The 72,089-nt window shown below is 37.6% G+C and overlaps 2 long non-coding RNA genes across 2 annotated transcripts; both read left to right on the plus strand.

Moving 5' to 3' along the window:
- Positions 1–20,838: 20,838 nt before the first annotated feature.
- LOC128243884 (uncharacterized) lies at positions 20,839–21,928 on the plus strand. The gene is made up of 2 exons (XR_008262928.1): positions 20,839–20,976; positions 21,188–21,928. It is a non-coding gene; the product is annotated as an uncharacterized LOC128243884 (long non-coding RNA).
- Positions 21,929–28,646: 6,718 nt separating this feature from the next.
- Positions 28,647–30,411, plus strand: LOC128243616 (uncharacterized). Its single transcript, XR_008262862.1, has 2 exons — positions 28,647–29,240; positions 29,386–30,411. It is a non-coding gene; the product is annotated as an uncharacterized LOC128243616 (long non-coding RNA).
- The last annotated feature ends 41,678 nt before the right edge of the window (positions 30,412–72,089 follow it).

The following is a 72,089-nucleotide window of genomic DNA, read 5'->3' on the forward strand; positions in this document are numbered from 1 at the left end:
AGAGGTCACGTTGCAAAGAGCGAGGGTATACCGAGTATATCATTCAGTTTCTTCAAATAGTCTGTTATCTGGATTTGACTAAGGATATCTCATGTCACTCATGACATTTAAATACAATATATGTCGTCAAGGCGGGGTTAAATAAATCCCGAACTAGAGCAGACCAGCGTCTGCGATGGATAAAGTACCCTGAACTAGCCGCGTCTGTGATGTTAAAAGTACCCAGAACTAGCGCAGACCAGCGTCTGTGATGGTTAAAGTACCCAGAACTAGCGCAAACCAGCGTCTGTGATGGTAAAAGTACCCAGAACTAGCACAGACCAGCGTCTGTGATGGTAAAAGTACCCAGAACTAGCGCAGACCAGCGTCTGTGATGGTGAAAGTACCCAGAACTAATCAGCGTCTGTGATGGTTAAAGTACCCAGAACTAGCGCAGGCCAGCGTCTGTGATGGTAAAAGTACCCAAAACTAATCAGCGTCTGTGATGGTAAAAGTACCCAGAACTAGCGCAGGCCAGCGTCTGTGATGGTTAATGTACCCAGAACTAATCAGCGTCTGTGATGGTTAAAGTACCCAAAACTAATCAGCGTCTGTGATAGTAAAAGTACCCAAAACTAATCAGCGTCTGTGATGGTAAAAGTACCCAAAACTAGCACAGACCAGCGTCCGTGATGGTAAAAGTATCCAAAACTAGCGCAGGCCAGCGTCTGTGATGGTTAAAGTACCCAAAATTAATCAGCGTCTGTGATGGTAAAAGTACCCAAAACTAATCAGCGTCTGTGATGGTAAAAGTACCCAAAACTAATCAGCGTCTGTGATGGTAAATGTACCCAAAACTAATCAGCGTCTGTGATGGTAAAAGTACCCAGAACTAGCGCAGACCAGCGTCTGTGATGGTAAAAGTACCCAAAACAAGCGCAGGCCAGCGTCTGTGATGGTTAAAGTACCCAAAACTAATCAGCGTCTGTGATGGTAAAAGTACCCAAAACTAATCAGCGTCTGTGATGGTAAAAGTAGCCAAAACTAATCAGCGTCTGTGATGGTAAAAGTACCCAAAACTAATCAGCGTCTGTGATGGTAAAAGTACCCAAAACTAATCAGCGTCAGTGATGGTAAAAGTACCCAGAACTAGCGCAGACCAGCGTCTGTGATGGTAAAAGTACCCAGAACTAGCGCAGACCAGCGTCTGTGATGGTTAAAGTACCCAGAACTAGCGCAGACCAGCGTATGTGATGGTAAAAGTATCCAGAACTAGAGCAGACCAGCGTCTGTGATGGTTAAAGTATCCAGAACCAGCGCAGACCAGCGTCTGTGATGGTAAAAGTACCCAGAACCAGCGCAGACCAGCGTCTGTGATAGTAAAAGTACCCAGAACTAGCGCAGACCAGCGTCTGTGATGGTAAAAGTACCCAGAACTAGCGCAGACCAGCGTCTGTGATGGTGTTCTCAATTTAACCGTATAAAATTGCATACGCTACAACACAACAGAGCATTACACTTGTAAAATAGGGAATTTAAAATGACTTAGATGATATTATATAACATCATGATACATTGTAAACTGCACGGACAAGCCAATTCCAGAAGCAAAACATGTACGGCTAACCGCCGACCAGACATTTATTGTACAGGTTGGTTACCATGGAACGTGTACGGGATACGTGAATGTGGTAACGCTCTTTAAGGAAATAATAAATAGAGACAAAATGTTTCTGTGATGATACATACAGTATCATTAAGTTTTATGGTTGAATTTGTTTTATTTGTAGATCAACCTTTTTAGTAACAAAAAAGTATTTGTGTTTGTGTTTGAACTACTTTGCGTATAAATAACATGGTACTCATTTAATTTCGGCATTGCTTCGGGAGTTACTTCGCCAGACAAAATTGTATCAGAAAAAGCGTTACATGTTAAATATAAGCAATAGTAACTAGACCGTTAATAAGAGTCTTTTTGTCTGGTGGTAACTTGAAAAGGTCTTATAATTTGCCACTCCTGTCTAGTTCTGTGCCATGAAATGCTTGCATGTTCTGACTAACCTTGACATTCTCCTTACTTGAAATACGAACCGATCTAGTTATGTGAATAATGCACTTTAGTCTATTTACCAAAGTCGACCCATTCGTCTGTAAATGGTGCATTGTAGATATCATTTTCTCTCATTCTATAAACTGATAAACTACCTTTTTGGGTAACACAGAACAAAACGATTGCAATCTCAGGTTTCGCTTGAGGAAATAATTTACTCGCGTGCACCATTGAGTCACCAATCAATGGGAATGCATAAATAGTTACCAGCTCACAAGGCATAGATGCCAATGTCACGATAACACTGGCGTAGCTCCACATATGTACAAAATGTCCTGTCTTGCTTATGTTTTCCAAAAATGGTATTTAAAACAAATGCATTTTAGAATGGAGGGGTAGAGATTTTTTAAACTTCGAATAAGACAACTAGCCAGCGTTCCTTTTATCGTTCTTTTTTATTCTTGCGTTCGTGTTTTATTATATTAAGATATATTGGGAAACGCACCTAAGCGCTTCCCGCATTAACGAATAAGCCAGGGAGAATTATGCCACTATACCCTCTAACAATCGGGCCTGCACATCAACTCCGGTCTTGGTACGCCCCTGCATGCATAACGATGAACGCATTATAGAACGTAGATTCAGATAAACGAAATATGTATTTCGCTAGGTTGAAATTCTGTTTTTCGGTTATATGATGATGTCTTTTCACAGCAATGCAAATGCATTGCAATACAATTAAGCTTAACAAAAAGGTATAGAAATGAGAATAAATCAATTAAAACAAACCAGAGACGCTTACTTTAAATTCTAAAGAATTCATGAAGGCATACAAATTTGTATATTATTTAAAAGAATTAGTTGTTCACTTATATCATATTTTCGAATATGCATTTATAGGTATTCTATAAGGCTCGCTTTTAGTTCCTTTACCCAAACATAAATGATTTATCTGTGTTATAAACAGACACAATCATTGTTATTTTATTTATTCAACAAAAAACAAATATTTGAATACCGATTTTGACATTTTGTGTGAAACGAAGAAATTATAGGCCTTTTTCGTGTACTTTGAATCATGTCATTTCAGACGGATAAATAAATGATTTAAAACAATGTTTAGTCAGTAATCTTTGTTTATTTTAACATTATTGTTAACTTTACTAAGGGTGTTACCTCGTTGAACGATTCTCTCCACAAAACGGGGTTATGTCTTGGACTGAATATGAGGGTTCGATGCATATTAAAATATATTATAATCAGTTTAATGTCGGATTGTTCCTATACTCATCAATAAACTATATGTTTATGCACCTGTATGTTTGTACGAGTTTTATCTTGTTTTACAATTATGAATCGAATATAAGCTTACCCGAACTATGCCCACTTGTCACATTTAAATACACGTTATTACGTATATTAAATACTTCGGGACCATAGCAGGCAACACTTAATATTCTCAAAATGGAATCTTTCAACTTGGAGTTGTTTTGTTGGCTTCAAGCTTTCCTGAACTGTACTCGGTCTGAGGCATTGCGCATAACTTCATTTACGCATCCACCCTCTTTCGTAGGTTTAAGTTCATTAGTTTTATGATGTATACTAAAAACAAAAGCGTGTGTTTGAGCTGAATATTCCATTTGATAATCAAATGACTGGTCAGAATATATACAAGGGAAAGGAGTTCAAATATTTTGCAAAACAAACACAGTTGAGTATGAAAAAGCGCCAAAAATGTGGAACATTTCTCCCACCCAATATTCAGCGACTATAGTTATGGCCACTATACGATTATTAGGCAGGTTTGGCTTGTTTTAAAACACAATCAGTAAAGTCCAAATAATATTGACATAATAAAAGTGACAAATGCGCAATAAGTTTTCCAAAAATGTTCATTCATTTGGTCTTAGCCAACTATTCCATTGTAGTAGGATACTTATAATATTGACGAGCTATCAATATATTTGTCTTCTCTAAATTTGATTTATTTTATTAATCTTTGTGCATTATTTTTTTGTTATTTAAAACCAACTCATCTGGCCATTTGAATTAGTCTTGCAGTTACAGTGAAAGCACAACTGAAATTCTTTGATGAAACGGGTACCTGTTTACAACAAATCGGTGAAAGAAATTAAAAACCAAAGTTACCATAAAGAAATGCCTTAAAGTTTAACTCGTTAAATGACAAAAAAACTATTTTGATACTATTATCATTTATGTTTATTGTTCTAAATATACACAGATTTTTTATCCGGATATTCATCAGTTTGTTGTGCAATGAATATAATATTATTAATATTCGGGCCATTGGTAATGGTTGCAAAAAAAGAAAAACAAAGAATTAACCAACTTTTTATTTTAATTCCGTACATAATGCAAATGATAAAACAACTTATCTATTGTGGAAATAAAGTACTATTATGTAATACTAGTGCAACTTTAAGTATTTTCAACAATTGATACGAGTAAACATTAAAAAAACCTGAAAAACGTGAGAGTGTGTTTCTAGGGTTTAATTTTTCTTTTAATTTATGCCATTTTTGCTCGTGTTCTTTTAACTTGTCATTCATCAAAAAAAAAAAAAAATTAATTTCTCCATTTTGTATCAGAAACTTATGTAAGTTTTAAACGCTACAAAAGACAGAGTAATAGTTATCAGCTTCATGAAGAATAATAAGTATTTGAGCAACACAATCAGGACATTAAATCGAATACTAAAATAAGAATTTTGTAGTGCGCCAATATATCTGCGGTTTAGAAGTAATCATGTGTATTTCCATAAACAGTGGATAACCCGTTCATTTCACTCTTAAGTGTTTGGTATTGTGACTATTAAAGTATGGATGTGAACTATGGGGTTTCACTAAGAATCTATGGGGTTTCACTTTGTAATCTGTGTATAGCCAGTCTATTGATGACCGCAAAAACTCGGTTACTAATATTAAAAAGCTACTTAATGAATAAGCTGTGTGAAGTTAGCTTAACATACGACATTGGACATTGGACATTCAAAATCGAATTTTGTGCTGGCACGACATTGGACATTGGAAATTCAAAATAGAATGACGACATTCATTTTTGAATGTCCAATGTCCAATGTCGTGCCAGCACGACTTTCACTTTTGAATGTCCAATGCCCAATGTCGCGCCAGCACAACATTTGATTTTGAATGTTCAATGTCATATGTCGTGCTAGCACGACATTCAGTTTTGAAATCCCAATGTCCAATGTCCAATGTCGTGCTGGCACGACATTCATTTTTGAATGTCCAATGTCGTGCCAGCACAACATTCGATTTTGAATGTCCAATGTCCAATGTCGTCTGTTCAGCTTACTTCACACAGCTTAATGAATATGCATTACAAAGTTTTTGATTACCCCGATACTGTACGTATTAGTGAGCTTATCAACGAATTTAAGTGTCAACGTATTTAAGTGTATATTCATAGAGGGTTTAAAACAACCGTTCAATATAAACGATATTAAGGGCATTTTTGTTGGTAATAAACTGGTTTCTGTTTACATCGGTTTCACGAACTGTGTTTTTGTTGTAATAGTTTCAAATAAAACAAAAACCAGTTTCAATCATTTTTTAACGAAAACCGAAACTATCGAAACCCTTACCGGAGGCGGTTTCATCGGTTCGTTCCATCCGAAAACTAGTTTACTTCGAAAACAACATGGCGGATAGTGATCAACCTCATTTATTGAAACTCAATCTTTTTTTATAACAATGCCTTACAAAGGGCTTATGAGCTAAATGCAAAGGGTTACGTTAGTAATTATGTAGCTTAGTAGCTACAGTAGGTCCGCCATGTTGTTGAAAATGTACACAAAACCATGCATTTGTTTCTTCAAGAAAAACTATCAACACTGGTTTTGAAACTGCTGAAACCATTGAAACCAAAACTGAAACTGGTTTGGTAACAACAAAAACGCCCTTAGACTTAGCATTTGTACTTTGTTTAACTAAGGGTTTCTGTACAGCAGTTGATAATACAAATATGAAGATACGCACAAATGTACCTTTATGAACATTATTGATTATGTTGTAATGATAGGGGCATACTTATGTATTTGTCGGTGTTATTTACAAATACAGAAGTCTAGTATTAAACGTTATATCAAACGCTAGGTCTATGTTTATCGATCTTTATTTAAGTTTCATTAATTACGTTCTTCTGTTCAGAATACAATAATGAACATTTGTTACTTAATGAAAGATGTCTGTGCTATACGTAATTCATTTTTTAATCCTGCAACTTTATGTTACAATGTTATGTTTCCTCAGTACCCTTTTAACGGATTACATTAATATTTTATTTATCTTTAGTCTGTAGTTTAAGAACATGCATTTTATTGAAATAACTTACTTATTATTTTTATTATGTGCCATTGATACATATATGTATTTCGACCTTTGCTTTGTGATGATTTCTTGTAATTTAGGGAAAATAGTTTGCATTTTCGTAACCAGGAAGGGCATTTAATCCCCTTCTTTTCACTATTTGTTCAATATATTTCTTGTATTAAAATATATCATCAAGAAGCCACAAGACATTTTTGATTGGATTGTCGGCAACATTTTCACAAAATACATATTCATATTGTCATTGGCCAATTCCGTATTCAACATATTAATCATACACTACGATTAAGCATTCGTGGAATTTGGCCAAAAGGATCGCAATGATAGGTGACATTTTCAATGCATAATTATGTTCAACTCATCTGACTTTGATGATCAAATCATAAAAAGCGCACGGTTTATGTCAAGATGAATAATATAAGCGATCTTTTAGTGCTTTTTACTGGGGAGTTCGTGGCCACGTACTGCTTTTATATGAAAGCCCGTTTTACGCGTTTGATTTGTGTATAGATAAACAATATTGCGACGTTTTGGCGTTTTCAAAACTGGGGATTTCGTGGCAACCTACTGCTACCAAATGAAAATCCATTTTATAAAGGCTAATTCTAATTTACCTATTCATAAATTGTTCGTTTTGATTTGTTTTGATTGTTTTTTGAAGTCAAATAAGTTAAACATTATAATGCACTAAAACATCTAGCAAGTGTTTCCTATATTGTGCTCCTTTATTGGAGATGTATTTCACTCTTAAGAATTATTTAACCTAAAGCTAAATACAGAAGTGTTTCCGATGATCACCTTCCCACCTTCTTTGTTTTGTGAAAGCTCCTTAAAGCAAGTCTTTATCATATCCGAACAACTCGAAGTCATATTTATAAATTTGTTTTATGCTGTTAACGATTGTTCTTGGTATACGTTTATAAGCGGCTAGCATAAAATCTCGTTTCTGATTACCTAAGTCGTAATTATTTGCAATTTGGTATAGTAACGTTTCATTAGCATACTTCAAAAATACTTCTGATGCATTTTCAGAGAATTTATCCGCTCGCATTTTCTCCATAGGAATATGTAAGTCTCTGTGGATATATCCATTGTATTGGAAGGCTTTCCAAAGCCGCCTCGCGCCATCTTCTTTTTCAAAACAGCCTTCCGGTAATTTTCGGATGTTTTCTACATCAAAATAGAATTTGACCAACGTCGTCATCTCTTCAATGGCTCTTGAGAAACTCGTACTTTTTTCTTCAGGTACTACCGTTTTCAGCCCAAACGTAAGCAATATCAAGTTGGAATCATTGGCGAATGTTTCATGTTTACCAATGACATCATAATGTACCTGACATGGATGACAAAGTTTATAAATTGGCCGCCAGTGCGCGTCTAATTCATTAGAATTAGACTGCACTATAAATTGTAGAAATTCCGGAAAAGTTACATCCCTAACACACGTTATATCCTGTCCTGCAGCTCCGGGTCGTACTTTTCTTGCGACACTCGGAGCTACTACTCTCCAGTAGTCAGGCAGCAGAAACTTGTCAATGTACGCGGACCATAATCGGCTGAAGGGTTCTCTTGTGAACATGAATGATTGACCACTCAACGGTACGCTCCCTGCCATAACGTTTAGAAACCCGACACGTTCTATTTTTTCCAAACTCGTATAATGTACGTCATAACGGGAAAGATCGCCAGGCTTTGTCACGTTTAGTTTGTTAGAATAATCGCCGGCAATGAATCGTAGTATCCGTTTCCAGTGTGTGCTACCTATTTTTGGTGTTATACAATAATTAATATCATAGTTCTTAATTGACCAAAGTAAGCCACCGGGCTGTTTTGAAAATTTAACATTATTTGCATTCTTCGCACACAACGTCCGTACCATTTCTAGTCGTTTATTCATTTCTTTCTCCGCGTGTGTATATGTCTCCATTCCACCCCCATCGCCGCTCTGCAACATAAACATTAGGACAATAAATCAACAACAATAACGCAAAACACACAAAAACATGATATTAAAATGCAGTACAAAGAACATATATCATTTAACAGAAGAGCAGGCTTAGATGTCCAGAAATGCCCTTTTCCGGAAATAATGAATACGTAAGTAAAACCTTTATTTGTTCCGAATTATTTTCTTGTGAATGACCCTTCATCTGATATCCGTCTGCAGAATTAGAAAAAAACACACGAAAATATCCTTACGCAGTTTGCACAACTGCCCCTTATTTCTAAGTTTCAAACAGAATCAAGGTAAGCTTTTGGTTTACATTGTGTTTTGTTTTTTTAGTTGTTTTAAGAGTCTAAAAGAACAGTACTTTGTTTCCCTTATTTATCGGTTAGTGTTTGATTATTGACGAGACAAACTGAAGGACTGCGACAGTTATGGTTTGTCAGTGGTAAAAGTCTTTAACTAGACATCTAACTAACTTTATTATAACACACACACACACACACACACACGTACACGCACACGCACACGCGCACACGCGCACACGCACACGCAATTACCGATTTGAAATGTTTTTGGCCATGTATCCGATCCCCCGATAGGGTCCTTCGGTTATAGCGGGCAACTGATGCTGAAAAAGAATAACAGCGTAGGTCTGTAGGTCAATCACTCAAGTACAAAAATAATATAAGAACACCTTGTACACAAATAAGTTTGTATATGTAAACAAAGAAATGAAATTCATCGTACACATTTAAATTAATATAGAACAATGAAGACTACATTTTCAAAATGCCAAAACTATAATGCATTTGCGATCAATTTACATACCGTTAAAAAGTAAGCACTACAATTTTGAATACCTGTAATACCAACATTATATGCGGTCACCTGACAACCAAATTTAACATTGTCACCAATGGCGTGATCAAGTGACAAGCTTATCTGTACATAGGATACCAATCAATTCAATTCAATTCAATTCAATATTTTATTGCATTAAACATTCTAAACACGTGTATAGCAAATACATATATAAACACATGTGAATGGCATGGATTTAGACAACAATTGTTTTAGCAGAAGAGCACATTTTTTTTATGGATACAACATTTTTTTTACTAGTTTCTTAAGATGTTTGCATAGTACATTTATTTTGATTGAGATTTATTTTAATTTTTAGATAACAAATAAATAAATTTTGCTTTGTTGTCCACGTGTAGTAATACCCTTTTTATATATTTGGCTCTTCAAGGTGCACTCTCACAGTTTACCGTTTCTATAGCTGCACTCTCACAGTTTACCGTTTCTATAGCTGCACTCTCACAGTTTACCGTTTCTATAGCTGCACTCTCACAGTTTACCGTTTCTATAGCTGCACTCTCACAGTTTACCGTTTCTATAGCTGCACTCTCACAGTTTACCGTTTCTATAGCTGCACTCTCACAGTTTACCGTTTCTATAGCTTTTTTATTTTTTGTCTTGGAATAAGCAAATATTTGCGTAAATATCTGCAAACCATTGATAAAAGACTGCTGACGGTTTAAGAAAAATGCATAAAACATCAATCTTTTATTTTAATTAGAAAAATCTGCGATCTTATGTTTTGTCAGCAATCTTATATGACTGGTTTACAAGCATTTTCGCATAAATTGTCTCGTTTCAAGGCAAAAAATCAAAAAAGTTGTCAAAACGTTCAATCTGTGAGAGTGCAGCTTTAAAGAATCCAATGTTTTAACAAAAACAGATATGATCTGGGAATAATAAGGTCCTACATACCATATTATATTCTTGGCTCTTAATATGACCAGACAGCTGCTGTGCCTCACACTGATATCTAGCAATAATTGCAAAATTAAAACTGTCACCCTCAGAGCCAGCATCTTATTAAAACAAAGAAGAATGAAGAGAAAAATGGTAATATAAACTGACCAAGTCCTACTTACATTCCTGGAGGATGATATACACCGCCGCGGCGGTGACGGAGAAGATGAGCAGCTTGGATGCTTTATTCAAACTTTTGTACATAGTTGGTATACAGAGACTATCAAGTTTCAATATGTGGCACAACTTAAAAGTGCATGGACACGTTTAAAGTCTTACTATTTTAAATGGTCCTTAAAACTCCTTACTTTCTATAAATTACCAAAAAAGGCGAACTGTTAAATTACCACATTTCCAAATATGTGTTTATTGTATGTTAATATATATAGTTTATCCTTATTATCTGGCGATAAAATAAATACAATTGTAGTCACATATATTAAGTTTATACTTTCGAGAGAAACACTAGGCAAAACACAACCAGAAATAATAGGAGACGGTCAATAAAGTGTTAATTATTTTTGGTTGAAGACCCTCAGGGTTCATACACGACGACTAGAACAACAAACAAGATTATTATCATCTAGAAATGAATTCATATAAGAATATAATTTAACATGTAGCTCAAGGCACTTTAAAAATAATTAGAAATCCACGTGCCTTTCATATTTCATGTTATATATGATGATATTTTGTGTTTTATCTGGCGTATGGTGACACATTTATTATACTTCTTAAATCGTGAGTATGCGTCAACATTATAAGTTACGGGGTTAGTAGGTACCCGATATGTGATATACGGAAATAGAATGTGGTTTCCTGCGCCCAGTATATCCCATATCGGGTCACCTTCTAACCCCGTAACGTATATATCACGTCGCCAACCTGTTATCATGTTTAAATGCTTCATTTATTCATCGAAATATTCATCGGAGTCAGAAAAAAGACGCCATTTTTGTACGATATAAATTTGGTGAGCCAATATGAAAAGATATGGGGTCACCGCGTGGTCAGTCCTGGACCAATGGCGTTGCGTCATTTATGTTGGATGCGTGACATTGTTTTAATAGACCTTTAAAACATGTGAGACCTGAAAAAACAACAGATATATCAATTGCACAACGCATAACATACATGAATGAATGAATGAATGAGAGAACGTGAAACGTTTCCAATGACACGATGGAAGAATCCTTGGGAAATGGTGGCCTTTTAACGAAGGCTTCCCTGTATGCCGTCACGACAAAGCCGGGGCGTCATTTAGGGAGGCGGTCAGATTGATGGCGTCTGCATAATATTTGGCCGTCATATGAGACTAGAGCATTGAATCGACAATCAAACGAATGGTTTACGTCTACTGAGCATGCCATACAAGGCTAATATATATATTTGCAGGTTTGAACCCAAGTACATTTCGTTCAAAGAAAGTATGAATATCTTGTGTAACACGCACTTTTAAGTTAAATGTATTAAAAATTAATTAATTTACGCTGCGATCTATACATTTGCATTACTATAATTTGAAAAGCATTTGTTTTTAAGATTTTACTAAAAATATGCGAATTCACAATTTTATAATTTCAATTTTTAAGGCATATCAAATATCACCGAGACAATTCATCGCATTCACGCATACAATAACAATCGCGTTTTAGCATCTAATAAAATCGGAAACCTCATCCATGGGTTATGGCTACTAAATTTATTAAGAATAAAAAACATGCACGCAAGTATAACAAATAACCACTTGACCGAAAATAATAGGCCTGTTTAAAAACTGCTGCTTTAATTCATGCTATGGATAGAGACGGTGTTTTCGAATGATATTCCTTTGAAAACAGTTTTCCTTAATGTTTGCCAAGTCATTTGGACCCGGCTACCCGATGATTTGCTAGTTAAAAAATCACGCGTTAAATATTAAAAAATCAACATGAAAACGAATGGCCATCATTTTGCGCTCGAAACCCTGCAAATTAGTTATTTTGTTCGGAAAACAGACACAGTGTGTGTATACCACGTGATAAATTGCGTCATAAATGATACGTCGGAAGGCAATATTTTGCTTCGAATGAAGACTTTAAACAAAGATAACTTTCCTATTTCTTCACCATTTTAAATGAAACATACCGCAGTCAACGCCGGTTACGGAGCCCGCCTTCGGTCTTTTACCAGAGTTTGATTACTTCGACAAACCTTTTTACAATTCGGCCGTCTGACGGAGCACTGTCAAAACATTATTTTGGAAACAGGTTTGTCGAAGCGTTTGATGAAACCAATCACCTTATCAAACTCCGGTAATATAACGAAGGCATGATTCTATGGAGGCTATTCGTTGCCAAAAGTCCAGACGTGTATGTGTGTATTTTATGTTTGTAACATTGATGATTTACCAATGTACATTTTACAAACGCCAACTCATCGGTTGTATGTTTACATTTGACACTGTACATTTTCATTTTTCATTGTGCCGATTGCAGTTTTATTCTCCTTGCATCTATTCAACAGAAGGTTCAGTCGTGTTTATAGAGTCGTTTATGGTAAACACTTGTAATTCTGTGAAAGTCACATGCCGATTTTTACGTTGCGGTTTGTAGAAGACAGATTTCAGTTCGTAGTTCTACAAAGTACATTGTATGGTGGTGACTTTTCATTCTCAGTTGAACATGTTTACGAGATGAATTTAATTTTATTTATAGATAGCTCCGCCTTAACCATGTCTTAACTCCTCCTTACGTCTTTCGGAAATTTCCGCTTTCACTCGGCTCTATTTAAACCAATTATGGATACTTTGGACCATGGACATTGCGAACCTTATTATGGACATTACGAATCATCTATATTATGACACTATGGACTATGATTTGGAAACAGGATGGATTATAAATTATTTCATGTCAATAAAATAATATAGGATATTACAACATTTTTTTGTCTATATAATAGTAATAAATACGCACATATGACATGATTGTATGCAAAATGATACTTGACTCAAACACAACAAAATGTAAGTCATTAGCATTAAATTATACTTCAAGAATGAAAAGTGACCCATTGTCTTATTTTTTCTTTTAAAGCTGCACTCTCATAGATTGACCGTGTTGACAACTAACTGTCGGCAGTTTTCCAAACAATTTAGATCTGTTTTATTGTGAGTAATCTTATTATTTGTATAGAAAGCATTGCTGCCAAAATTAGCCGAGTCTGGGACAAAAAAAGGTTGTCAAAACAGTCAATCTGTGAGAGTGCAACTTTAAATTACTATAAACTTTATTTTAAATTCTACCATTAGAGGACACTTTCTTGCCTTTTTGCAATGTTTAAGATTGCAAGTAATAATACATAATTTAAAATTTACGAGGAAAAAAATCTAAATGTTCATAAAGTTAAAATTATTCACTAAGATGCCCCAAAGGTTTATTACCTGGTAGCTGGAACTGTATGGATAAAATACACTAAGATTACAACTTCAAATAACTCGTACATTTTACTTTAACGAATATTATTTTATAAGTAATTAATAAAGTATTTTAATGATGAAGTCAATTTATTGCTAATAAACAATTATTACTTGCTGCTACCTTTTATGCCCCACCCACACTCAACAGTCAGGGCTTTTTTCACATTTAGGTGAAGCGGCCCTAGCCCTTTTAGAGGGGAAAAATCGCGCGTTTGTTTTTCTAACCTAAGACTCACGATATCTATTTTTTCATGTTCTTGAAATCCCCCACTTGATTGTTATGGTTCACAGTGGCAGATCCCGTAATTCATAACTGGGGGACACAAGTGGGTTGGAGGGCTGTTCTTCCATCCACATGGATATTTTGTTTCAATGATGTATTGAAATTACACGTTTACACCATACATGCTTATTAAGATAGTAAATGTATACCATCAGACAAAACTAGGTGGATATCATTATGATGTCCATCAAAAGTTTCGTGGGTTTGCTGGAGCAGGTTTTGAACATGGACTTGCGTTAGAGGGATGTTACTTAGGGGCACAACTTTTTTGACATGATCCCTCGAGTGGGCATGACATTAATATGTTTAAAATGTGGGAAGTGGGGTTTAGGGGTACTCTCCCTAGAATATTTTAAATATTGTTAGTCTGAATTGGTGCATTATGGCGTAATTAAGTACTTTTTTCTGAGAAATATTGACAAACAAATAACCTTTAAGTTTACTTGCGGGCCAACTGGGGGGGGGGGGGACACAGGCCCTACAGCCTCCCCCCCCCCACTGAACGACCAGCCCATGGTCCACTTGTAAATAAAATAAATGAACAATTTTTGCTTGCTTGGGTATATAAGTAAAAAAACCTAACAGTGGCAGTATAAATCTGGGTCCGTGAGCCCAGCTCAGATACACCCAACTGCAGTTGACTAAATAATATGGTGATTTATAACCCATTTAGGAACATTGATCGTCAAAATAAAATAAAAGATGAAGTTAATTTTAGTTTTTATTGTGAAATAAAGAGAGAGTACCCGGAATCAATGAATCAATATTATCAGTCTAATTTTATCTTACCAACGAAAATACGTTTTAAAGCACTTTAAGTCTACCCATACCCATACCCAACCCCACCAACCCCGGCAGTTTTCTTGCAATGGATCTTTGGGTACAACGCTAAATAACAAATGTATGAAATAAATGTTATGATATAATAATAAAGCACAATGACTTACTTTCACTGAAATGTACTGATATTTATGTTGTCTAATCTGGTCTAAAATAATTTGTTAAGAGTATATGGTATTCTTATCAATGCAGGATTATAGATAGTGGAATTTGACGCAAATGTATAACCCACTCAACTATTTATTCTATACCCTTTAAGACTACCTTAACATTAGTACACGTATTTCAGTGAACTTAAGTTATTGACCGCAGTGAAGTGTTTATACCCTCAACGTCTATGAATTAAAAGAGGCTATGGAGTCTTCCCATACGATAAATTTATCTTCGGTCAGTGTAAAATGGTGAATTTTAGAGTATACAATCTTGCTAAAATAGTACACAGGTGTATCTGGTGTGTAATTTTGCATTAAAGGCACGTGGTATGATCTTATCGGGTACCACATTTTCTTTTATTATTAATATTAAAATGTGTCTTAAGAATGCTATTAATTTTGCACTCACACAGATATTCCGTTTTTACAACTTTTTTTTATTTTTTGTCTTGGTAAGAACAATTATTTGCGTAAGTAATAGTTAACTGATATCAAATGATTGTTAACCAAAGATCAGATCGCAGATTTTCATATTTCCGTTAAAATAATAATTTTTTATAGCTTAAACCGTTACTAACAATTTAAAAAAAATGCGTAAAACATATTTTTTTGAATTTAAATATATTTTTTTTGTCGGCAGTCTTTTATAGCGGGTTTCCATGGATTTTCGCAAAAATGGCTCGTTCCAGGACTTAAATTAAAAAGTTGTCAAACTGTTTAATCTGTGAAAGTGCAGCTTTAAAGCACGCTTATTCTGATTCTGCTTCACACAAAATCTGCATAAAACTTCGTCGCCCAACATAAAAGGTGTTTAAACATGAAAAAATCGGCCGTATAATACCCATGTTAGTGCAGTAGCGGTCGAAAAGATAAATAATGCAAATATTCAATAAGAAATAGCTATAACAGGTACAAGAATGGTAAACTTGGGCCGAAAACACAGTTTCAAGTCACGCAATTTTCTATTTTCACTTTGTAAACAATCAATCGTTCAGCTTATACATTTAATAACTTTTTTGTAAAGGCCTCTAGAAACATAGGTTAAAAAAACCGAGAGACGCTTACACGTGTGGTCTCCGGGTAGGCGTATTTATATTGCGAGAAAGGTGATATAACTTACTAACCAGGTGAAAATACATCCTTGATACACCGAAATTCCTTTCCACGCCGCCATTTTATTCGGCTTCACACAATTTCCCCCACTTAAAATTCGGCGAACACATTTCACGTTGGACCCCCGGGACTTGTTGGACTGCAATTGTTCATTTTACGAATGCGAGTGTCGACTGTAGGATTGCAGTTTTACATATGCATGATTCGGCTTTCTAAATTACATCATCATATTGTTAAAGGCAAGTTATACGATCTATGTTTTAGTGAGTTTATACAGGGTAGATCTGACAAATATACATTTTTACTACTATAATGACAAATAACAAATCAATACGGAAAAACTGAAGAATAGAAACAACAAATAGCACGTCTACATTGACAAATGTAAGAGATATTGAGTACGATTAAGAATCACATTGTGGGAATTACACGTCTGGACTTTTGGCAAAGAATAGCCTCCATATGGTTCTTTAAGTGGCATAGACTGCCGTTTGTTTTATTTGAAATGGTGTTGTAAAAGAAAAGTTATCTTTGATTTAAGTCTTCATTGTAAGCAAAATATTGCCTTTCGATGTAGCATATATGACGTAATTTATTACGTGGTATACACATACTGAGACAAGCTATACGTCTAGGGGACCATGCCCATTTTAAATACCAAAGGGATGTATCAGAGGCAAACCTGCTATTTAGCATTATCCTGGGAATGCATCGGAGGCAACCCTTCTCTATTGCAGTATCAGAATAAATCAGAGCCAACCCCGCCCTTAAACAGTGCCCAGAGACAACCCCGCCCTTTAACATTATCCTGGGAATGTATCATAAGTTAACCCCGCCCTTTAACATTATCTTGTGAATGTATAAGAGACAACCCCGCCCTTTAACATTATCCTGGGAATGTATAAGAGACAACCCCGCCCTTTAACATTATCCTGGGAATGTATAAGAGACAACCCCACCCTTTAACATTATTCTTGGAATGTATCATTAGTTAACCCCGCCCTCAAACACTATCCTGTGAATATATCAGAGGCAACCTCCCCCGTTAACCGTGCCATAGGAATGTATCATTAGTTAACCCCGCCTTTAAACATTATCCTGTGAATATATCAGAGGCAACCACGCCAGTTAACTGTGCCATAGGAATGTATCATTAGTTCACCCCGCCCAGAAGCAACCTCGCCCTTTAACATTATCCTGGGAATATATCAGAGGCAACCTCGCCCGTCAACCGTGCCATAGGAATGTATCATAAGTTAAACCCGCCCTTAAACATTATCCTGGGAATATATCAGAGGCAACCCCGCCCTTCAACATTATTCTGGGAATGTATCAGAGGCAACCTCGCTCTTTAACATTATCTTGGGAATGTATCAGAGGCAACCTCGCCCTTTAACATTATTCTGGGAATGTATCAGAGGCAACCTCGCCCTTTAACATTATCTGAAAATGTATCAGTGGCAACCTCGCCCTTTAACATTATCCTGGGAATGTATCAGAGGCAACCTCGCTCTTTAACATTATCCTGGGAATGTATCAGAGGCAACCTCCCCCGTTAACCGTGCCATAGGAATGTATCATTAGTTAACCCCGCCTTTAAACATTATCCTGTGAATATATCAGAGGCAATCACGCCAGTTAACTGTGCCATAGGAATGTATCATTAGTTCACCCCGCCCAGAGGCAACCTCGCCCTTTAACATTATCCTGGGAATATATCAGAGGCGACCTCGCCCTTTAACATTATCCTGGGAATATATCAGAGGCAACCTCGCCCGTCAACCGTGCCATAGGAATGTATCATAAGTTAAACCCACCCTTAAACATTATCCTGGGAATATATCAGAGGCAACCCTGCCCTTCAACATTATTCTGGGAATGTATCAGAGGCAACATCGCTCTTTAACATTATCCTGGGAATGTATCAGAGGCAACCTCGCCCTTTAATATTATCTGGGAATGTATTAGAGGCAACCTCGCCCTTTAACATTATTCTGGGAATGTATCAGAGGCAATCTCGCTCTTTAACATTATCCTGGAATGCATCAGAGGCAACCTCGCCCTTTAACATTATCTGGGAATGTATCAGAGGCAACCTAGCCCTTTAACATTATTCTGGGAATGTATCAGAGGCAACCTCGCCCTTTAACATTATCTGGGAATGTATCAGAGGCAACCTCGCCCTTTAACATTGTTCTGGATATGTATCAGAGGCAACCTCGCCCTTTAACATTATCCTGGGAATATATCAGAGGCAACCCGCCCTTCAACATTATTCTGAGAATGTATAAAAGGCAACCTCGCCCTTAAACGTTATTCTGGGAATGTATCAGAGGCAACCCCGCCCTTTAACATTACCCTGGGAATGTATATAAGAGGTTTCCTCACCCTTTGACTGTGTCATGCAGAATGTATGATAGGTTAACCCCGCCCTTTAGCATTATCCTGAGAATATATCAGAGGCAACCTCAACCGTTAACCGTAACAAAGGAATGCATTATAGGTGAACCCCGCCCTTAAACATTATCCTGGGAATGTATTATATGTTAACCCCGCCCTTTAACAATATCCTGAGAATATATCAGAGTAAACCTCGCCCGTTCACCGTGCCATAGGATTTTATGATAGGTGTACCCCGCCCTTAAACATTATCCTGGGAATATATCAGAGGCAACCTCCCCCGTTAACCGTGTCATAAGAATGTATCATTAGTTACCCCCGCCTTTAAACATTATCCTGTGAATATATCAGAGGCAACCACGCCAGTTAACTGTGCCATAGGAATGTATCATTAGTTCACCCCGCCCAGAGGCAACCTCGCCCTTTAACATTATCCTGGGAATATATCAGAGGCGACCTCGCCCTTTAACATTATCCTGGGAATATATCAGAGGCAACCTCGCCCGTCAACCGTGCCATAGGAATGTATCATAAGTTAAACCCATCCTTTAACATTATCTGGGAATGTATTAGAGGCAACCTCGCCCTTTAACATTATTCTGGGAATGTATCAGAGGCAACCTCGCTCTTTAACATTATCCTGGGAATGCATCAGAGGCAACCTCGCCCTTTAACATTATCTGGGAATGTATCAGAGGCAACCTAGCCCTTTAACATTATTCTGGGAATTTTTCAGAGGCAACCTCGCCCTTTAACATTATCTGGGAATGTATTAGAGGCAACCTCGCCTTTAACAAAGGAATGCATTATAGGTGAACCCCGCCCTTTAACATTATCCTGGGAATGTATTATAAGTTAACCCCGCCCTTTAACAATATCCTGAGAATATATCAGAGTAAACCTCGCCCGTTAACCGTGCCATAGGAATTTATCATAGGTGAACCCCGCCCTTAAACATTATCCTGGGAATATATCAGAGGCAACCTCGCCCGTTAACCGTGCCATGGATTTTTATCATAGGTTAACCGCGCCCTTAAACATTATCCTGGGAATATATCAGAGACAACCTCACCCTTTAACATTATCCCGTGTGTATGTGTATATTTGTGTGTTTGTATGTGTATATGTATGTGTGTATGTATGTGTATATGTATGTGTTTGTATGTGTATATGTATGTGTATATGTATGTGTTTGTATGTGTATGTGTATATGTATGTGTCTGTATGTGTATATGTATGTGTATATGTATGTGTATATGTATGTGTTTGTATGTGTATATGTATGTGTTTATGTTTATGTCATCTATAAAACCATTCATTGTATTGCTATAATGTTGATTATTGTATGTTTTGGTAAGTTATATGTTGTCTATAGTGCATGCATATTTACACACGTTTTGTACTTGTCCCCATTTTGTATGAAATTCGGCCACTTGGGTCTATGATCTTCTGGTATATAAATGTTCTGTTCTATATCAGAGGCAACCACATCCTTTATAATTATCATGTGAATATAGTAGAGGCAACCTTGACCTTTAGCGGTGTCATAGGAATGTATAAGAGGTTAACTCTGTCATTTTACAGTACATCGGGAATGAATCATAGTTAACCATCCCTTTCTACAGTATCATGGGAATGTATCCAAAAAATTCTCGCCCATTCACATTATAGTTGGAATGTATACCATTCGGAGCTCCTCGGCCATTTTTTTCAAAAACAACCTCGGATGTATGCCGGTACATCTGTTGAAGTAGTCCATATTTTTTTGAATAAAAGCATTAATTAAATGTAGTGTTTAAGAGTTGTATTCATTGCTCTCAGTTTAAATTGATTGCCAGTGAAGTGTATTATTGCAAACATAATTACGATTCCCAAGAGTTAAGTCATAAATTTTAACTACTAAATAAGATTACTACGCGATCTATTTGCAGCGGACTTAAACGTACCACTTTTTAAGTATGTAAACCGTCCAAATACATCCGAGGTTGTTTTTGAAAAAATGGCCGAGGAGTTCCGAATGAATGTATACAAGGCAACCCCGCCGTTTTATAGTGCGATGTGGGAAAGCATCAGAGGTTAATCCTACCATTTTGCAGTATATATTCTGTTGACATGAGGTTGTATGTAAATAGTTATGTTTGATAAAAGGACAGCGACCTTTAGCAAACATACAAGAAAACAACACCACATATACTACAAACACCTCTAATGGGTTATTCCAATTACTAAATAAATGGTATTTTTAGAGCTTAAGCGATGATAGAATTAATAGTAGTGGTTGTATTAGTAGAAGAAACAGACGTTTAAATTCATCAATAAACAAGGATGAGAAGTCAGGTAAAATTTCCCACTCGCTATTTATAGTCAGCAAAAGACAAAAAAACACTTTTGGTTTTCCACAATTGATAATGTCGATAAAAATAGCCGTCGCGGCAGAGTGAGCCGCTGAATGTGCGTATAATAGCTCACGAAAAGGTAACCTTGGTCACAGAGCATCAAGGTCTAGAGGCGAACAGAGCAAAGCGCTATTTGCAAAATATTCGAAACTTCTGCATTAACGGTAAGCATCTTTTTGCAATTCATATCTTGAATGTTTATATGTAGCCAAACATTGTTTCCAGCATTCGGTTGAAATTAAACACGAACAATTTTAATATCATAATTATAAATACCATATTTTTGCCTATACTTTCGATTCTTTGTTAATATCATTGGAGTCATTGTACCTTTTTAAACCCTCAATCATCTGAGTTTCATTTTTTTTATTTCAGTGTTCCACAAGAAGAAACAGTAAGTTTGCCGAGGCAAAGGAAATACCTGACGAAAATCACGACACGGTCTCTGAAGTAAATTTTGTTGTAAAACCAAATTGCACAAACCAATCAAAATGAGTTGGGGCAGTAGCTGGGGGAACAATGGCTGGTCTAATAGTATTTCTGGGGGCAGCAACAATAACCCGGACCCCGAGGGGCAGCACAGCCCTTCCTGTATCGCCGGAAGTAGTGGCTGGGGCCGCAACGGTTGGGGTAGCAGCTATTACGACGAGAGCTGTTCCGGATGTCGCCACGATAGGTCTGCTGGCTCGTTCGGGAGCAACAACAAGGCGAAAGGTGTGTTTAAGTTACTGGCAGTCGTCGGCGGTGTAAAACTGGCCAAGAAAAGTCTCTGGGACTAGCTGCTGCTCTCGTGTCGCTGACGCGAGCTATTAGGCCGGGACACTTGACATTACCATATGGATTCAATATAACGAGGATAATTAAATCATAATGTGATACAATTGATTTTTAGAAACAACGAAACATTGTGTCAATGGATATGTGCAATAATTAACTTGTGCAAAATGGTTACGGATATGTTATGTATATATCATTGTGTATCTTAAGTAGTCAGTAGGTTCATCATTTCTTTATATAGAATCGGACATATAGTCTTATAGCTGTTGCATAATTGATTAAAAAGCTAATTGATTTGTAATTTGTTGTTATATTTACAATTAAACAGATACAGAGTGATTTCAGTGTTGATCTTAGTTATTAAAGCTCTTTAATCCCCAATATATACCCAGAATAAATGTAAACCAGAGCTCGTGATGGTGTTCTCAATAATAATAATAATAATATACAAATTATTTACCGAAGGTTACACATTTAGATATATTCTAATTTTCAATATGGCCTTCAAAGTAAAAACAAAACAAAAGAAAAAAGCATTATTCTTGAACATAGGTCACCTGTCAATGTTAAAACTAGAAAGATGCATTTACATTTAAAATTATTAAACATCCTGTTAATAAATGCATTCAAACTTAAACATTCACTAACAGACACTCAGACCTGACTATAAATTAAACATATACATATGTTAAAGAACATGTAAAATAACTTCATTCAAACAATAAATGAAGCTTATAATTTCTTTTGAAAGTTTTAAGGGTTTTCAAGGTCATTTCCGATATCTCTATCAACGCATAGGTCATTACCGATATCACTATCAACGCCTAGGTCATTACCGATATTACTATCAACGCCTAGGTCATTACCGATATCACTATCAACGCATAGGTCATTACCGATATCACTATCAACGCATAGGTCATTACCGATATCACTATCAACGCATAGGTCATTACCGATATCACTATCAACGCATAGGTCATTTCCGATATCACTATCAACGCATAGGTCATTTCCGATATCACTATCAACGCATAGGTCATTTCCGATATCACTATCAACGCATAGGTCATTACCGATATCACTATCAACGCATAGGTCATTACCGATATCACTATCAACGCCTAGGTCATTACCGATATCACTATCAACGCCTAGGTCATTACCGATATCACTATCAACGCCTAGGTCATTACCGATATTACTATCAACGCATAGGTCATTACCGATATCACTATCAACGCATAGGTCATTACCGATATCACTATCAACGCATAGGTCATTACCGATATCACTATCAACGCCTAGGTCATTACCGATATCACTATCAACGCCTAGGTCATTACCGATATCACTATCAACGCCTAGGTCATTACCGATATCACTATCAACGCCTAGGTCATTACCGATATCACTATCAACGCATAGGTCATTACCGATATCACTATCAACGCATAGGTCATTACCGATATCACTATCAACGCATAGGTCATTACCGATATCACTATCAACGCATAGGTCATTACCGATATCGATTTTGTTATATTTGTTGCATGTTTTCCTTACGTATTTCTTCCATAAATTATGTTTGATGTGTAAATATTATGTGTTGACGGATTAATTCATAGACGGCAATTATTTATGATATCAATACAAGGATCTTGTTGTAACAGATTGGTACATGTACAATTCACCTTGTTGCATTCCTGTCAGATATGAAATAAATGTGTGTACATATTAAAGCCGTCATGTGCGTCGATTTTTTCAATCTTCTGCGTCATTTCTTGATTTTTTGCTCAATCAATAATTATTATCATCCTGGCAGATATGATATAAATGTGTGTACATATTATAGCCGTCATATATGGAGCGTCTGTCAGACAGTTCCTATCCAAAATAATCAATCAACATGTTCACCTTAGATCACAAAAAAACATGATACGATGACACACTAAATATGAAACCCTTTGATAATCAGAAAATATTATTAACCTTTATTTTGGACTAACGCATAAACCGCTCATCGTCACACACGCACACGCGCACGCGCACACGCGCACACGCACACACACACGCACATGCAAACGCCATTTATTAAATGCATGCATAATTACAGTTTTTTTTAATTCTTATATATAGCTTTTGTATTGGCAAATACACCTTAAGTCAACCATGTTACCCGAATTTCAAGCGTGTACGATGACATATATGTAAGAGCGAATGTTTGATAAAAAATTTTACACAAAAATGATGTAAATTGCGAAAACACTATGAAAAGGTTTGCAAAATTATTTTCACTCTTATCAATGAAAAGGTTTCCAAAATTATTTTCACTCTTATCAATGTCATGATACTCTATTTCAACGGACAATTCAAAATGTATAACAGAAAGGTGACTTAGATAATCTATTGAAATTTTGCTAAAGAATGTCAACTACATGGAAAACCTAGTAGCTAGGAACTCTACGGCATACTAATGATCTAGTTTGTGCGATTTGTAAACGTAGAATAAGTATGGAAACGCTGAGAACGTCACTCCTGAAATTAAGTGTGCTAGTTTTTAGACGTATATTGCGTATGGTAACGCTGGGAACATCACTCCTGAAATTAAACGTGCCCGATTGGTAAAAGTATAATGTGTATGGTAACGCTGGGAACATCACTCCAGAAATTAAGAGTGCTCGATTTGTAAACATAGAATGTGTTTGGTTACGCTGGGAACGCCACTCAAGGAATTAAGCGTGCTCGATTTGTAAACGTAGAATGTGAAGGTCAACGCTGGGAACATCACTCAAAATATAGGGTGCCCGATTTGTAAACATAGAGCGTGCAGGGTAACGCTAGGGACGGTATGCCAGACATAAAGCGTGCTCGATTTGTAAACATAGAGCGTGCAGGGTAACGCTAGGGACGGTATGCCAGACATAAAGCGTGCTCGATTTGTAAACGTATAATGTGAACGGTAACGCTGGAGACGTCACTCTAGACATTTAGCGTGCTCGATTTGTAAGCGTAGAATGTGAAGGGAAACGCTAGGGACGGCATACCAGACAACAAGCGTGCTCTAATTGCAAAGGTAGAATGTGAAGGGAAAGGCTAGGGACGGCATACCAGACAATAAGCGTGCTCTAATTGCAAAGGTAGAATGTGAAGGGAAACGCTAGGGACGGCATACCAGACAATAAGCGTGCTCTAATTGCAAAGGTAGAATGTGAAGGGAAACGCAACGGACGGCATACCAGACATTTAGCGTGCTCTAATTGCAAAGGTAGAATGTGAAGGGAAACGCTAGAGACGGCATTTCAGACATTTAGCGTGCGCTAATTGTAAACATAGAATGTGAAGGAAAAGGCTAGGGACAGCATACCAGACAATAAGCGTGCTCTAATTGTAAACGTAGAATTCAGTTAGAATACGAAACAATGAACGGGCAGGTGTTTCGCTCCTGTCTAATATGCAAGATCGAATACTGCCTTGCGAAATGCTTTTCCAAACATAATTACCCTCTCTATTCAATTGCAATACGAATCAATTCATCTTATGTACATTATTCACATATAGGTTTCTTTTCGTAATCGACCCTATTTTTTATAAATGGTGTTTTTGTTTCATTTTGTGAATAATTTATTGAATATTTTGTTACGTAACACAAAAGTAAATGACAGCAATTTCTTAAATGGTTTCCCCCTTACTTTTTCTGCATTTAGTCTTAATCATTAATCATTGGTATGTATCAAGGCAATGAAGCTAAGGTCACGATGCATCAATAATACAAAGAACGCATTATAAGACGTGGTAATTATTTGAGTTATGTCTGTTACATGTGTTACTAAGCGATGGTTGTTGAAATGACATTGTTTTAAAAACCTTACATATAAACCATTGTGCATTATACGGCCGCTTTTATGATACGATTACCCTACACCGTATAACCTATTTGCGACGTTCTGCAAGCACAATCGAACAGTCAATTTTGTTCCCAAGGTGCAATTACTCTATAACTGTATCTAGAAATAGAAGAAGATATAGCGTTCTTGCACTAAGTTATCACCAATTCTATTTTGTATGGATCTTGTAGGAATTTATATTTAATGCAAACGTGTATTTTTTGAAGAGGACATCTATTTAATTTTGCTAGTTTGTTTTTCTGTTTTAAAGTGACACTCTTATTCAGAAGCAATACATAAACATGTATAACAAACATAAATTTTGAGTTATAAATCTTTAACTACTTACTGAATAATGCGTTTATGGAAAATATAAACTACTGATAACAAGATTGTAATCGTGTATTCAATAGCTAAAAACGCAAAAATATTAAATGATTGGTGAATGCTAAAATATTTACTGTGATCTGCTAAAGTCTCGTAAGGTAAAAACGTCATGTTTTCTGCACCTTTCTTTCAGATTAAACTCGGTATCTTTCATCAGAACCATAGTTTTCGACATGTATATTCGTCCTTTTTGGTAAATCAAAACAAAATTAATGTATTAATTGTGGTAATTCTTATTTGGGAGTAAGAGTGCATGTTTAAAGTTTTGTCCTTCGCCTTCACTCAACATTTGAGATGAGACAGTTAATCTAAACGAATCAGGAATCAGAAAAGAACTGTTAAAACACGTCAGAGATAAGCAATTCTTTGAAATCTAGATTTCTAAAAAATATAGGTGAACACATAAGTATGCACAACAAGTGTTTATTCTTAAGAATGATGTCATTTTCACTTTTATTTAAAAGAAATGATTGTATTTTATTTTGGGGATTTTATATGAATGCCCGAATATGAAGTTAAACGATAACATTCATGTAAATTCGCCATAACTTAGTAAGGCATACACACGTGGCCCAAGGTTGGTTTTCCGTTCATGTATTGTTGACTGTGAGTCAGACACCAGCGTACCATGGTTTCCCAAGTTAGACACGCATGATCACGCGAGGGAACATCATTGGGGCGACGAATCGCTTGAACGACGCGAACTCGCTCAAAACAAGTTATAGAAGGCGACTCATATCTCGTCGATAGAGGTGGAGGCGATTTAAACTAACATATGCTACGATGGACATTGTCCTGTATTTGCCAGCGTGTGTTTATTTTGATGTATAAACTTACTCGTGCTACGTTTAAGTCACTCTCGCTGGTATTGGTTGGTGTTGATTGGCTTATTCAGCGCAATGAAAATTAATTCTAATTTTTACAATGTTTTTACTTTTTCAATTTTAATTGACACACGTTTGCTATAGAATTTGAATGTAAGAAATTTGATGCATTTAACAATTTTAATACTGAAATGCGTAAAACGAGGGCCAATTTATCCTTCATACATGTCGCAAAGCTTTGCTGACATCAGTGATTCGTAAAACTTTTCTTCCACGGTTTAGACAAGGTATAAACACTTTAAAGTGACACTCTCATTCAAAATCGATACATACACATGTATAACTAACATTAATTATAAGTGATAAACCTTCAACTTCTTACTAAATAATGCATTAATGGAAAATATTAATTACTGATAACAATATTGTAACCGTGTATTTAATAGCTGAAAACACATTTTTAAAATGATTGGTGGATGCTAAAAGATTTACTGTGATCTACTATCGTCTCGTAAGGTATAAATTCCGCGTTTTCTGCACATTTCTTTCAAATTAAACACAGTATCATTCATAAGAACCATTGTTTTCGACAATCATTAATCCTTTTTGGTAAAATTGAACAATTGTATTAAATATGGTAAAACTCATTTGGGAGTAATAGTGCATCTTTAAGACTGATAATACACGTATATTTATTAACTATTGTTTAATATCTATTAAATGCAGCCATAGTCGCTGTTTAATCGATTTAAGAATGCCATTACTTTGCCACGGACAGTTCATTTTCATTTAATCACAGATATTATCGGGGATTTTATGAAAGTTTTATACATAATATATTCATTATAATACCATTAGGTTTACGTTTTGCAATACTGTTGACTAATAGTATTCCAATTTAAAAGCATAAAGCATTTCACTGATATTACATATTGCTTTTCATTCTTAATGTAACTATTGCCTTTGAGCATTTGTTAAAGCAACACCATAACAAAATAAGAACTCTTGGATGCTTTCTATATCGAAACCTTAAAGTGACTCGCTCATGCTTTTGGACCAAAAATTAGTTTTCCCATTAATGCATCTGAAATTAATTATTCTATCATTATTTTCCTCATTGATATCGAAGTTGCAAAAACAAATCCAGTAATAGCATGAAAAGTATATTGGTTTTGGTTGGGGTTCAAACCCACGCCGGTAAAGTCAAGAACAACTAGTCGGCTAGTACACACAGCCACTGCAAATTTAACAAACGTGGAAGATATGTTGACCTGTTAAGGATACATTGATAACATCGCATGATGTCACACCAAACACCATAGCCGTAATTTATTTTCAATCGCGTTATAAAGGCTAATGAAAATTGTGGTCTTCAAAGTCGATATTTGAGCAAATATCAACATTTACTGAAGGGTTCAAGTTTTGGGTATTTTTGTTTTAACAGTCCTTATGATTTGCCACACTTTTTGCATATTTAAAAAAGTGTATTTTACAAACCATGAGCGAGTCACTTTAAGCGTACAGATTAATGTCAAACAGTGTTTGTGTAAATACTGTTTAAATAATGAGTCATGTCTGCAAGACAAATAATCGTATTTGTTGCAGTTTTATTGCACCGTCAATGAACGATTTCAGTCACTAATACATATCGAGCTACAGGGAGCTGGCAGCTGTTATGAATAAAAAATAGACAAAGATATACATGACCACGTTGTTTTTGTTGTTTACATTTTGTCAGTGAGCGATCTCACGGCAAGTCGTATATTTGTTTGCATTGATGAATTCTGTTTTCCTATTAATAATAAGTTATTTTTACAAATTATCTGACTAACAGGACCGTTAAGTTACTCTCGAGAAAAATGATTCATACTTTCAATTCAATGGCTATAAAAAGTTCATGCAATCATGGAGGCTAAAGAAATAGAAATGGTAGTGGTAGTCATAGACGTATGGGTTTAAATTTATAAACAGATGTTTAAACGGTATATTGATTTTAAAAAGATTAAACAAAAACGGAAACAAATCTCGCTTTATTTTAAAACTTGGCCACGTACGTTTGTTTTAAAAATGTTGTGAGAGCGTCTTACAGTAAGTCGTATTCTTTGAAACATTATGGATCAATACGGCTAAAGAATGAGAATAAAAGGAGCCAATAGAAAGAAAAAGGAATATTTTAAGACGAAAAGACATACAATTTAACCATATTTACAAGCACGCAAAAATGGGTAATTCCCATTACAAATGTGGATGGGAATTTTAGAGTAATCAATAATAGTGATAAATTTCGAAGTTTTGATTCAAATTAATAATACAGTAAGATAAACTCTCATTCCCGAATTTCCCTTTCGCTATGTTTAGCATCATTACAACGCAGTAAAACGCTGGTTTTCCCATTAATGATTTATAAACATAAATAGCCTGTATCAGAAGACTGAGTGCGCTCACTGTATAAATAAACTCAGGAGAGAGTAATCGCTGAACAGGGAGTGTGATGCTAGAGAGACGAGCAGAGCAAACTCTATTTGAATAAAGATTTAAACTTCTGTCTAAAAGGTAATTTCTAAAAATCATAAGATAACTCTTCATTGATAACAGAATAAAAATTCCACTATGAATTACACTAATCTTTTATATTATTTTTTCGTATATTAATTCAAGATTGGTTTTGCGAAATATTGTAAGTACGTTTTTATTTCAGAATTTTGGGTTGCGTTTATAACATACTTCAAAAGCACCAGGACAAACCGATTGACCGACATATATCGCTTCGAAGAACGACAGAGCCAGTGGAACATAATTTTAATTAGACACTATCATTAATAAATCATAATGAGTTGGGGCAGTAGCTGGGGGAGCAATGGCTGGTCAAACAGCATTTCCAAGGGCGGGAATAACAATCCGGACCCCGAGGGACAGCATAACTCCTCTTGTATCGCCGGAAGTGGTGGCTGGGGCCGCAACGGCTGGGGAAGCAGCTACTACGATGAGAGCTGTTCCGGATGTCGCCACGATAGGTCTGCGGGCTCGTTCGGGAACAACAACAAGGCGAAGGGTGTGTTTAAGTTGCTGGCCGTCGTCGGCGGAGTTAAGCTGGCCAAGAAAAGTCTCTGGGACTAGTTGATGTCCTTGTGTCGATGACGCAAACTATAAGGCCGGGACATTGTGCATCTCCAGCTGAAGTTTTCAATAATCATAGGCTAACTCTTTGCATAATATAGTGCATTTTGTTGTTAATAGTCAATTGACAATGAGTTGACAGTAATTTCATTACGTATATTGAGAAATAGGCCCATAAACAATATCGCTACACTTGGAGTTATTTCAATGTAAGTTGTAAAAAACTATTTAATATAAACTGTGCAATGATGTCAAATGCTTATCTGCAATGACATACTATTTCATATTTGTTATCATTCCCATTTGTATATATTTGCAATGTAAGTACTTAAATGAAAGTAGTAGAATTATTAGCTTTTGCTCCATAACCATAACCTTCATCACTTTAACATTATTTTGGCAATGTTAAACTAGTGTTTACATAGTATTCCCTAGTATTTAATTTGTCTTCATATCGCTATGAGCAAGTGTAATCGCTCACACTTTAATAGAAATGTTTTTCGATTCTTTGAAACGTATTCTGTTATTGCTTTATGTATGTTACTGACTTTCAAACTCAGTAATTTTGTTATTTGTTATACTTTAGTAATAAAACAGAAAATCTACATTCATTGTTGAACTTCGTTATCATAAGTCTTAAAACATCCCGATGAAAGCTATTCTAGTTCAGCCAAACGTGATGATACACGTTCATAGAATGGCGCAATAACATACTTGTCGTTTATATACATGCCATTCGTTGTAGAAATAATCCTTGCATTTCATTGAAACATTGGCAATAATGTCAAATGTCGATGCCTTGTGACCCTGATATGATTTTGAAAAGCGCACTCGCTCCTCATCAAGGCGACCGAGTTGTCCGGCTAGCGCAGTGGTAAGCGCACTAGATCTTCACCAAGGCGACCGGGTTGTCCGGTTAGCGCACTCGCTTCGCACCAAGGTGACCCGGGTTGTCTAGTAAACGCAATTGTAACCGCACTCGCTTCTCAATATGACGAACCGGGGTTTCCGGTAAGCGCAGTGGTTAGAGCACTCGCTTCTCAAAAAGTCGACCAGGGTTGTTCGGTAAGCGCAGTGGTTAGTGGTTAGCGCACTCGCCTTTTACCAAGGCGACCCGGGTTGTCCGGTTAGCGCAGTGGTTTGCGCACTCGCTTCTAACCAAGACGAACCGGACTGTCCGGTTAGCGCAGTGGTTAGTGCACTCGCTTCTCACCAAGGCGATCCTGGTTGTCCGACTAGCGCAGTGGTTAGCGCCCTCGCTTCTCACTTTGGCGACCAGGTTTTTAAGGGTTAGTGCACTGGTTAGTGCACTCGCTTCTCACCAAGGCGACCCGGGTTGTCCGGCAACCGCAGTGGTTAGACCACTCGCTTCTAACCAAGACGAACCGGGTTACCCAGTTAGTGCAGTGGTTAGCACTCTCGCTTCTCACCAAGGAGACCCGGGTGGTCCGGTTAGTGCAGTGGTTAGACCACTCGCTTCTCGCCGCCAAGGAGACCCGGGTCGCCCGGTAAGTGCAGTGGTTAGACCACTCGCTTCTCACCAAGGAGACCCGAGTAGTCCGGTTAGTGCAGTGGTTACCCCACTCGCTTCTCACCAAGGAGACCCGGATAATCCTGTTAGCGCAGTTTTTTCCGCTCTCGCTTCTCACCAAGGCGTACCGGGTCGCCCGGTAAGTGCAGTGGTTAGACCACTCGCTTCTCGCCGCCAAGGAGACCCGACTAGTCCGGTGAGTGCAGTGGTTAAACCACTCGCTTCTCACCAAGGCGAGCCGGGTCGCCCGGTTGTTGCAGTGGTTAGACAACGCGCTTCTCGCCGCCAAGAAGACCCGGGTCGCACGGTTAGTGCAGTGAATAGACCACTCGCTTCTCGCCGCCAAGGCGACCCGGGTCGCCAGGTTAGTGCAGTGGTTAGACCACTCGCTTCTCAACAAGGCGAGCGTGGTCGCCCGGTTAGTGCAGTGGTTAGACCACTCGCTTCTCGCCGCCAAGGAGACCTGCGTCGCCCGGTTAGTGCAGTGGTTAGACCACTCGCTTCTCACCAAAGCGAGCCGGGTCGCCCAGTTAGTGCAGTGGTTAGACCACTCGCTTCTTACCAAGGAGACCCGGGTGGCCCGGTTAGTGTAGTGGTTAGACCACTCGTTTCTAACCAAGGAGATCTGGGTCGCCCGGTTAGTGCAGTGGTTAGACCACTCACTTCTCACCAAGGAGACCAGAGTAGCCCTATTAGTGAAATGGTTTAACCACTCGCTTCTCACCAAGGCAAGCCGGGTCGCCCGGTTAGTGCAGTGGTTAGATCACTCCCTTCTCGCCGCCAAGGAGACCCGAGTAGTCCGGTTAGTGCAGTGGTTAAACCACTCGCTTCTCACCAAGGCGACCCGGGCTGCCCGGTTAGTGCAGTGGTTAGACCACTCGCTTCTCACCAAGGCGAGCCGGGTCGCCCGGTTAGTGCAGTGGTTAGCCCACTCGCTTCTCGCCGCCAAGGAGACCCGAGTAGTCCGGTTAGTGCAGTGGTTAGACCACTCGCTTCTCACCAAGGCGAGCCGGGTCGCCCGGTTAGTGCAGTGGTTAGACCACTCGCTTCTCGCCGCCAAGGAGACCCGAGTAGTCCGGTTAATGCAGTGGTTAGACCACTCGCTTCTCGCCAAGGCGAGACGGGTCGCCCGGTAAGTGCAGTGGTTAGACCACTCGCGTCTCACCAAGGCGAGCCGGGTCGCCCGGTTAGTGCAGTGGTTAGACCACTCGTTTCTCGCCAAGGCGAGACAAGTTGCCCAGTTAGTGCAGTGGTTAGACCACTCGTGTCTCACCAAGGCGAGCCGGGTCGCCCGGTAAGTGCAGTGGTTAGACCACTCGCTTCTCACCAAGGAGACCCGGGCTGCCCGATTAGTGCAGTGGTTAGACCACCCGCTTCTCACCAAGTCGAGCCGGGTCGCCCGGTTAGTGCAGTGGTTAGCCCACTCGCTTCTCGCCGCCAAGGAGACCCGAGTAGTCCGGTTAGTGCAGTGGTTAAACCACTCGCTTCTCACCAAGGCGAGCCGGGTCGCCCGGTCAGTGCAGTGGTTAGACCACTCGCTTCTCGCCGCCAAGGAGACCCGAGTAGTCCGGTTAATGCAGTGGTTATACCACTCGCTTCTCGCCAAGGCGAGACGGGTCACCCAGTTAGTGCAGTGGTTAGACCACTCGCGTCTCACCAAGGCGAGCCGGGTCGCCCGGTTAGTGCAGTGGTTAGACCACTCGCTTCTCGCCAAGGCGAGACGGGTTGCACAGTTAGTGTAGTGGTTAGACCACTCGCGTCTCACCAAGCCGAGCCGGGTCGCCCGATTAGTGCTGTGGTTAGACCACTCGCTTCTCGCCGCCAAGGAGACCCGAGTAGTCCGTTTAGTGCAGTGGTTAGACTACTCGCTTCTCGCCAAGGCGAGACGGGTCGCCCGGTTATTGCAGTGGTTAGACCACTCTCGTCTCACCAAGGCGGGCCGGGTCGCCCGGTTAGTGCAATGGTTAGACCACTCACGTCTCACCAAGGCGAGCCGGGTCGCCCGGCTAGTGCAGTGGTTAGACCACTCGCTTCTCGCCAAGGCGAGACGGGTCGCCCGGTTAGTGCAGTGGTTAGACCACTCGCGTCTCACCAAGGCGAGCCAGGTCGCCCGGTTAGTGCAGTGGTTAGACCACTCGTTTCTCGCCAAGGCGAGACAAGTTGCCCAGTTAGTGCAGTGGTTAGACCACTCGCTTCTCACCAAGGCGAGCCGGGTCGCCCGGTTAGTGCAGTGGTTAGACCACTCGCTTCTCGCCAAGACGAGCCGGGTCGCCCGCTTAGTGCAGTGGTTAGACCACTCGCTTCTCGCCAAGGCGAGCCGGGTCGCCCGGTTAGTGCAGTGGTTAGTTAGCACACCCGCTTCTCGCCAAGGCGACCCGGGTGGTCCGGTTAGCGCAGTGGTATGCGCACTCATTTCTCACCAAGGCCTACCAGATTTTCTGGTTAGCGCAGTGGTCAGTGCACTCGCTTCTTACTATGGCGACCCGGGTTGTACGGTAATCGTAGTTTTAAGTTCACACGCTTCTAACGAAGGCGACCAGGGTTTTCCGGTAAGCGCAGTGGTTAGAGCACTTCTCACCGAGGCGACTCGGGTACATTTCCCGCGTGGGCGCTTGTGTTCTTGGTTGGTGGTCGCCAAGGAAGACAAAAAGGTTTTCTCCGGGATTCTGAGCCCTCCCCCCCCCCCCCCCCCCCCCAACACAAGTCCACACCCATGCGCAACATCGTGCTAACGAGAGTGACTAAGTATAAGTTAACATAACATAATTAAAGTTATTTATAAACCCTTCCAAAATGATACTACGAAATTTCACATAACTGTATATCTTGTACCTAAGTGTAGCAATCATACGCTAAGTTTGGCGGATATTTTTATGTGCAATGTTAATATTTTTTTAAAAGATAAATTATTACCAAAATGATATCATATTAGATCAATGAATCCCATCCCGAGTTTAAGGAGTTCCAATATAAAAATAATTCTGGAAACTTTCCGATTCAGTCATCATTGATAATAAACATTTCTACCCAGTGAAATATTGACTCACTTTTTCTCAACCATTCAATGGGAGATGTTTACATTCCGAACTACCTGTGCGTGAAGACAGCAGCAATAGTATACTAAAAAGGGAGTGTTATCATTTAAGGTAAACCATCAATCATTAGGATGCAAGGATGTCTCAGTGTATATAAGATATTAACATCGAGATTATTATTTATATTGATAAGCCATTGCATTGTTTCTGCATGGATTTCATTTGTGAATAGCACCATACTGACGCTACTATGATAAAAAATGATATATTAAAGGAAGGTTATAAAATCAATGATTATACCGCCATTTTATTAATTTGATTCTGAAATAACCTGGGGTGCGTTTCAGATAGATTTCACGATCTGCCATTATCGTAAATTTACGATCATAATAACGACCAACTTAACGATAATCATAAAGGCGTTTCAGAAACGTCTCGTAAACTCTCCGGTTGTACGTAAAAAATAACGATAAAGCACAGCGTTAAAGCGAGTGACCCAGTCTGAAGTGAAATGACGTTACGTCATATTAACCTAATAATAATAATGATGATGATAATCTCTTGAAGGGAATCAATTAATGTAACTCTCCTTTTTATAATGATTGACACAAATGATACAAACTCGTGGTCTCTATTCTGCTATTTATGTTACATTTGTATCTTAAGTACATCATCATCCGGGATTTTTTGTGATGGAGGCAGTGGCGGGTTCCGACGCTCATTTTAAAATTTATGTAATTATAATGAAAATTGGACAACAACAAAATACGTTGTTTTTTCAGGCTGGTGATTTTAATTTAAATTCGTCTTTGATAAGTGAAATATTATAGTATGCGTATTATGAATGTTCTGTAAAGTATAATGCAAACGTGCAGAATGGTGCTGATGATGATAGTCACGATGATGCGACGACAACGGCAATGATAATTTAATAATAATAATGCAACAACGACACTATCATGATGATGCAATGACGACGATAGTGATAATGCGGCGACGACACTATCATGATGTTGCAATGACGAAGATAGTGATAATGCGGCGACGACGAAGACTAATATTATAAGTATTATAGTGATAATGCGGCGACGACACTATCATGATGATGCAATGACGACGATAGTGATAATGCGGCGACGACAAGACTAATATTATGAGTATTATAATAATAATACGGCGACGACACTATCATGATGATGCAATGACGACGATAGTGATAATGCGGCGACGACTCTATCATGATGATGCAATGACGACGATAGTGATAATGCGGCGACGACACTATCATGATGATGCAATGACGACGATAGTGATAATGCGGCGACGACACTATCATAATGATGCAATGACGACGATAGTGATAATGCGGCGACGACGACGACGAATATTATGAGTATTATAATGATAATGCGACGACGACGACGACTAAGATGATGATGATAATAATAATGATGATGCACCACGGCAATGATACTAATTATGATGTGACGATGACGACAATGATCATGACGAGATGATGATATGTAGATGTTGCTGATATTTGATGATGACGAAAGTGGTGAAGTTGGTGGTGGTGGTTGTTGTGGTGGGTGCGGTGGATGATGATGATGATGATGATGATGATGATGATGATGATGATGATGTTGATGATGATGATGATGATGATGATGATGATGATGATGATGATGATGATGATGATGATGATGATGATGATGACTGATTCCAATCATCAACAACCGGCCTTAGTTCGGATAACGAGTAAAGTTCATACGTTTATGCACCAAAACTGTGACCGAGGGTTATTGTATTGGGAAATAGTTTAAAAATACAACTTTGACCGGTTGTATTTTTTGTATGAAGACAATTCATAAATCCATCTTTATTGTGTCAGTTAACAGTTTAATAAACAGCATTTCAAATCCATTCAAAATACATGATAAAATCTACATTTGCAGACATGCTTCAAATACACAAAATTACTAATAGAAATACAGCTATTTTACAAGCTCGTCTCATCAAAACACATTATTCAACAAAAAGTATCTTAACTGGTGCAGATTGCCATAGTGGTTAAGTGTTCAGAGTTTCATGCAAATATTAGCTATTATCTATTTCAATCATGTTATGATATACACTGGAGTATACACTTTATGTAGCATTCTGTGTTTATACACGAGCCAGTCAAAGTAAAAATAAATGTATTCAGAAATATCAAAAGATGCACTTAATTTCTATAAAAAGATAGTATGAATGTTTACATGATCAACCATGGTAATGTGCGTTTTATATATTATCATAAGTTTGAATAAATGAATCATTTAGATTTTCCTATATAATTCAGAAGTGTTTTAATCCTTAGAGGAAACATGTACAACTGGATAAACATCACAGTTGAAACTGTATAAAAATATATATATATATATATTTGGAAAATCTAATGCCAATGGCTTTTAAATGCCAAGTCAAACTTAAAAAATAAATAAGAAATTTCATTTCGAATAATGAAGGTTACACAAATGCCTCACTGCCTATTTAACAGTTTAAAGTTTTATGTTGGGTTGGGATATGCAATTAATTTAGGTATGTGAAGTTGGCTTGTACATTGTACATCGTAGTTCAGCTTGTAATTCGTCAATTACAAGCTTGTAGTTGGGTATTCAGCTTGTAGTTCGGCTTTTATATTGTACATAGTAATTCAACTTGTAGAATACCGATATACAAGCTTGTTAAGTTAACGAGTGCCTCTTACCGGTCGTAGGTTTACGAGCAAAATTAACGATAAAGCAGGTGCACGTTGCGTCTCTGAAACGGTGCCGATCGGTACATTAGCATACATTATATTTGAATTACAAGCTAGTAGTTGGGTATTCATCATGTAGTTCGGACAAATACATTAGCATACGTTGTATTTGAATTACAAGCTAGTAGTTGGGTATTCATCTTGTAGTTCGGACAAATACATTAGCATACGTTGTATTTGAATTACAAGCTAGTAGTTGGGTATTCATCTTGTAGTTCGGACCAAATACATCAGCATACGTTGTATTTGAATTACAAGCTAGTAGTTGGGTATTCATCTTGTAGTTCGGACCAAATACATCAGCATACGTTGCATTTGAATTACAAGCTTGTAGTTCGGACCAAATATATCAGCACACATTATATTTGAATTACCAGCTAGTAGTTGGGTATTCATCTTGTAGTTCGGACCAAATACATCAGCATACGTTGTATTTGAATTATAAGATAGTAGTTGGGTATTCATCTTGTAGTTCGGACCAAATACATCAGCATACATTATACTTGAATTACAAGCTAGTATTTGGGTATTCATCTTGTAGTTCGGACAAATACATTAGCATACATTATATGTGTTGCAAGTCAAATATTTGTTGCATATCAAATAGTGATTGTATTATTTCAACCACATTAATGTTACATTTAGTACAAATTGTGTCTTCTCGAAATATTGGAGATGTCATCAGACGACTACACGGTATTGTGTTTAAATGCTGTGGGGGAAATAGACTGGTCAGCTTTTTTATGTCGGTGAAAACTTTAAACAGTGTCAGTTCATTTTGAAAATTTTGTACTGACTACAACGGTAGAAGTCTTCACCATTTGAACCACGCAACATCGCCGTGCAGAACGGCGGAAATAGAACATTTTCGTACTGTTTTCAGCTATTTTTAGACATAGTTTGAATATTCCACACCAGCGAACATGCTACACGCAATATTAAACTCTCAAATGTTAATAAAAAGTAAAAATATACTTTGATATGGAGGAAATCTTCATCCGCCATCTTGATCGTTAAGTTAACGAGTGCATCTTACCGGTCGTAGGTTTACGAGCAAAATTAACGATAAAGCAGGTGCACGTTGCGTCTCTGAAACGGTGCGGATCGGTAATTTTGGTCGTACTACCAAAATCAGCTAACGATCGTCTTAACGATCGTATCTGAAACGCACCCCTGATCCGTATAAATAAAAATATGTCGGTGAAAACTTTAAACAGTGTCAGTTCATTTTGAAAATTTTGTACTGACTACAACGGTAGAAGTCTTCACCATTTGAACCACGCAACATCGCCGTGCAGATTACTACGTCACACAAGTTAACGCTGTGCCGATATCATACTTATTAGCCTGGGCTTAAGGTATTAGCCATGTAATACAACTCGGGAAACATCGGGTAACATCGACATATATCGCCACTCGCCGTAACAGATCGCGACGAACATCGGACGTATTCGGCCTGTACCGGATGTTGCTATTTTTAGAGACAGAAGGTATTTCCCGGCTATTCATAGGTCAATAATTGAAATTCTACATCGTAGGATTTGGAAACATTGTGATGTTTTTCTCATGAATATAAGTTTAAAATAAATAAACACTAAAAGTACACGCTAACAGCTGATTACGATACATCTTACAATTTGAGTCATTACAGTTAAACATGGATTATAAGTGAAATATACGCGTAAGAGAAGATTTTCTCTCGAAAAAACGAACTGTCAACAATCGGCATGGAACTGGGATATTCGTATCAAAGGGCTCTGAATGTAAGTATCCTTGAGCGGTTTGTATGTGTATCAATAATGTGTTCGTTTGAACTTTAGTTTTCTGTTAACTGAAGTTTATTTTACCAGAAACTGTTGTGTTTATTTCATAATCTCTGATAATGCGAAAAAAAATCAAATATAGACAAAATATTTACTTGTCGCTCTTTGTAGCCCTTGGAGTTTGGGGGTGGGTGTAATGAAAACATAAATATCTTTTTTAATTCACGGTAAAAAATCTTCAAAATTTGGATAAAAGTCCCATAGTGTACCGTGATTATAACTATGTTGTCGGTTAAAGCTTTTAAAAAAGTGTGTATTACGCGGCTAATACCTTAAATGTCTTAATTTTCGATTTTCGTTTGGACCACCTTGCAACTGGGTGTAATATAGAGCCGCGGCTAGTTATGATATTGCAGTATAATATGTCATATGTTATTTTGAATATGTATTGGTAGCGTCTCTAAAATTTCTTTACAAACTACAAATTATTATCACTTTTTTATTATGTCCTTTGTATATGAATACTTGTATATTGCAATAATCCATATACACACTGTTGTAATCAAACTTCTGTATATGTTCTTCTAGCACACCGGATAGGCATTTCCGGTGACGTCAGCCGTGCTGGAAAATTCCATCTGGCACCCCCCCCCCATGCCAGATGAGTCACGCGCTGTGACGTAATACTTTTTATTTATTTTATTAAATACTTTATGTAACCATAATTATGAGATTTCAATAGATGAGTTCCATAAACATTAACTTTGCAAAAATATATCTTCATAACAAAACAAAATGACCCTTAAAAGACGTGATATCGAAGGAACTTATTTACGTATGGAGTGAATACAAATCACTGCGCGTCATGACGTCATATTATTAATATGTTTTGCTCTCCAACATGGAGGAATAAAAGATATCTATCTTTCTACCAGTAGCAATAAGTTGTATAAATGATGGATGGATTACCATAAAACTCCTCAGATTATTAATAATAATATCTGTCATGTGTTACCGTTCCGGATAGAAAAATCCTACCCGAGAGCACCTGCGTTGCCAGGTAACGAGGCTTGCCGAGTTACCGGCTACGCAGCGTGCCCGAGGGTCGGATTTTTCTATCCGGAACGGACACACATGATAGATATTTTTCTAGCATACCTTAAATTACATTTTTTATGAAGAAAATACATAATAAAGCGCGTGTTTGTACATTTCACCAAAAAGCGCGTACGATGATGTTTACTGACGTCATGACGCGCAGTAAATTGTATTCACTGCATACGTCAATAAGTTCTTACGCTATCACGTCTTTTAAGCCTTAAGGGTTATATTGTTTTGTTTTTAAGGAATAATTTTGTTAAGTTAATGGAACTCATCTATTGAAATCTCATAACTATGGTTACATTAAGTGTTTAATAAAAGAAATAGAAAGTATTACGTCACAGCGCGTGACTCATCTGGCATAGGGGGATGCCAGATGAAGTTTTCCAGCACGGCTAAAATCACCGGAAATGCCTATCCGGTGTGCTAGAAAGTGTTATTCTGTGGGTGTCGTCTTGGTGCAATCCGGATATGGCACTGCGACCTTTTTACGATTTTCTGTCATGTCCATTGACTTGACAGTGTCGCAAAGTTTCTCTAATATGATTGAATGGACAACTGACATCGACATTAAGCTTTGAGCTGCTGTGTTTTATTTACTTAACAAGTCTGACATTGTATTTACACACGAATGCATGAACAAGAAGGTAACGGAATTAAAATATGGCAATATACAATTTTTTGCAACTTTGAGTTGTCGCTGTGAATGAGAATTCCCATTACCAGAATGTTGCCACATTGTTCAACTGAACTCAAGGCACATTTAGTTTAGACACTCCGGTAACGTAACAATGCATTAACATGACTTACACATTTAAAGATAGCACTTGCATATAGTTGGTAATTGCGTCCACATTATATAATGATTATGTAGAGAACTACAAGTAAATGAGTGATACCCAGGTGCTATACTATCTCTATCTCTATAACACAGCTCCACTTTATCTTAAAACATGCATTTTAAAACAAGTTTCAGATTTCATTATATCAAACATGTCAATTATGTGTTTAACAATGAGTATTCAATTACTTCTCATCTTTCTTTTAATAAGTGTATTCGCTTCTATTCAATTGTGAAGGAGTTTTCTTGCTTCCATTTAGTTTAATAATTCGTCCGCCTTGTATGGATTTTCAATGTAAATAGCTTTAATATTTGATATACTGTTTTGTAATGAAACAAAATTCCACATACGTGATGTTGATCATAATAATTTGCACGCTTAAAGAATGCATTTTTTAAACGAAAGACGGGCACAAACCTGTTTTGTGGTATAACAGGGTATCCGAAAATATTACAAATCAAATGCTTATACATATTTAAGGAATGCATGCGTCTTTGAAATATGAACGCCAGGGCTTCTTGGAAGATTTGCGCGACCGAGCCAGAGCTACCCAAGCGTTCATACTGCATGGGCCCAAGAGGAGATCCTATTCTGTGTTACTTCCGTAATTTAATTTTTCATATTAAAGCACAAGACAAGTTTAATCCAGTTTCATATATGAAGATGATTCAATTATTAGGTCTCACAAAACGGCGCTGTGTAAAAGTTAGATAACATGAATTAAATTATTTATGATTAGGAATGGGCGGAGTGAGCGTAGCATTAAGACTTTAATTTAGGCCATCTAGTTGACTAAGAATACAACATCATTGGCTGACACATAGTCAATGCTAAATCTGACGCAGGGAGTGTGTATCGGTGTAGTGGCAGACGGCGGTTGGTTTGGAATCGGACAGAAAACCCCCAATCAATAATTTGTTCATAAAACCAAACAATGATCGATTATTAATCGATTTAATCATTATTTAATTACAGTTGGTCAACATATTTAAGGCATGTAACAGATACAGTACATGCACCAGTTTTAAGCACCAATGCTCTTTACAAAATTGTTTGTACATTATTTGCATAAATTACATTATTTATTCAGAACGCAACTGTCTTTAGTGTTAACAAGTTAGTTGAAGTTACTATTACAGAACATGAGACCACAGGCTCTATATCATTTGTCTTACATTAAGTATTGTATACAAAAAGAAAGATATCATTTTCTTAAATAATCAGTCAGTTATAAGTACAACGAGCAGTTGAATTTTCTATATGTTTTATAAGAATATTTTCTTTCCGAAAACTAAGAAAACTAAATTCCTACATTGTTAGAAGTAAACGGTAACATGTTTTAAAAATCACTTTTGAAACCACAAACATGAGAAGTTGAGAATCAATTCTTTAGCAGTTAAATAACAAAGAATATTGTAATAAAGTACTTGAGTGACTTACTGACTTGACATTACCACCACTTTAACATTTCAACATTAACTAGGATTAACCAGAAAAAAGAGAATTAGTCGGTAGCGGTTACGTCCCTTGTTTCTATAATCGATTGTTCAAATTTCACTATCAATTGTCGCCGACGTAGGCCTTACCGATCAATTGTCGATTAAAATCGATCGTCGGCACAGCATTAGAAGGCGGACCTTATATATATATAGATAAGACAAGTAACATGCATTCCCATGCCTTAAGTATCAGCTTTGTCAGGACCCCTTAAGATCAGTATGTGAGGCCGTGAGGTTTCAGTTTTGTCAGGCCCCATAAATATGAGCTTTGTTTCGCCCTGAATATATCCTTTGTGAAACATTGAGGATCAGCTATGTAATGTTCTTGATAGGTCTTGTCAGGCCATCAGAATCAGCTTTGATAGATCATCATAACCCGTAAAACCGGAAAGGTGTATCAGCTTTAAAAAACAACAACACGTACAAAAGAAAAGGTGTGGTCAGGCCATCAGGATCAGATTTGCTAGGACCCTCATACAACGCCAATAAGGATAGGTATTGTCATGTCATCAGGGTCAGCTTTGCTAGGCCCTCATACCGGGTAAATGAGGACATGTGGTGTCATGCCATCAGGGTCAGCTTTGCTAGGCCCTCATACCCCGTAAATAAGGACAGGTGTTGACATGCCATCAGGGTCAGCTTTGCTAGGCCCTCATACCCCGTAAATAAGGACAGGTGTTAACAGGCCATCAGGGTCAGCTTTGCTAAGCCCTCATACCACGTAAATAAGGACAGATGTTAACAGGCCATCAGGATCAGTTTAATTAGGCCCTCATACCCCGTACGTATGGACAGTTGTTGTCATGCCATCAGGGTCAGCTTTGTTAGGCCCTCATACCCCGTAAATAAGGATGGGTTTTGTAAGACCATCATGATCAGTTTAACAAGGCCCTCATACCCCGTAAATATGGACAGGTGTTGTCATGTCATGAGGGTCAGCTATGTTAGGCCCTCATACCCCGTAAATAAGGACAGGTGTTGTCATGTCATCAGGATAAGCTTTGTCAGGCCCTCATACCCCGTAAATAAGGACGGACAGGTGTTGTCATGTCATCAGGATCAGCTATGTTAGGCCCTCATACCCCGTAAATAAGGACGGACAGGTGTTGTCATGCCATCAGGGTCAGGTTTGTTAGGCCCTCATACCCCGTAAATAAGGACGGACAGGTGTTGTCATGCCATCAGGGTCAGCTTTGTTAGGCCCTCATACCCCGTAAATAAGGACGGACAGGTGTTGTCATGCCATCAGGGTCAGCTTTGTTAGGCCCTCGTATCCCGTAGATAAGGATAGGTGTTGTCAGGCCACCAGGATAAGCTTTGTTAGGCCCCCATACCCCGTAAATAAGGACAGGTGTTAACAAGCCATCAGGATAAGCTTTGTTAGGCCCCCATACCCCGTAAATAAGGACAGGTGTTGTCAGGCCACCAGGGTCAGCTTTGCTAGGCCCTCATACCTCGTAAATAATAATAGGTGTTGTCAGGCCATCGGGATCAGCTTTGCTATGCCCTCATACCCCCTAAATAAGGATTGGTGTTAACAAGCCATCAGGATCAGCTTTGTTAGGCCCTCATACCCTGTAAATAAGGACAGGTGTTGTCAGGCCATCCGGGTCAGCTTTGCTAGGCCCTCATACCTCGCAAATAAGGATATGTGTTGTCAGGCCATCAGGATCCGCTTTTTCAAGCCCTCATACCCCGTAAATAACGATAGGTGTTAACAGGCCATCAGGGTCAGCTTTGCTAGGCCCTCATACCCCGTAAATAAGGATAGGTGTTAACAGGCCATCAGGGTCAGCTTTGCTAGGCCCTCATACCCCGTAAATAAGGATAGGTGTTAACAGGCCATCAGGGTCAGCTTTGATAGGGTCTCATACCCCGTAAATAAGGACAGGTGTTGTCAGGCCATCCGGGTCAGCTTTGTCAGGCCATCATACCCCGTAAATAGTGATAGGTGTTGTTAGGCCATCATGATCAGCTTTGATAGGGTCTCATACCCCGTTAATAAGGATAGGAGTTAACAGGCCATTAGGATCAGCTTTGTCAGGCCATCATACTCCGTAAATAAGGATAGGTTTTAACAGGCCATCAGGATCAGCTTTGTCAGGCCATCATACCCCGTAAATAAGGGCAGGTGTTAACAGGCCATCAGGATCAGCTTTTTCAGGCCCTCATACCCCGTAAATAAGGACAGGTGTTAACAGGTAATCATGCTCACTTTTATCAGCCCATCATACCCCGTAAATAAGGGCAGGTGTTAACAGGCCATCAGGATCCGCTTTTTCAGGCCCTCATATCCCGTAAATAAGGACTGGTATTAACAGGCCATCAGGGTCAGCTTTGCTAGGCCCTCATACCCCGTAAATAACGATAGGTGTTAACAGGCCACCAGGGTCAGCTTTGCTAGGCCCTCATACCCCGTAAATAAGGGCAGGTGTTAACAGGCCATCAGGATCCGCTTTTTCAGGCCCTCATACCTCGTAAATAAGGATATGTGTTAACAGGCCATCAGGGTCAGCTTTGCTAGGCCCTCATACCCCGTAAATAACGATAGGTGTTAACAGGCCATCAGGGTCAGCTTTGCTAGGCCCTCATACCCCGTAAATAAGGGCAGGTGTTAACAGGCCATCAGGATCCGCTTTTTCAGGCCCTCATACCCCGTAAATAAGAATAGGTGTTAACAGGCCATCAGGGTCAGCTTTGCTAGGCCCTCATACCCCGTAAATAACGATAGGTGTTAACAGGCCATCAGGGTCAGCTTTGCTAGGCCCTCATACCTCGTAAATAAGGATATGTGTTAACAGGCCATCAGGGTCAGCTTTGCTAGGCCCTCATACCTCGTAAATAAGGATATGTGTTAACAGGCCATCAGGGTCAGTTTTGCTAGGCCCTCATACCCCGTAAATAACGATATGTGTTAACAGGCCATCAGGGTCAGCTTTGCTAGGCCCTCATACCTCGTAAATAAGGATATGTGTTAACAGGCCACCAGGATCAGCTTTGTCAGGCCATCATACTCCGTAAATAAGGATAGGTGGCAGAATCATTAATCATATCAAAATATCTCAAAGGAGAAGGAATTTAATTAATATCCTGTGAGATCATTACAGCCAATAATATACCCTAAATGCATTATTTTGTAAATTCATATTTATTATTATGTAAATACATATTTAGTTTGAATACAAACATTCAATATCAATTGAGAATGCCATACATGTCGTCGGGTAAATTGTGTCAAACTGTTATGGTTTATCCATGCGGCTAAAGTATGCTACTAAATTAGATTCGTATCACTTTCTGCAATTATAAACTAATATTCTTCGACATAATATTTTATTAACGAGCCTGATTTGCCTTATTCTGATCTTGAACTTTGCTTAAAGCACTTGTCAGTTTTTATCAAATATTAAGTATAACGAGAAGTTGAAGTGTCTGTCTTCATTTTATCTCTCACAAATAGATTTGTTACTGTGTTTAAGTGAACACCAGTTCGTTTCAAATCGTTAAAGTATTTTACATATGTTGTGTTAGTCTGTTATCTTTTTACTGAGTTTTCATCAATTGTGATATTTGTAATACCTCGGAGGATATACATTTTTTTTATTCTTATGTAACACTCTCTCAGCCTGTCTTTAAAAACAAGTATATTTTCTAAAGTATTTTGAGGTATTTGGCGCAATAATTTTTCGATTTGTCTGTACAAAGCAGATGGTGAACAGAGACAAAGCAATCACTGTAAAATCGAAGAATTCCATCACTTTCTTCTCTATGTATAATTATTCAATACGGAGTAACCTTAAGATACCTAAATGATATTGAAACTGAATACCTATCAACCGAATCAAGGAAGCAGCGATATTGGTACACGTATTATTTAAGTCGATAAACCCGACTTCGCCTTTTTAATCCGCCTCCACGGCGTGGGGAGGGGGATATAGGAATGCTTTTCGTCCGTCCGTCCGTTAGTCTGTCTAACCGTCCGTGTGTCTGGCTCATTTTCTCGTGTCCTGGCTGTAACTTTCTCTTGTATGGACATATTTTAAAAGAACTTGCCACATATGTTCGGCGTAAAAAGACGATGTGTTGCGTACACGACCTGTGTTCCTACTTTTATGGCCAAGGTCACACTTAGTGTTTGCCTTCTATGGAATGCTGCGTATAAGGACATAGAGTTTAGGTAGTCGTGTCCGGGCTGTAACTTTCTCATGTATGGACATATTTAAAAAACAACAACAACAACTTGTCAGATGTGTTTGACACCCCAAGACGACGTGTTGCGTACAAAACCCGCGTCCCTACCTTTATTGTCAAAGTCATTGTCGTTTACTATGGAATGTTGCATGTATGACGACATAGAGTACTTTTCTCTTGTATGGACACATTTTACAATAACTTGCCACATGATTTCGACACTAGAGGACGACGTGTCAATTGCAAGACCCGTGTCCCTACCTCTAATGTCAATGTCACACTAAGTGCTTGTTTTCTATAAGGAAATTAGAGTGTAGGCTGTGAAGTATGGTTTGTATTACTTATGTTCAGGGGCAATTTAAAAATACTTGCCGTATGTATTTGGCACGTAAAGGCAATGTCGCATTTTCAAGATCCACGCTGTATTGTTGTCAAGCATAAAGGAGTTTTAATCATATGGCACAGTTCTTGGGCACGTAGAGGCGACATGTGGACTAAGAACCATCTCTATAGTTTTCCTTAGTACATCTAGTTTCAGTTGTGACATTCAGATCTTCATTTGTGTTTATGATACACTGTTAGTAAGTTATTTCAGAACGGTTGAACTTTGATGGTTCATTTCATACACGATGTCAATACTAATTTTCTTTGTAGTGTTTGATTATGTGCAATATCACGGCACAATTCAAGTCAAGTTTAAAAACACGAGTAAAATCCAGCAGACGTTTTCTATAAAATCAGCATATCATTTCTTTAATACAATGACCCAAATTAGATAATGTTTTGTACATAATAGTAAATGCTGTTATTATGGAGTTTAAGTAAACATTTGGCTTGAATAATTGGTTAGGCCTTCGCTTCTGGTACCGGACAACATCCACTAAATGTACCTTGACCTTAAGAGGTTTCTTGCTCAAAGAAAAAAATATACATTTTCATATCTGCCTTTTCTCCAGTCTCAAATACCCAGCCACTATGGAAATGTTTGCTATATAGACGAACACTTATTTTCTTTCCTTTTATGCAGCTTATGATCTTTATTTGACACAACATCAACAGTGAAGCAGTTTCGTACGTAATGAAATGTATTCCAGCCAATTTGTGTAAGTGCAATATTTTTCCCTAGTCTTTGCAGCATTTTTTCCAAGTCTAAAGAATATATTAATTCCATATTAAATGCATATATCAAAGCCATTTGCACAAACACATCCTCATGAATTCTCTTCTTAGGGAAATGGGGGGACACATGTTGCAGTTTAATGTATATTTGTACTTGTATTTGTATTAAGGGAAAAGAAAGCTTCCATTTCAATATTTGGGTTGCATTCCTTTAAATGCAATTCTCTAATCATATCCGGTTATTTGGTTATAGGATAAGGTAGCCTGTTGTGTACTCCACCTTGATTTGAGAGGGCCAGTCGCACACAAAGGCTATTTGTAGCACAATCATTTTGTATTGAATCAATTTTAGGATGAAGTATCTTATATAATATGTTCCACTGATGACTCTTCATTACGTTTTTGTATTTCCAAAAGACATGTCATATATTTCTTTATTAATTTTAACAAAACTTTATTTGTCTATGTCCAGTTCGAGTGCTTTCATCATCATACTAATCTACAGGATATAAAAATCTTGAATAAAATCATCAACTTCATAATAACTGTTTGATACTTAAACAAGTGATATTGCAAATATGGATTTAAATCAGACGGCTGGAAATACAAAAGTCACTTCTTCTCAGTTGGATTCTTCTGAAATAACAACCCTGAAGTGCTTTGATGCAAGTAGTGCCTCAAGCCATGGATTGTTAACACTACTTAAGTATTCACAAGAAAGTAGTCCAAGTTGTTCCCAAAGCAAGAGTGAAAAAGAAAAGAAAAAGTTGTGTTTCAAGTCATGGATTGTTAACACTACTTAAATCTTCACAAGGAAACTGTTCTACAAGCCAAAATGCACAGTCCCCTTTCCTGTTCCACATCTTATTAATATCTTTTACTTTTCATTATAATTTGGTTGAAAAGACCAAATATGTCTTATTTTTTGATTTGCAATTATCATTGTTCCCATTGCAATTAAGCGAAAGCTCTTCACCGCTTCACACAAGATAACACTACAAGTATGCAAGGAACCATTTAGCGAAAGCTCTTCACCGCTTCACACAAGATAACACTACAAGTATGCAAGGAAACCATTTAGCGAAAGCTCTTCACCGCTTCACACAAGATAACACTACAAGTATGCAAGGAAACCATTTAGCGAAAGCTCTTCACCGCTTCACACAAGATAACACTACAAGTATGCAAGGAAACCATTTAGCGAAAGCTCTTCACCGCTTCACACAAGATAACACTACAAGTATGCAAGGAAACCATTTAGCGAAAGCTCTTCACCGCTTCACACAAGATAACACTACAAGTATGCAAGGAAACCATTAAACATTTTATTTGATGAAATTTTTCTTTGGCCATTCTCCGACTACCACTGATGCAAGTTATTCAATTGTGCATTGCTAACGAAAACATTGTACTTGCTAACTGCTAAAGCTGCTAAACATAACCAGGAACAGTGTGTTTATGTTATTGTATTGTCGTTTTTTGAACGAAGCACAGATGAATGATAAATAGATTCCAACCAAACGAGTTTTGAAAACGCTTAGATGTCTACAAATGTGATGTATAAGCATTATCATTTAAGGTATCCGTCAGATACTTCCTGCCAGCAAACAAGTTCTTCACAAATAATAACGACTGGGGAAAAATAATAATATTTACATGGAATTATAGAAACAATTCAAAACCTGAAATTTCTATTTTTTCCTCTTGAAATTTCTTGAACTGATAACTGGCATCTCTCTCATCAAGATTGACGATCAAGTTCATTATCTGCTGAATTAAAGGTAATAGTCCACTGACAAAGAAGTGCTCTTTACACCATTTTCAGTAATAATATAATTCATTAAGAAAATATTGCCATTTAGCAAATAATTCAAATCATGAAATACTGGATGTTGCTAACCATCGGAACATGGCCTTTATATAAACCATTGTTTGGGCAGTTTCCTTTTGTTCTAAAAATATGATAAATCAGTTATTATCTCGGCCATAACCTATGCTATTCTTGACTTGCAGGCCGTGCATGTTAAACCATTATAGAGTAATATCGTTCAAATTATCGTCGCATCGGTTAAATACAGAAGTTTGTAGGTGGACTAATACAGTTTCTAATAAATAAATTTGCCCACATTTGCCCTAACATGTATGTGTTAGAAGACGAATTTCCTTTTTTGATTGAATGCAGCATTTATGCAAATATTGGATTTTAATATATTTCATGATGTTATCGCAAATATGTATAAAACCATAGATTTGTTTAATACAGAACATACTGGTTTGTTGAAATATTTATATGTTCGTGTATAAACAAATGCTTAGGGAAAGAAGTTCATTACTTGACATACATGACTATTTCATGTCTAAGAACCAACTGTTAAATAGATGTAAAATAATTCGTACGAAGTATTCTCTCATAAAAAGAGTTTATATATTTGTTACTGTAAAGAATCTTAACTAGTTATTAAAATTATACCAACCGCCAAGTACATGTTGCATAATCAAAAATGATCATGGGCTATCATAATCTACTTCATTGATGTATTATGTTTGATGATGTACGTGAAGTTAGCGGCCTAGCGGCCTAGCGGCCTAGCGGCGTGAAGTTAGCGGCCTAGCGGCCTAGCGGCCTAGCGGCGTGAAGTTAGCGGCCTGGCGGCCTAGCGGCCTAGCGGCGTGAAGTTGGCGGCCTAGCGGCCTAGCGGCCTGGCGGCCTAATTATTTTTTCTATGTCCAAGCAATTGTTAATGCGTTTTTTTTAAAACAATGATAAATCAAGGTTTTTTATTCATATAGTTACATAGCGGCCTTAAATTGTTATCTATTCAGAATATTTTTCTTTACCTTTTATTCTAAAACAATTTAAAATTAACTGTTTTATGCACAAATTATCACTCTGAAGCGTTTTTCAACTTTTTTTCAAAAAAGTCGATATAGCACTTCAGCGGCCTAGCGGCCTAGCGGCCTAGCGGCGTGAAGTTGGCGGCCTGGCGGCCTAGCGGCCTAGCGGCCTAAAATGGTATCCTATTTCAAACCATGTATACATGCATTTTCTTTTAAAACAATGACATATTAACTGTTTTATGCACAAATTAACACTTTGAAGCTATTAGCGATTATCAACAGTTTTTTTTCAAAAGTGTCGATTGAGCAGTCAGCTATTTCAAAGCATTTAACATGCCTGTTCTTCTAAAACAATGATATATTTACTGTTTTTATGCACAAATTATCACTCTGAAGCGTTTTACAATTCTTTTCCAAAAAAGTCGATCGAACAATTCAGCGGCCTAGCGGCCTAGCGGCCTAGCGGCCTAGCGGCCTAGCGGCGTGAAGTTAGCGGCCTGGCGGCCTAGCGGCCTAGCGGCCTAAAATGGTTTCCTATTTCAAACCATGTATACATGCATTTTCTTCTTAAACAATGACATATTAACTGTTTGGATGCACAAATTAACACTTTGAAGCTATTAGCGATAATCAACATATTTTTTTTTCAAAAAGTCGATTGAGCAGTCAGCTATTTCAAAGCATTAAACATGGCTGATCTTCTCAAACAATGATGTATTTGCTGTTTTTATGCACAAATTATCACTCTAAAGCGTTTTTTTTTTTTTCAAAAAAGTTGATCGAGCACTTCAGCGGCCTAGCGGCCTAGCGGCCTAGCGGCGTGAAGTTAGCGGCCTGGCGGCCTAGCGGCCTAGCGGCCTAAAATTGTTTCCTTTTTCAAACCATGTATACATGCATTTTCTTTTAAACAATGATATATTAACTGTTTTTATGCACAAATTAACACTTTGAAGCTATTAGCGATTATCAACAGTTTTTTTTTCAAAAGTGTCGATAAAGCAGTCAGGTATTTCAAAGCATTAAACATGCCTGTTCTTCTAAAACAATGATGTATTTGCTGTTTTTATGCACATAATATCACTCTGAAGCGTTTTTCAACTTTTTTTCAAAAAAGTCGATCGAGCACTTCAGCGGCCTAGCGGCGTGAAGTTAGCGGCCTGGCGGCCTAGCGGCCTAGCGGCCTAAAATGGTATCCTATTTCAAAGCATGAATACATGCATTTTCTTCTAAAACAATGACATATTAACTGTTTGAATGCACAAATTAACACTTTGAAGCTATTAGCGATAATCAACATATTTTTTTTTTCAAAAAGTCGATTGAGCAGTCAGCTATTTCAAAGCATTAAACATGGCTGATCTTCTAAAACAATAATGTATTTACTGTTTTTATGCACAAATTATCACTCTAAAGCGTTTTTTTATTTTTATTTTCAAAAATGTTGATCGAGCACTTCAGCGGCCTAGCGGCCTAGCGGCGTGAAGTTAGCGGCCTGGCGGCCTAGCGGCCTAGCGGCCTAAAATTGTTTCCTATTTCAAACCATGTATACATGCATTTTCTTTTAAAACAATGATATATTAACTGTTTTTATGTACAAATTAACACTTTGAAGCTATTAGCAATTATCAACAGGTTTTTTTTCAAAAGTGTCGATAAAGCAGTCAGCTATTTCAAAGCATTAAACATGCCTGTTCTTCTAAAACAATGATGTATTTACTGTTTTTATGCACATAATATCACTCTGAAGCGTTTTTCAAATTTTTTTCAAAAAATCGATCGAGCACTTCAGCGGCCTAGCGGCCTAGCGGCGTGAAGTTAGCGGCCTAGCGGCCTAGCGGCCTAGCGGCCTAGCGGCCTAAAATGGTATCCTATTTCAAAGCATGTATACATGCATTGTTTTCTAAAACAATGATATATTATCTGTTTTAAGCAAACACTATCACTCTGAGGCGATTATCAACCTTTTTTTCAAAAAGTCGAACAAGCAGTCAGCTTTTCAAAGCATGTGAACATGCCTATCCTTTTCAAAAATATGTTGATAATCGCCTCAGAGTGATAGTCTGTGCATAAAAACAGTTAACATATCATTTGTTTAGAAGAAAATGCATGTATACATGCTTTGAAATAGGAGAGCATTTTAGGCCGCCAGGCCGCTAGGCCGCTAGGCCGCTAACTTCACGCCGCTAGGCCGCTAGGCCGCTGAAGTGCTCGATCAAATTTTTTTGAAAAAAAAACAAAACAAAAAACAAAACGCTTTAGAGTGATAATTTGTGCATAAAAACAGCAAATACATCATTGTTTTAGAAGATCAGCCATGTTTAATGCTTTGAAATAGATGACTGCTCAATCGACTTTTTTGAAAGAAAAAAAATATGTTGATTATCGCTAATAGCTTCAAAGTGTTAATTTGTGCATTCAAACAGTTAATATGTCATTGTTTAAGAAGAAAATGCATGTAAACATGCTTTGAAATAGGAAACCATTTTAGGCCGCTAGGCCGCTAGGCCGCCAGGCCGCTAACTTCACGCCGCTAGGCCGCTAGGCCGCTAGGCCGCTGAAGTGCTCGATCGACTTTTTTGGAAAAGAATTGAAAAACGCTTCAGAGTGATAATTTGTGCATAAAAACAGTAAATACATCATTGTTTTAGAAGAATAGGCATGTTTAATGCTTTGAAATAGCTGACTGCTTTATCGACACTTTTGAAAAAAAAAACTGTTGATAATCGCTAATAGCTTCAAAGTGTTAATCTGTGCATAAAAACAGTTAATATGTCATTGTTTTAGAAGAAAATGCATGTATACATGGTTTGAAATAGGAAAAGTTTTTAGGCCGCTAGGCCGCTAGGCCGCCAGGCCGCTAACTTCACGCCGCTAGGCCGCTAGGCCGCTGAAGTGCTCGATCAACTTTTAAAAAAATAAAATAAAAAACGCTTTAGAGTGATAATTTGTGCATAAAAACAGTAAATATATCATTGTTTTAGAAGATCAGGCATGTTTAATGATTTGAAATAGCTGACTGCTTAATTGACGCTTTTAAAAAAAAAATGTTGATAATCGCTAATAGCTTCAAAGTGTTAATTTGTGCATAAAAATAGCTAAGATGTCATTGTTTTAGAAGAAAATGCATGTATTCATGCTTTGAAATAGGATACCATTTTAGGCCGCTAGGCCGCTAGGCCGCCAGGCCGCTAACTTCACGCCGCTAGGCCGCTAGGCCGCTGAAGTGCTCGATCGACTTTTTTGAAAAAAAGTTGAAAAACGCTTCAGAGTGATATTATGTGCATAAAACAGTTAATTTAAAATTGTTTTAGAATAAAAGATAAAGAAAGATATTCTGAATAGATAACAATTTAAGGCCGCTATGTAACTATATGAATAAAAAACCTTGATTTATCATTGTTTTTTTAAAAAAAACGCATTAACAATTGCTTGGACATAGAAAAAATAATTAGGCCGCTAGGCCGCTAGGCCGCTAGGCCGCCAACTTCACGCCGCTAGGCCGCTAGGCCGCCAGGCCGCTAACTTCACGCCGCTAGGCCGCTAGGCCGCTTGGCCGCTAACTTCACGCCGTTAGGCCGCTAGGCCGCTAGGCCGCTAACTTCACGTACATTGTTTGATGTAATGTGTGGAAATAAACTTTTGTCCTGTTCTATCACCGAGTGTTGAGTCAAACATGTTAAGTTCGATCCAATACATTCATATAGGCTATACAGATCTTAGTGAGCTACGCATAATCCTTCCAGTTTCCGTCACCTATATTGAACTGGACCTGGCCGTATGATAACCTGGTAGCGTTCGCAAATTATTTCCTGTTAACCAATTAATTTTCGCAATAATTATCTAGCTATCTAGTTAATATTATACCTTTTTGGTACGATAAATATCATAAGACTAATAACAGGCTTGAAAGTGCCCATAACTGCCACCATATTACCCGTTTAAGCTATACAACACTGACAAGTTAACTAGTTGTGGTTTGCGAAATCCACTTAATAAGTAGCATAATAACTGATTAATTAGATAAAATTCGTGTTACCACTTATATATACATACTATCTAGTACAATTAAAATTTAGAATCGGTCATTTTAGGCAGAGATTTTCGAAATCAAGTCAATTGAACAAAAATTTCTTTATCATATCCTGACTTTAACAAACCATATACTCTGCATACTGACGCATCAATGAAAAGTATAGGGGCGTGTCTTTCACAAAAATGTAAGGGAAAGTGAGGTAGGAGATTTTTCCTATAAAAAATCTATATCATTGTCATCACACAAATTGATTGACACTCAACAACGTTGGTCCTCTGTGGAGAAAGAAGCTTTTGCAATCCATTACTCTTTACAGAAATTAAACCATAATTTGCCCAATGCAGAGTTTGTTATAAAAACTGACCATAAGGCATTAGAATATCTGTTAGAATCGCCTAGAATAGGAAATTTTAACTTACGACTTATTTCCTCGTATTTTTCTTTAGAATTTCATATATTTGCTTATTGCAACGTAATTTTCAAAATTAACGCTTACAACGACACTATGTCGTGGTTATGTCTTAAATCAATCAAAATATGCTGTTGACATTTCCGCTCAAACCTCATTAACATCTACGTAAAAAAATCTTCAATCAAGAGCTTATATGTTTGACACTTCTATTTTGGTCAGTTGTTTACTTGTCCTTTCCTGACCGCTTTCAGAACAACATATGGATGTCAAACTACCCTGTAAGGAGTAGTGGAAGACTGGAAAAACCGTTGATGAGAACAAATGTGTAGGTGCAGGTCTAATGGACCTCTCAAAAGCATTCGACTGCTCTGTAATGTCATATTGGACAAGCTATATGCATATGGTCTCTCAGCCCCAGCATGTAAAGTAATGCACAGCTGTCTTACAAACAGAAAGCAACGGTGTCAAACTTGGTCAAATTACCAGTTAGGGGTACTCTATCATGAAAGGCGTGCCATAAGGATCAATATAAGGGCCTTTTGTTTTCAAATCTTTTTCAATGGCATCTTCTACTTTTTCAATAAGGCAGCCTTGTATAAGTATGCAGATGACAATACTATTTTTGTGTGTGATAAAAATGGGATGTTGTTACAATCTTTAAATAGAAAGTAACATTTTGATCATCTGGTTTACCTCCAATCGAATGTAGTCTTACCCTGACACATTTCAAGCAATTTTAGATGGCTCCAATTTTGTTAGGGAAGTAAAGTTATTCAATATACTGTTGTTCGGCATTTTGGTAGCAAGAATAACAAAGAAAAAATAGAAAACAAATCAACAAGAGCCTTAAAAATTGTTTACTTTTAAAACCTTTGTTTATCGAGTTCATTTGCCAACATTACATCTGAGCATGATGCATCGCTATTTAAACAAACAGATGCATTTAAAGCATCACACCAGAATATCTTCAAAACATTGTAGTTTTTAAGACATGCAGTTTTGTTTTAGTGGGATGACTTACATCCACTGGACAAGATGTAGTATTCAAATACAGAAACTTCAGAAATTCAGCGGAGATCTTGAATATGAAAACTTACTATCAAAATTAAATTACAAGGGCTAATGTTTATTCTTCATTGTTTCAAATGTATGTAATAGTTAGCTGACATGAATTAAAAGCTTAATGATAAAGAATGGACGAAGCGATCGAAGCTAACGAGCCATTCTGAATTAGATTGTAACTCATCTCACTGACTTGGGATTCAAACTCATTGGCTGACACACATTCGGAGCTCCTCTGCCATTTTTCTCGAAAACAACCTCGAATGTATATCGACGGTTTACATACTCAGATATTGGTATGGTTAAGTTCGCGGCAAGTAGATCGCGTAGTAATTTAGTTTCGCAGTTAAACTTAATGACTTAACTTTTGGGAATCTCAATTATGTTTGCAATAATACACTTCACTGGCAATCAACTTAAACTTAGATCAATAAATACATGCTAAAACACTACATTTAACTTATGATATAATTCAAAAATTTAAGAACTACTTCAACTTATGTACCGGCATACATCCGAGGTTGATTTAAAAAAAAATGGCCGAGGAGTTCCGAATGGCTGACACACTGTCGACGCAAAATCTGACGCACAGATTGTGTACAGTGTCGGATGAATGGCAGTGGGCGGACCTTTAGACACCCGCGAAAGTTGAAATTCTTAATTCTTATGATAAAGCCATATTATAACATATTTCTGCCATCTACACATTATTATACCATGCTGTAATTCCAACTTTGATGTTTAAAATGTTTGCTTTTATTCTTCTTTATTTATCCTCTTGAAAGACAATTTTACTGTGGTTTGTCAACTAGCGGAATCGCGTGTGGACTGGCCGTACAACCGGGGGGAACAAGTTGGTGTTTTAATTGTATACAGTCCTCTAATTTCTTTTGTAAATGTCGGCATATAATTAGAATTGGCTTTTGTAAATACTTTTTTTTAATAAGTAGCCTATCTGAAACTATATGCTTTTTTTCTCAGTTCACCAGTTCATTGTTATGTTTTGTTATATATGTTCGTCATTCATGTCGGAAATAATTCATTGAGCTAATGTTTCTCGTTATCATATGCCCAACTTTAATTAAGGGTTGTTGTAACTTGTACCGTGTTATGAAAACGGGACTGTGGACTTCATGAGACTGTGGACTTCATGCACAACCCGTTACGTATGTAAATGCATGGCACATGAACGATGGACACTCTACTGTATGCTGTGCATGCCTTTACGAACTTACGTTTTAAAATGCGCCCGATTTTCGTGCTTAATTCGTACTTCTATATTGCACACTTAACATGGAAAACATTTTTAATTTTTTTTTTGGTGGTTTAAAGAGATTTACCAGTGAAGTAAACTTGATAATTTACTGTATTCAAGGCATGCACGTTCAAAATATTGGGCATTCAACGGGGCACGTAGGTCAAAGGCCATGTTGATAAAGTTAGTGTAAAACGCTAAAACCTTCGTTTAAAGCATACCATCAGTAAAATAAAACTGTTTGTTTCAGTGATATCGATATGATTTCATCTCGTTGTTATCAAAAGGTCACGAGTTTTGGTTCTCTCTTGATGAAATAAATCCATATATTTTTGAAACAAACACTTATCCTCTATATCTGCCTTGCATAGAGACAATGCCGAAAATTATGAAGTTGCTTTAAGGTTTATTTCTGTGTTCTACGTTGCTGTAACAGTTCCATGTGTGCAATAATGGCCAATGTTGTAAATAAATGTGATCTTCTGATCAACATGGAGCTAAGTCGCACCTACAACGAACGATAACCGAAGTATGACACGTGCAATTGTAGTCAATATTTGACCAATAAGAGCTTCGGGACTTCTTCACATTTGCTTAATTATATTCTAATCAGTGACAAAATAACCCAACCATTTTTATTTTCTTGGCGTATTTTCACCGACAAGAACAAAAAAAAAGTTTATAATATTATGTTAGAATCATACAATTTATTCTATCAAATCCTTCACTAAATACATTTTTAAAGTATATTTTTGTGCTATTTCATTTGCTGTAGTTACATATTGTATTTAATTGTTCAAACAAGGCATTGCCATGATATTAAACTGATGTAAACAGATCTTATTACAATGCTAACTTGCTTGCTCGAACAGATGAACCTGCATTAAATATGTGTCTCTTTATCAGAAGAGCGTTGCGATTTTTTTACTCTAGAAACAGGACATTTCAAGGACAAATAGGAATGTTTTACAGGAAAACGTAATTTGATATGATTTTAAAACGTAAACACTTTTACTTTACATATTCTTTTGTTTCAATGAAAATCTTTTTATATTTCAATTTAAAATGCCATCTCTTAAAATGACAAAAAAAACACATCGACCGATCTGAAGCTTTGCACTAGCACATTCATTTTCTGTATAACTTGAGCTGTCATAGAAGTGACGAATACCCCCGCATTGCCGCGTGGACACATCAATGGAAAACTATGTTTATGTAAAGACACAGTCATTTGATTGGAATAAACTCCTGCATTGGTGCCATATGACCTGAAATACATTAAGTGACATTTAACTTAAAAGTATGAGTTTTTCTTCAGATTTATCAAAGGGGTCACTCCTTCCAACGATAGTCGAACATCTTCGATTTGATCGAAAAGTTCTGAGTACGAAAAACATGCCAAGACAAGAACCCAAACAAAAAGTTGCAAGAAAAAACATTCTTTCAATAGCAACCAGAATTCTTACCTTAACATGTGTCTAGATGATGAAATTTGTTCAAGCTACTGAATGTTTCCCAAAAATTCTCAACACAGTTCTCCGGTTCACTGATCAACACTATGCACAGTTATAAGGGACCTGACTCCTGTCGGAGTACATTTCCTTCAGATTACTGGATTGTTCATCAGTGGACCGGAGTACTGAGTTTTGATTGATTAGTTCTTGTACATTGCACTTCCTCTCATTGTGATTTTACAAAGTATGAAGTTTAATTAAATTCAATCAAGATGATTTTAAAGTTATGCACCGGACAAAAAATGTGACAAAAGGCAATAACTCTGTATTAAGCTGAAATTGAGTTCGTACACACTGCACTTTCTCTCACAATGATTTACCAATGTATGAAGTTAAATGAAATTTCAACCAGTTGTTGACAAGTTATGTTCAGGACAAGGAAAATGACAAAGGGCAATAGCCTTATAGCAAGGTAGTATACAATAATTGTTCATGTACACTCCACGTCAACTTATTGGGCTTGACCAATGTATGTAGTTTAATTAAATTCCAGACCCTGTAGTTATGTTCTGGACAAGGAAAGGGCAAAGGGCAATAACTCTGTGATAAGCTAAGAAGTTATGGTTCTTGTAAACTGCACATCCTCTCATTATGCTTGACCTCCGTGTAAAGTGTAATTAAATCAATCCGGTAGGTTTTAAGTTATGCTCCTGACAAGATTTTTTATGAAAGACAATAACACTGTACGTGGCTAAAATAAGCTATGATGTTTGTACCCTGCACCTCCGCTCATTCTATCCTATCATTGAAGTGTAATTGAATTCTACCCAGTAGGTTTCAAGTTATGCTCCGACAAAGAAAAAATAACAAAGGACAATTACTCCGTCATTAGCTAATAAAGTTATGGTACTTCAAACTGCACTGTTTTTCTTATTTTCTTATGAACTAAAACCTTAATGGTAAAGAATGGGCGGAATGAGCGTATTGAACGATCTCTTCTTAATCATTAAGATTTCAATTCAGGTCGTCTGTAATCTGACTAAAAATACAACCTCATTGTCTGACACATTGTCAACGCAAAATATGACGCAGGGATTGTTTGTCGGATGAATGGCCATGGATTGACCTTTATTGCCTATCTGCAATTTCATTGGCTGTAAATGAAGTTTGTATACTAAAGTCGAATTCATATTAAAAATTAATTAAACCGTGCAGGTTGTGTTTCTAATAAAATATTAAATAACATAAAATGTACATAGTGACCTTTACATGTTTGCTTAAAGGGAAAGTAACAACGTTATACGCTTATGAGAAGTATTTCACTGGTTATTTACAAGCACCTGTCACAATGGGCGAACAGAGTACCGATGAAAGCCGGATTCTCGGTATGTACTAGCCGCAGTCTCGGTATGTACTAGCCGCAGTCTCGGTATGTACCAGTCGCAATCTTGGTAAGAACCAGCCGCAGTCTCTGTATGTACCAGCCGTAACTTTTGTAAGTACCAGGCGCAGTCTCGGTATGTACCAGCCGCAGTCTCGGTTTGTACCCGCTGCAGTCTCAGTATGAACCTCTGTAGTCTCGGTATGTACTGCCACAGTATCAGTATGTACCAGCCACAGTCTCGGTATGTACCAGCCGCAGTCTGGGTATGTACCAGCCACAGTCTGGGTATGTACCAGCCGCAGTCTCGGTATGTACCAGCCGCAGTCTGGGTATGTACCAGCCACAGTCTGAGTACGGACCAGCCACAGTCTCGGTATGTACCAGCCACAGTCTGGGTATGTACCAGCCGCAGTCTCAGTATGGACTAGCCACAGTCTCGGTTTGTACCAGCCACAGTATCGGTATGTACCAGACGCCGTTCCGGTATGTACCAGCCACAGTGTCGGTATGTACCAGCCACAGTCTCGGTATGTACCAGCCACAGTCTCGGTATGTACCAGACGCCGTGCCGGTATGTACCAGCCACAGTCTCGGTATGGACCAGCCACAGTGTCGGTACGGACCAGCCACAGTATCGGTATGTACCAGCCACAGTCTCGGTATGTACCAGCCGCAGTCTCAGTATGGACCAGCCACAGTCTCGGTATGTACCAGCCACAGTATCGGTATGTACCAGACGCCGTTCCGGTATGTACCAGCCACAGTGTCGGTATGTACCAGCCACAGTATCGGTATGTACCAGACGCCGTTCCGGTATGTACCAGACGCCGTGCCGGTATGTACCAGCCACAGTCTCGGTTTTCACCAGCCGCAATATCGGTATGTACCAACCGCAATCTCGGTATGTACCAACCACAGTCTCGGTTTTCACCAGCCGCAATATCGGTATGTACCAACCGCAATCTCGGTATGTACCAACCACAGTCTCGATTTGATTGAGACTGTTCATTGACAGCAATTATGAATGCAACACTGCTAGTCTGTAAATGATATTTTTTTTAATACAATTGTACATTTACCTGAAAACTCTTGATATCAAAGCTTGGAACCCAACATGGCTCGTTTCACTTCAGCAAAGACGAGTTGTTCCAAAATATAATACAGAAGTTGCTGATCTCACTAGAAAATTACTAAGACATAATTCGCTGATAAGGACTGCCCAGGTAGGTTATATCTAAATGCCAAGTGCCCGAAAATGAACGTTGCTTCACTTCAATTTGAGTGAGTTATGGCATTATTTTTATTTTCAATCAGATTTGAACTGAATTGAAAATAATGTATCGTTTTCATATTCGTGATATGTTAGAAATGGCATTTGTTACCAGTATGACGTTTGCCTATTTTCATTGAAATGTATAGAGAGCACAATACTGGTAATAAATGCCATTTCTAAGAATTCACGTATATGACAATCATACATATCCTTTAATTCAGTTCAAGTTTAATTGATTTAAGAAATAGAAAGGGTATGCCATGTTTGTCCTCAGACAATCGACACACATTGAAGTGAAGCAACGTAGTTTTTCCTGAAATCCATATGCATTAGATTGGTGGTTCGCATCCTTTTAATCCAGCAGAAAATGTTTTAATACCTGAAATATTCATGTATTCTTCTTTCTTTCTGATTGCAGGTTATTAACTGAATTTAAATAATAAGTTATAATTTAATTTACTCTGACCTATTATAATGTTATTTCCTGTCATACCCTACTCCCATATTAGATTGGGTCCATCCCCACCCCAATCTCCTCACCTCACAAAAAATAAGGTATGTGAAAGGAAAAACGTTTACATTTGATCAAGCTCAAGAAAAATTGAAGTGTTCTGCTGTAATTTGAGTTGCATTTGACTTTTTCTAGCACCTCAATCTACATCCCGACCCGGCTTCCAAATGCTCTTACTCCGCCTCCCCACCCACTCACAAAATACCGTCTAAACACAATGATCCTCAGCCCCCCCTATCCCCTAAGATCTTGCAAATCTCACGGTCTGATAATTCTCACGCTACAACGTACCTGTACAGTCCTTATCAGCAAATTATTGCCTAGTCATTTTCTAACGACATCAGCAATTTCTGAGTTACCACGGGGTGTTAAGAGTTCGGGCAACGCGTCTGTGCATAGTGCTGCAATTAAAGACGAGCCATTTGGAATTCTGATATAACGAGCGTTCAGGTGAATGCGGCATAATTCTATTGAAACCTGTATCATTTAAAGATTCAAGTCACCTGTATCAAAAGCACAGCTGTTTATTTTCTGGCCTTTCCGGTCCATCGAATTCTGCATATGCCGTATATGGGACGCATTTACTCTGTTGTGTTCATCATTGCTGTCAATGAACAGTCTCAATCAAACCAAGACTGCTGCTAGTATATACTGAGACTACGGCAAGTACATAGTAATTTGCGGCTGGTTCAAACCGAGACTGCGACGGGAACATACCGATAATGCGGCGGGTACAAACGGAGACTGCGGCTGGTACATACCGAACATGTGGCTGGTACAAAAGGAGAATGCGGTGGGTACATACCGAGACTGAGGCGGGTACATACCGAGACAGCGACGGGTACATACCGAGACTGCGGCGGGTACATACCGAGACTGCGTGGGTACATACCGAAACTGCGGCTGGAACATACCGAGAGTGTGGCGGGTACATACCGAGACTGCGGCGGGTACATACCGAAACTGCGGCGGTACATACCGAGACTGCGGCGGGTACATACCGAGACTGCGTGGGTACATACCGAAACTGCGGCTGGAACATACCGAGAGTGTGGTGGATACATACCGAGACTGCGGCGGGTACATACTGAGACTGCGGCGGTACATACCGAGACTGCGGCGGTACATACCGAGACTGCGGCGGGTACATACTGAGACTGCGGCGGTACATACCGAGACTGCGGCGGGTATATGCCGAAACTGCGGCTGGAACATACCGAAACTGGGGCAGGTACATACTTAGATTGCAGCGGATACATAATTTGAATGAATCTATTGTTGCCGAAGGGTCTTTCTTCTAGAATGTTCATAAATTTCTCTTTCTCGCTTTTCTGGGTACTCATCCATTGTAAATATTTAGTTCAGGTGCTTGAAAATAAAATGCTTCTCATGTGCGTGTATCGTTATAGTCTCCCCTTAATACGCAAAAAAACAAAAGGTCACAACAAATGTACACTTTTATTTAACGTTTTATTAGGGACAAAAGCTTCACTCATAAATTTATTTCTAGCGTGAATTCAACAATAGCTCAGAACTAAAAAATAAGTAAATACATCAGGACAACATATTGTTAACTTACCAACGCATTATAATACCTCATACAAATGAATTTGAAGGGAGTATATATTGGTGTCACTCTTGGTGGTCGGTTGGTCGGTCGTTCGGTCCGTTGCAATTTTCCTTGTCTGAAGGATATCTTTAAAACTACGAGATGGAATTTAATCAAACTTCTTATGCTGATAGAACCTTATGTGAGGAAGTGCATTGTACAAGAACCATAACTCTATTTCAGCTAATTACAGAGTTATTGTCCTTTGTTACTTTTTCGTGATCCAAGCATAACTTCGAAACTTTTGGATGTAATTGAGTGAAACTTAATTAAATGATAGAAAATAAGGAGAAAAAGTGCAGTTTGAAGAACCAAAAATCTATTTTAGTACAGAGTAATTGTCCTTTGTTTTTTTTCTTGTCCGGAGATTTGCTTGAAAACTACTAGGTTGGATTGTATAAAACTTCATAGTCTAGTTAAGCTAAATGACGGGAAGTTCAGTGTACGCGAACCATAACTCCATTTCAGCCAATAACAGAGTTATTGTCTTTCGTTTTTTTTTGTCCGGAGCATAACTTCAATATGTCTGGATTGAATTCAATAACATTTAATATAATGATAGAATATAATGGAATGAAGTGCAATGAACATAAACAATACGAGTTATTGCCCTTTGTTACTTTTCCTTTCCCGGGGCATAATAAAAACTTACTGGATGGAGTTAAATTAAACTGCACACAATGGTAAAACACAATGAAAAAATGTGCAGTGTATTAGAACCATAACTTTATTCTACGTTATTATAGAGTTATTGCCCTTGGTTACTTTTCCTTGTCCTGAACATAACTTAAAAACAACTGGTTGGAATGTCATTAAACTTCACACTTTAGCGCAAAACAGGAAATGCAGTGTAAAGAACCATAACCCAATTTCAGCTTATCACAGAGTTATTGTCTTTTGTTAATTTTCAATTCCACATTTTAACTTGAAAACTAAAGGATAAAATTGAACTTAACTTTATACAATTGTAAATCACAATGAGAGGAAGAGCAGTGCACAAAAAACATATCTTTATTATAGAAGCGTATCTTCTAAATTTCTTAATGGATTTTAATTTAAGAACAGTCATTGGTCAAGCACGATAAGTGGAAATGCAGTGTACAATAACCTCGGGCTTGTGGCCTCTTTTCAAAGAAATAGATTTCCATTCTGTGTCCGCGGGGGTATTCGTCACTCCTGTGACAGCTGTAGCTATAACCTAAATAAATGTGCTAGTGCAAGGTATCAGATTGGTTGATGTTGTTGTTTCTATAATTTTGAGAGATGGCATTTTAAGCTGAGATATAAAATGATATCCGTTGAACCCTTAGAAATGTAAACTAAATGTGTTTATGTTTTAAAATCATATCAAATTACGTTTTTCTGTAATACACCTAAATTGACCTTGAAATGTCCTGTTTCTTGGGTAAAAAATCACTTCGCAACGCTTTTCATTTCTGATAAAGAGACACATATTTAATGCAGGTTCAAGCCTGTTCTCCACAAAGTTAGCATTGTAATAAGATTTGTTTACATCAGTTGAAAGGCAATGTCTGGTGTGAACAGTTTAATATAATATGTAACTACAGTAAGTGGATTTACACAAAAATAATACTTAAAACTAAAGAACGGTATTCAGTGAAAGCTTTGACAGAATAAATGGTAAGATTCTAACATAATATCAAAAACTAAAATCCATTGTTGTAGTCGGTGAATTACATTGCTGCAAATGTTGTTTTTGTTTTCTTTTAAAATAATTTATTACAACGCAAGTTAACATCAACTCAAAAATGTAAATTTCATCCACATTTCTTTCTACTACCTACTTACATTTCGTACTCCTTTTTCTTATTTATTTTCTTATTTAACACCCCAAAACAGAACACTCAAATACTTTCTTATGATTTATTTTGACACACGACATTTGTACAGTTTATTAATATATGTATGATCTTCATGTACATTTGAGAAAATGAAATTGGAAACACAACAAAAAAGCAACAACAATGTCGTGGTCTGTTATATCGTAGAGTGAGAAGTAACAAAATGCCACTAGGGAACTCAAGCAGACTGACTGTTTCCTGGAGTTATGAAGCAACGCATCCGGTCCTAATTTCCTGGAGTTATGAAGCAACGCATCTGGTCCTAATTTCCTGGAGTTATAAAGCAACGCATCTGGTCCTAATTTCCTGGAGTTATGAAGCAACGCATCTGGTCCTAATTTCCTGGAGTTATGAAGCAACGCATCTGGTCCTAATTTCCTGGAGTTATGAAGCAACGCATCTGGTCCTAATTTCCTGGAGTTATGAAGCAACGCATCTGGTCCTAATTTCTCAAACAAGTTTAACAGGATTAATTAAGATAAGCTCACTCAAATAAATTGGCATTATTTATATCATACTTCTTATTTTAAAGAGTGATACGGAATCAAATATATCATCTACATAACTTAAAAAAAGAGACTTAAGCGTGCTATGCTTTATGAAAACAAAAACAACAGCATTTGCAGTAATCAAGAACTAAGCTTGTTAAATGCTAGCCCCCTTATATCTTTAAACGTATGTATTTTATTTTTTGCCATAGCTATTTTCTTTTCTGCTTGAAGTTTTTTTGAAAAATATGAAACAAAAACCACAAAAATAGGCGTATTTTCTTCACACTTTGATTTGAAGATAAAATCTTTTTAATTAAGTATCCCAAAGTTAATTGCATAATCATGTCTCCCTTTTCGTGACTTGAAGTGACAATAAAGTGGCGTCGCTGTAACAGATTGTCTATGTAGTAGCCTGAAATATGCTTGTTAGAGAGCATGGTATTTTGTTCCGAAAAATTTGGGTCGTGTGACAGTGTAACGCCGCATAGCAGCATCGCCGCATAACCGTGTTTTTTGTTTATGCGGTGATTTTCAACGCATAAACAGGGCGAACACGTTTATGCGGCGACGCTCAACGCATAAAGCAGAAATTGCTTATATGGGGCGCAACTGCGCCTTTATGCCACATAAAGAGGATTAACTAAACCATGTATTATAAAGCTAAAAAAAGAGTTCTATTATTTCAACAAAAACGGTGGTGATGACGTTGATGATGATGATGACCACTATTGTACTAGTAGGACTATGTGTTTTAATTGGTTTTTATGCGGCGTTAAGTGGCGGGCTCACCGCGAAAATCACCGCATAAACATGGTCGATTTCGTTTATGCGGCGATGCTGTTATGCGGCGTTACATGGCAGTCCCAAAACATATGTTTGTTCGAGTATATCTATATATGAACTGAGCAAAAATCACAAACACTACACGAACTAATGTTGTATTGATATAGTTTAATGTTATCAGGCAGTATTCTAAGAAGGAATTTTTACTACTTATGTAAACAATTTTTTTGTATCGATCCAAAGTTTGAATGAAATATTTGAATAAATTCCAATAAAGAACATTTGCACTTAGTTCTGTCTCACAAAACACTTCAAAAGGTTCAATGATCATATATACTGGTTATTATCTTCATGTATATTGGTTAATTTCATATAGTCTATGTAAGACCACGACATTTTCACTATTACCTATACAAGATGTTTTCAAAATGTGAACCTGTCTTGTCATCTCAACTCATGTTTATATTTAATATCTTATAAATGTCTCATAGCTCACATGAAAATCAAATTTAAAGTGACACTTTTATTCAAAATCTATACATGTATATCAAACATCAATTTTCAATGATAAACCTTTAACTACTTACTTCATACTAAATAATGCATTTATGGAAAATATTAATTATTGATAACAAGATTGTAATTGTGTTTTTATAGCAGACAGCTCAAAAATACCAAATGATTGGTGAATGCTAAAAGATTTACTGTGGTCTACTATAGTCTCATAAGGTAGAAATAGCGTGTTTTATGCTAGTTTCTGTCAAAATTAAACTCGGTATCCGTCATAGGAACCATTGTTTTCGACCTTTACTAATCCTTTTTATATATTAAAACAATTGTTTTAATTGTGGAATATCTTATTTGGAAGTAAGAGTGCATCTTTAAGGATGACTGGGACAAGGATTTGAGACATCAGAAATGATATTGCTAAAGCGTCTTCATATACATTACATACATACATGGATTCATAGCCATGCATTTACATTCTAATTCGCCTCAAGCTGAAATATTCAAAACGTACTATATTTTGCATTACGATCTACTTTTCTACATTTCATTGTTTTTTTAAAAACAAAATCATAAACCGTAAAAAGGTTATAAAGAACGTTATTAATTTATCATTTCTACAACAGGAAAACCACATTAACATGTCTAATTATCACATGAAGTAAACAAGCAGGTTAACTGACTCATTTTAAACATGTTTTTGCAGTATACTGCACTCCCCACCCATCATTTCTTTAACTGTTTGAGCCGGTTTAAACTAGACTACATCCACGTTCAGTTGCAGTTAAATCAAACTTAATATGATTAATGAAATATCCCCGACACGTTATATAATAAATACATAAAACTTTCCAAATGAGTAAGTAAAAATACGTTTTGTGGTCGTTATTGAATGCATCACGTACCTACATTTTTCCATTCACCTCCAAATAAGGACTTGCTTTTAATTGTTTTCCCAACAGTTTTGTATTTAAAAACGATGTACAGTTATTTTTAAAGTACATAGTTGCTGAGAAATGAAATGAGGTAAGAAAAGAAATTAAAGACTAATTTTTGAATTGTTGAAAAGTTGAAGACCACTGATCGGCAATTTTGAGGTAAGTCCTGGTTCTTGCTATGCGTATTTTGATAAGTTACTGGCCCCAATTTCTCGAAACTAAGTCCCTTACAACAGGATTAAGCTAATCTCACTATTTTTGTTGTTCTATAAAATGAGTTATATTCACTTCTTCAAGAATTTTTAGAAATTATGTAGGAATAATCTGTATGATTATCAGAATAAACCATTTTTCATTTATCAGAATCCATTTTCAGTATGTATTTTGGCTAATTGAAATAAGCGACTTAAGCCTATTAAGCTTAATAAGTTTCGAGAAATTGGGGCCAGTAACTAATGAAACGTCTAAACTCACGTTCTGCTAATGGAATAAAGTAACTATGATGCGGGATAACTTATTCTAGCACACCGGATAGGCATTTCCGGTGATTTTAGCCGTGCTGGAAAACTCCATCTGGCATCCCCCCATGCCAGATGAGTCACGCGCTGTGACGTAATACTTTCAATTTTTTTTATTAAACACTAATTGTAACCATAGTTATGAGATTTCAATTAATGAGTTCCATTAACATTAACTTTACAAAAATATTCCTTAAAACAAAACAAAATAACCCTTAAAAGGCTTGATATCGAAAAAACAGGAACATTTTTATTTTTTCTGCAAGTATAAAATCCATAAAGTGTTTTAACTGTTGCTCAATGATGCCATCATTAAGATAACCAATAGTTTCCATGTTGATTTGTGATTACATAGAATAATACAATCTACCATTCTTTATAAGTATACATTACTGATATATTACATGAATTGCAAAAATTAATTATTCACTGTGATTTTCTTCCATGTAGGCTGCTGAGGCTGTCAGGGAGAACTTAACTGCAGAGCTTCGAATTTATTTATACTGCTAATTATTGGCTGACATCCTACCTCTCACCATGAGCTGGGGATCAAGTTGGGGACAGAGCGGGTGGTCGAGTGGAAGTAACGACAGCCGACAAACGGAAGGGGTCCACCACGGCTCGTGCATCGCCGGAAGTGGCCCATTTGGGTCGCGTGACTGGAGCGACGGGTACGACGAGAAATGCCCCGGCTGTCGACGGGAACGGGCGGCCGCACCGTTTGGGAGCGGGCTCGGAACTAGCGGGGTGATTAAGACCTTGGCCTTATTCGGAGCTTACAAAGCGGTAGAGACCGTCTCTTTATGGGGAGAAAAGAAATTACGCTGATTAATACATGGCCATGAAACTTCCTAAAGCCATCTTGTAGTTATTGTCAATTATCAACGAGTGGGTAACGAATATGTTCGTTTTCAAATGTGTCAGCAATAACATTGAACGTTTTAATTGGAAAATCAAAATGAGCTTTGTCGTTTTCAACAAATGAAGCCATTCGGGTGTAAAAAGATGTTATAAAACAACGATTCACACGATTCGCTCGTCGTAAGATGTTCGGAAAAGGAATCAACAACCGTATATATTGGTAGCAGCGGGTAGCGAGCTAAGAACCTTATACCTTACATGTTATATATATTTATATATATATTTAAATATAAATTACCGTTTAATTTATTGTATATTCTTTAACATGATATTTTTTCTATATGTGCCAAAGAGTTTTACACACTTTCCGTGTGAATTGTGAGATATATTACATGTGTGTGCTATTATATTATTTGTACAATATTTATACCATGTCGAAATAATCTGTTAGGATTCCAATGCATTGTCAACTTAACGCCTTTTTGAATACATGAGGGCTCAATACCTTTTGTGTTCATATAAATACACGACATTTATCTATAATACTGCGACGAATTATTGTATTAATTGTATTTCTAAATTAAATGTGATAAAATATTTTATTATCTGTGATATATGTATTCTACATGTCTTCCAAGTTTGGATATCCCTTGAAGTTATGATAAATAAATAATTAAATAGATAATATTGACTTGTTTGCTTCCTTTCAATAAATTGTAAATAAATCATTCAAGTTGACTCAGATGGCCAGACTACAAGTGGCTCCGTGAAAGACTATGACCGGACAATAAGTGCGCTATTCAGTTCAATGCGCTCAATGAAACACCATAGTCAGGCAATAAGTGCGCTATTCAGTTCAATGCGCTCAATGGAACACCATATTCGTATTATAAGTGCGCTAGTTAGTTCAATGCGCTCAATGAAACACCATAGTCAGGCAATAAGTGCGCTATTCAGTTCAATGCGCTCAATGGAACACCATATTCGTATTATAAGTGCGCTAGTCAGTTCAATGCGCTCAATGAAACACCATAGTCAGGTAATAAGTGCGCTATTCAGTTCAATGCGCTCAATGAAACACCATATTCGTATTATAAGTGCGCTAGTCAGTTCAATGCGCTCAATGAAACACCATAGTCAGGTAATAAGTGCGCTAATCAGTTAAATGCGCTCAATGAAACACCATAGTCAGGTAATAAGTGCGCTAGTCAGTTCAATGCGCTCAATGAAACACAATAGTCAGGTAATAAGTGCGCTATTCAGTTCAATGCGCTCAATGAAACACCATATTTGTATTATAAGTGCGCTAGTCAGTTCAATGCGCTCAATGAAACACCATAGTCAGATAATAAGTGCGCTAGTCATTTCAATGCGCTCAATGAAACACCAGAGTCAGATAATAAGTGCGCTAGTCAGTTCAATGCGCTCAATGAAACACCATAGTCAGGTAATAGGTGCGCTAGTCATCTCAATGCGCTCAATGAAACACCGTAGTCGGATAACAAGTACGCTGGTCAGTTCAATGCGCTCAATGAAACACCATAGTCAGATAACAAGTGCGCTAGTCAGTTCAATGCGCTCAATGAAACACCATAGTCAGATAACAGGTGCGCTAGTCAGTTCAATGCGCTCAATGAAACACCATAGTCAGATAACAAGTGCTCTAGTCAGTTCAATGCGCTCAATGAAAACCATAGTCAGATAATAGGTGCGCTAGTCAGTTCAATGAGCTCAATAAAACACCATAGTCAGATAACAAGTGCGTTAATCATTGCAATGCGCTCAATGGAACACCATAGTCATATAACAAGTTCGCTGGTCAGTTCAATGCGCTCAATGAAACACCATATTCAGATAACAAGTGCGCTGGTCAGTACAATGCGCTCAATGAAACACCATAGTCAGATAATAGGTGCGCTAGTCAGTTCAATGCGTTCAATGAAACACCATAGTCAGATAATAAGTGCGCTAGTCAGTTCAATGAGCTCAAAGAAACACCATAGTCAGATAATAAGTGCGCTAGTCATTTCATTGCGCTCAATGAAACACCATAGTCAGATAATAAGTGCGCTAGTCAGTTCATTGCGCTCAATGAAACACCATAGTCAGATAATAAGTGCACTAGTCAGTTCAATGCGCTCAATGAAACACCATAGTCAGATAATAAGGTTACAGCCTTAATTGCTATTGACCTAAGCGCCGCCTTCGATACAGTAGACCATAAGATTCTACTTGAGGTTCTACAAAATCAGTATGGGATAAATGGTAGCGCATTAGCCTGGGTCGACTCGTACCTGCGCCCACGTAGTTGTTGTGTAAAAATCGGTTCTACTAAATCTAATCCACGATCTCTGGAGTGCAGTGTACCTCAAGGGAGCTGTCTCGGCCCGTGGCTTTACCTAACATACGCGGGGACTCTTTTTGATGTCATTCCACCAACTATTTCCGTCTACGGCTTTGCTGACGACCATATAGCTAGTAAACGTTTTCGGCCAACTTCAGTAACTAATGAACTTACTGCAATAACCAAACTGGAAGAGTGTGCTGTTACCATCAACAACTGGATGAACACAAATAAACTAAAAATGAACACTACATAAACAGAATTTATAA

The sequence above is a fragment of the Mya arenaria genome, chromosome 8 (genome assembly GCF_026914265.1).
Source record: "Mya arenaria isolate MELC-2E11 chromosome 8, ASM2691426v1".
NCBI lineage: Eukaryota > Metazoa > Mollusca > Bivalvia > Myida > Myidae > Mya > Mya arenaria.